A 69,811-nucleotide genomic window follows, 5' to 3' on the forward strand; every position below is an offset into this window, starting at 1 on the left:
CAACTAAACATATCACTCTCAAAAAGACAAGGAGATGATTAGTGATATCAATGATGATCATGTATACAATCAAAACACCAATGTTGTTCACTAAAACATCGACTTGAAGCAAAATCTTCTCAGGTTTACCAAAAGAATCACCCACCAAGCACCATGAGATCTACTCTTCTTAATCTTACTAAACCTAAGAAAGAACTCAATAAACGCATTAGTCATGAAAGCCATGACAACAATCATAGCAATGCCGAGCAAAAGCCCTAGGATCTTCATAGTCGCAGATATGCCATGATACCAGCACCGATTATAGTTGTGTAGAGATTGAAAACAGCTCCACTAAACCAAGCTCCATTGAATTCATCGTAAGCAACTTCGTCTCCCTGAGATTTGGGCAATAGCGGAGCAACAACATCGGAGGAGGAAGAACAGCTCCTCCTTTGACTCAGAGTAACATCATCCATCATCATCTGTCAATCATTCACATAAAAGTCAATATCTTTGAACGCGTGAAAGAGCTGAGGAACCTTAAAGTAGAGAACTTTGACCTTAAAATTGAGCGACGATAATGTTCGATTCAAGTGATTAGACAAGTAGGGATCAAGAACCCTAAAATTGACACAAACCCATTTGATTTTGATGGAAATTGGTGTAATCCAGATGAAAATAATATCAAAAGTCGAAACCTTTTGGAGAAGTAACGAAATCGTATAAAGGTGGAGACTTTAGATTTCTCCAAGGAAGAAGAAGAAGAAGAAGTTTTGAGGAGAAAAAGAGGATTTGAGATGTGATTGAATGAGATTATAGCCTCACGAGTTTGTGTCTCTCTTCCCTGAAGATGATTTCTTCAATAATGATTTGCGGATAAATGAATTTTCCTTCTGTTTTTTCCTTACCAATTTGTTTAACTTTTTAGCTTAATTTATTTTTAAGTAATTGAATTAATAAAAACGAAATTAGGCTTAGATTTGGGGTTTACTTGGGTTTACACAAAATATTATACTAAATGGACAATGTATACTTCAATTTATGGTATATGGACAATGTAGTTGTTTTTTTGTTCTACTAGGAGTTTTCCTACGCCATGCGCAGAAATAATAATTTTTAACATAACATTTTTTATTTCAAAAGAAAATTTTGATTTATATCTCAACATTATTAATTTATATTTTAACTTCAATAGTTATAAAAAATCATAAACGTATTTTTGTAATCTTATTTTTTTTATTTGGAATAATTATTTAAATTTGATTTGATTTAATTTTTAATAAAGATAAAATTAGATTTTATAAAAATAGTTTTAATTAAATTATTGTGTTTAATGATTATTTATTTTAAATATATATATATATATATATATATATATATCATCTGGGGATCTTAACACAAAAATTTATCATGCTTTAACTAAGCAACGGAGGGTTCGTAATAGGATTGTTGGATTACATGATGCTAATGGGAATTGGATTACAGAGGATAATGGAGTGGAAAGGGTGGCAGTAGATTATTTTGAGGACTTATGTAGTACCACCTCTCCATCGAAATTTGATAGTTTCCTGACAGAGATTACACTGACCATCACCCCTCAGATGAATCAATGTTTGTTGAGGCTAGCAACGGAGGAGGAGGCTAAAGAGGCTCTATTTATGATGCACCCATAAAAGGCGCCAGGCCCGGACGGCATGACAACACTATTCTTCCAACATTCTTGGCATGTTATTAAGAAAGATTTGGTAGAGATGGTGAATAATTTTCTGGTTTCGGGGGCAATGGATGCACGACTAAATATTACTAATATATGTATGATACCAAAAACGGAGAGACCTACAAGGATGACGGAGTTGAGACCAATCAGTCTCTGTAATGTAGGATATAAAATCATTTCCAAGGTCTTGTGTCAGCGATTGAAAATATGTCTTCCTTTACTCATATCAGAGACTCAATCGGCTTTTGTGGTAGGAAGGTTGATTTCTGATAATATTCTTATTGCCCAGGAAATGTTTCATGGATTGCGGACTAATAAAGCATGTCAGGGAAAGTATATGGCAATTAAAACAAATATGAGCAAAGCATATGATAGAGTAGAATGGGATTTTATTGAGGCTTTATTGCAGAAAATGAGTTTTGATCTTCATTGGATTAAATTGATGATGGAATGCATTTCATCGGTTCAATATCAGGTTCTTATAAATGGTCAACCCCGTGGCCTCATTGTTCCACATAGAGGTCTATGCCAAGGAGATCCTTTATCGCCTTATTTATTTATTCTCTGCACTGAGGCTTTAATTGCAAGCATAAAAAAGGCGGAGAGAGAGAAACAAAATACGGGAATGAAGGTAGCTAGAGCTTGCCCATCGATTTCTCATTTTCTTTTTGCGGATGATAGTCTCTTCTTTTGTAAAGCTCAAAAGGAAGAGTGTCAAACCATCCTTAGGATTTTAAAGGATTATGAGGCCGTCTCGGGCCAGCTAATAAATTTTGATAAATCTTCCATTCAATTTGCATATAAGATTGAAGAACGTGTTAGACAGGAATTAAGGGATATTTTAAGTATTCAGAATCTTGGAGGAATGGGATCATATCTTGGTCTTCCAGAAAATCTGGAGGGATCAAAGATTCAAGTTTTTAGTTTTGTTCAGGATCGTTTAAATAATAGAGTAAATGGGTGGACTTTCAAGTTTTTTACAAAAGGAGGAAAGGAAGTGATTATTAAGTCAATGATCACAACATTACCAAAGCATTCGATGTCTTGTTATCGATTACCTAAAGCAACGGTGAAAAAAACTGACAAGTGCGGTATCACAATTTTGGTGGAGCCCAGGGGGAAGCACAAGAGGGATGCACTGGAAATCATGGGACAAAGTATGTGCAGATAAGGAGGAAGGTGGCTTAGGTTTTAAAGATATCACTGATTTCAATACAGCGATGCTTGGTAAACAGTTATGGCGTCTGATAGAGAAGCCAAATACTTTATTTTTTCGAGTCTTCAAAGGTCGGTATTATATGAATGCTTCACCCTTGGAACCGATTCGCTCATATTCTCCGTCATATGGCTGGCGGAGTATTTTTTCTGCTAGATCTCTGGTTAGCAAAGGACTAATCAAAAGGGTGGGATCAGGATCTTCTATATCAGTATGGAATGACCCTTGGCTCCCAACCACTCGCCCGAGACCAGCTAATAAAAATCAACACAATCTATACCCCCATCTTACAGTAGAGTCCCTCATTGACCCTACCTCGCGTACTTGGAATTTAGAGGTAATTCGGGCTTTGGTGGATCCTCAGGATGCGAAACTTATCGAAAGTATTCCACTAAGTAGGAATCAGAAGGTGGATAGAGATGGATGGCACTTTACAAAAAATGGAAAATATACAGTTAAATCAGGATATCAGGTAGAACGGATTTATCCAGACAAAGAAAGACCACCATTACTGATTGGTCCCACAGTTGATGTTTTGAAGGCTTACTGCTGGAAAATACGGTACCCAACCAAAGCTAAAACATTTTCTACTAAACCAAAGCTAAAACATTTTCTACGGAAATTAGTGACATGATGCATAGCAGTTCGGAAGAATTTACAGGCAAGGGGGATTCAAGGGGATATTTTTTGTACCCGATGTGGAGCTCCTGAGTAATCAATAAATCATGTATTTTTTTAATGTCCTCCAGCTCTCCAGGTTTGGGCTCTTTCGAAGATACCATCAAACCCAGTCTATTTTCCAACAAGTTCCCTATTCACAAATATGGATCATCTATTCTGGAGAGTTTTCCCGCAGATGGAGGATCACCAGTTTGCATGGATTCTATGGTATCTCTGAAAAAGTAGGAATAATAAAGTTTTCAGCAACTTGGATATAAATCCTATGGATACGATTTTAGTGGCGGAAACAGAATCAACATTATGGATTGAGGCACAAGTAGTAAATGACCAGAGGACGCCAACACCAAGAATAGACACGGTATTGCCGTCGATCCTAGGAAGATGGTGTTTTACGGATGGCTCGTGGAAGGAGGGTGCTAGGTTTTCAGGACAAGGTTGGCTTAGTACTTTGGAAGGTTTCGATGGATTAATGGGGGCGAGGAATGTAAGGGCTAGTCTTTCGCCTCTTCATGCGGAGATGGAAGCACTTTTATGGGCAATGGAATGCATGAGGAACTTACGTCAATTTCAGGTTACGTTTGCAACGAATTGTTCTCAATTGGTGAAGATGGTTTCAGAACCAGAAGAATGACCAGCTTTTGTAACTTATTTGGAAGATATCAAGACCCTGAAAGAGAGTTTCACCCGATCAGAGATCATCTATGTACCAAGGACGCAAAATTCAAAGGCGGATAGTCTAGCACGCAGTGCTAGAAAACAGCCGTCTTTCGTCGTTCACATGGATGTAGATCACCCGGTTTGGTTCACAGAGTCAATATTAGTCTGTATTGTTGATGACAAAAAAAAAAAAAAAAATTTTAAATATATATACATATACATATATATATATATATATATTTATTTACATATAAATATAAATTCTAATAAATTTGAGACTTTGTTTTTTTAGTTAAACTGAAAAACCTTTTTGTTAATTTAAATGATGAAGATGAACGGATAAATTTAAATAATTTTTAAATATTTAACTATCAATTTTTTTTTTTGATTATTGTTACTTTATTTAGTTTATTTTTATTAATGTGAGATACATATATACATATATATATTATTATTTTAATTGTGCTATATGAATTATTAATATATTTAATAGTTTACCATAAATAAATATTTATATGAAAAATTGACATTAATGATGATATATGAGTTATTTTTGTTATCATATTTAAAATCCCTGCAAAAAAATTTAAATTTTTATAAGAAAATTTTACATCTCACAATTAATATGATGCCATGTCATTATTTTCAAAAACCATATCATCTATTTTAAGTGTCATGTCATCTTTTTTTCAGCGAGAATGATTGTAGTGACGACATGTGTATAAATCACTTCGCAAATATAGTTTAGGGGATATTTACAAATTTTCCTATATATTAAATAATGCAATGGCCAATGAAGAAATATTTTCAGAAGAACATATAAAAAATACAAATTCTGTTTAAAATGACAAAAAGGCCAAGCGTAAATCAGTAAATGTACTCATCTCATATATATAACTTCTATTACAAAAATAAGAATTCATTCATTCCTCTGAGAAAAGCTGTAATTTAAGTTTTTGTCACAAAAATAACATTCGAAGAAGAAAATTACCAAAATCACCTCTTTTTATTTTAAAATTTTGAATATTTTCTTTTATTTTTAAAAATTTGAACCCTATCCCCAAAACTTCATCCCTTAACTCTAAATGCTAAGTTTAGATTAGTTTACCCTATGGTAAATAGAATTTTTACTCTTTAATAAAACCTATTTTGGTCATTTGTTTCATTGAGAGCTATTTTTGTGAAGATAAACTAAAAAGAGTTATCATAGGGAATTTCTCTAATAATAATTTTAACTTGAATTTATTTTCAAAATTAAATTTAATAAATATTTTAAAAGATGTTTTTAAAAATAAATATTCATTTCTATTTCTAATTAAAAAATAAACATATCTTATCTATTTAGCACATAAATTATGACTTATTTCATATGTGATTTTGTTTTTAATTTAGATCACTTAGGGCCTGACTGGTTCAAACACAGCGGTTGCGGTTGCGGGAGTTTGCGGATGCGAGCGGTTGCGGTTTCTAGCGGTTTTCAGATTTGCACGACTGGTTATGCGGTTAGAAATTGATGCATTTGCGGGATACTTATGACTGGTTAACTACCAAATGCAGCAGCGGTTAAATAATAAATTTAAAATATTTAAATTTTATATAATTATAAAAATATTAAAAATCATAATATTATATTAAATATAAAAATTATATTTAGAAAGTTATAGTTTTAAATTTTTTAAAATTATAGAAAATATTTTTATTTTAAAATTTTATATTACAAATTAAAATATAATAGATATATTTTAGTATTTTTATAATTCCAATTTAAAATTTTTATTGAATATTTTTATTTTTGTATCTATATTGTTTTTCAAAAAAAAAATATCCTCCCGCAACCGCAAACGCTAGCTGGAACCAGTTTTTGAATTTATGAGGTTTAGAGCGGTTTGAAGCGGTTTAGAGCGTTTTGAGTGATTGTTGCAAAACGCTAACAACCTCTACTAACCGCAAAAGCTGTGTTTGCAGGTGGTAGCGGAGAAACCAGTCATACCCTTAGAAGTCATACCTTTAAATGCTTTTACCATGTAATACATTAATTAATTTACACTTCCCCTAATAGATGAAACATTTGATCTTTATTAATTTACACGGACTTTAATAACAGTAGACTAAAGTTTTATAAACCAATTCGGTTTATTATTTAAACGGCTATACTTAATTGGTTTAATTAATCACTATATACCAAATTCTCTATTTTGTAGGTTCAACTTAATTTAATTTCTATATATATTTCAAATTTAGAAATAAAACAAAATTTATGTAGATCAGTATTGTTACATAATAATGTTTTCAATAAATTTTGTTACAAAAGTATAAAATTTATAAAATTTATAGTAGTAATATTATACGCCAAAAAAATATTATTATAAAATTAGATAATATATAACATCAAATTATATTAATTTATTGATATATTATATTGCATAATCTAAAATATTTTATAAATAAAACCCGCACGGTCGTGCGGATCAATATCTAGTTTTCTTGTTAAAAGCAGTAGTGGACGCACTAAGAGATGTACGGGGCACGTGGCCCATCTAATTCTTCATTTTCTTTAAGTAACTAAGAGCATGATCATTGGGGGTTGTTAGCGGAATATAAGAATCCGTCTCTTAACTTTTAACTAAAAAAACTAAGAACCGGCTCTTAAAACTCTTATTTAAGAACGGTTCTTAGCTTTTTTACTTAAAAGTTAAGAGACGGGTTCTTATATTCCGTTAAGAACTCCACCGTGAGAATTCACTAATAATCATGCTCTAAGGTTAATCAGTGACAGTGCTCCCTGTCGAATTACAAAATACAATGAAAAATGTTAAGTGCCCCCGTTTAAATCTAGGTCTAGATCCGCCCCTGGTTAAAGGTACTCATCTAATGTATTTGTAATGAAGTTTATGATAAGTGTAGTGTGAAGATATTTGATCAAACCTAGCTATAGTAAATTTATATCTATTTCAAATTAAAATATCAGTTGGTTTTGGTTGAATTTATTAAATCTTAATGCATATATATATTATTATGTATCTAAAAATAATAATAATAATAATGTTATTATGTATTTTTTGGTATATAGGTATGGAGGAATCAGATACGTACATGGACGTTTAGGAGCATGCACGCATTGCTAAGTTCGCACACAAGCAAACTTATATCCCATTAGGCAAATAGCTACGACTTGTCGTTGTAAGAATAATCTTTTTAAAGTCCCTTTCTCATACCATTATATTTCTTATCTTATCATGTGAATAATTATAATGTAAAATAATAATATGTATTTGTGTTGGTTTCCCGTCTTAAGATTATACGAAGAGTGATAAAGAGAGGTTGCGGAGATCTTGGCCATTGCAGGTCGACAAACAATTTTGCCTCTCCAATTCATTAATGGACGGTCCAATAGAGAATCTTTAAATTATTCAACAAGAAATAAAAGAATCATTAGCATATTAAAACTATTAAACATAGAATCACATCTGCATGACTTTTTAATGCGTTTTCTGTGTTCTTCATAAAATCAGGGAATATATATGGAGTATCTACATATAAACATTTAGTATGCCGATCAGAGGAAGCATAGTAACTCTTAACTTATTTTATGTGTTTTTAGCTTAGTTAGTTGATGCAAGTGAAGTGTGAATCCCTCCAAGCTAAATTTACTTCATGCAACAAAAGGTATTCAAGCTTATAGAACCTAGTTTTCGTATTAAAACTAAAAAGGAGACTACATAATAGTTCAACTCAAATAATGTGAATATTTCGTCTTCTTTTATATCTAAAATGGAAGTGCTTCTGATCAATATTTTCCAAAAAATCGTATCTTAACTTCACATCAAACGTATAGAAGTTTAAAATTGATTGAGACATTAATATGTATCATCTGCACTGCACGCGTATCAAATGTTCCGCTAGACTAAAAAACAAATAGAAGAGAATAAAGTAAAGAGAAAAATAATAGGTTTTGACCAATTAAAAAAGCCAACCCAACTTGTCCTATATTAATATTGTTCGTACACAGTTAATTTTTCACAGGTGTGACCCTTATATATATATAAACCATATATCCCTCATGCAAATTAACCTGAGCATTTCATATAAGTTCATACAAGCCTAAATATATTATTATAAAACACCTGAAGTTCCAAGTTCATATTGCAACGTTTCTTAAAAATATATATCATCATCATGATCATGAGGATATCTATGGCTATGTGCAAACAGCCATTGCCTCCTTCGATGGCGTTAAACTTCCCCCCGGCAAACTTTGGTCCTAATATGCTAACTCTAAGCCCATCCGGTCCAAAGGATAAAGTCGTGGTCATCATGGGTGCTACCGGAACAGGCAAGTCACGTCTCTCCGTTGATCTAGCCACTCGTTTTCCAGCAGAGATCATAAACTCCGACAAGATCCAAGTTCACCAAGGCCTCGACATTGTTACCAACAAGATCACGACCGAAGAGAGTTGCGGGGTACCGCACCATCTCCTAGGTGTCTTGCCGCCTGAAGATGACTTAACAGCTGTTAACTTCCGTCACATGGCGAATCTCTCTGTTGAAAGCATCCTCAGTCGTGGAAAGCTTCCAATCATCGTTGGAGGTTCCAACTCCTACGTTGAGGCCTTAGTCGACGACGATGACTACAAGTTCAGGTCGAGATATGACTGTTGTTTTCTATGGGTTGACGTGGCACTTCCCGTTTTGCACGGATTTGTGAATGAGAGAGTTGATAAGATGGTGGAAAATGGAATGGTCGAAGAAGTTAGAGATTTTTTTGACTATTCAGATTCTAATTACTCGAGAGGGATCAAGAAAGCAATCGGAGTTCCAGAGTTCGACATGTTTTTCAGGAATGAGCCGTTCTTAAACATGGGAGACAGAGAAGAGTTGTTGAGTAAAGTGGTGGATGAAATAAAGAGAAACACTTTTGGATTAGCTTGTAAACAGAGAAATAAAATAGAATGGTTGAGAAGGATCAAGAAATGGTGTATTCAGAGACTGGATGCGACTCCGGTTTTCACGAGGCGTAAGTCAAAGGTGGATGCTGACGTGGCGTGGGAGAGGCTGGTGGCTGGACCAAGCACCGACTCTGTGTCACGGTTCCTGCTCGACTTTGCCAGTCCTCGACCGTTAGTGGAAGCATTAACCGCGGTGGCTAGGGAACGTGAGATGTCGCGGTGCGTAGTGGTGTAATAATCGGCTATAACCACATAAATATAAGGTTGGATCTTGGAAATGTGGTTAATATATGCCAAGTCATTTTGGTATTGATGGTGTGGCAATGGTCAGCGATATTCAAACTACGATGAGTAGAGAAAAGTTATACCTACGGCTATATATCGTACTCCTTTCATTTCATATTAAGTGTCGTTGTAGAGAAATTTTTTCGTTACAAAATAAGTGTCGTTTTCAATTTTCAATGCAAAATTTATTAATTTTATGCAGTAATTTATTTTTCTATTGGTTGAAATATGGTTAGGTGTATAGGTAATTGTGTTTTTATATAGGAAATATACAAAATTAATTATTTTCTTAATCTGTGTGTACAAGGTCAAAATGACACTTAATATGAAACAGAGGGAGTATATAATAAGTATTGGGAGATACTGAAATTTTGGCATAACAATTATTCAGTATTATCTTCTATTTTTTTTTTTTGGTGCAAGTGAGACTGTAAGTGGAATGCTATCATTGGAAATGAGACTTGCTCGCCTTGTTAACTAGTATTTGATTTTAATAACACAAGGACTAATCTGAATGGGGCTTAAAGTTGGAAAATCTTATATTCTTTACATAGTGGATACTTTATACAACATTTATGTGATTTCGTTAAATGTAAAATGTTTAAAGCAGACACACGTACACACATATGTAGCAATAGTGCATAATAGTATTATCAACGAGCTGATTAATAATGAACTAATTTTCAGTTGCGATACACAATGGCATTATGAAATACGAGATTTACAGCCAAAATAATTGATTAGAAGGGGGACAAATATTTCATATATATTAATATATATTCAAGTTAAGAAAATGAAACTGAGCTATAAACGTTAACCACTCAAAACAAATAATAATAATATGACATGTCGAAGAGTAGCTCAGAAAATCGTATTGGCTGTTGTTAAAAAGTTTCGACTCTGAAAATAAGAAGAAAAAAGACAAGTAAAAAAACAACAACAAAGAAGTCTGATGCTAGTAGTAGATTCTTTTAACTCTTAATTCTTTGGTAGCAAATGAAAAAGGCCGTACATGTAAGAAACATTACCACACGCCTGAAGCCGTACAGAGAAGCCGTTGACAATAATGTACGTTCTTATTTCTATTTTAAAGTGGATCCCACATATCTATCGTAGTAGATTGTAATGCGGTCTTAATTGGAATCCATCCGTTTCTTTTTTTTTTTTTTTTTTTTTGAACAACCATCCGTTTCTTTTATTATTCTCTTTTGCCCGTGTGCAATTGGCGTCTCTCTAGTCTCTATGCGGCTGGCCGAGTGCTTAATATATTTATTATCTACCGTTAACTAGATCTTTTGTGGGTCAAGTAACATTTCTTAAGCAAAGTATATATTTTCTTGAAACAGAAATTATCACTTATTACTCCACACACACATATATATATATATATATATATATATATATATATATATATATATATATATATATATATATATATATGCATTTATATTATATTATATGGTTTTGACTTTGAAACAATTAAGAGATAAGCTTTTAAAAAAAAATATATACTCCCTCCGTTTCATATTAAGTATTGTTGTAGAGAAAAATTTTCGTTGCAAAATAATTGTCGTTTTAGTATTTCGATGCAGAATTTATTCTTTATTCCACAGTTTATTTTTTTATTGGTTGAAATAGAAATAAGTGTATGGGTAATAACATTTTTATACAGAAAATATGCAAAATTAAATGATTTCTTAATATGTGCGTAAAAATCTCAAATGACACTTGTAACAAAACATGGGAACCAAAAGATAAGGAACAAAGTGGAAGACGAGAACAAATTGCATTAAAAAATGGAGTAAAAAGAATCAATTCTTTTGAGCATAACCCAAGAATTAAATTCTATTATTGGTCCCATCAATGCTACTTTTTGACAAAATTTAAGATTCCATGAATCTCTCTATCCTCTTTTGTTTGATAAAACATTTCTTATTTTTGTTTGTTTGCAAGTTATTCTTTTTCATTTTTTCGATTTAAACTGCGTTATGGCGAGAAATGGATTCGAATGGAATTATGTCAACGTAGAAATTTTCTCTGTGTTCTTCTTGAAATAATTAGGTAAAAAGTCAATTAAATTCACACAACAATCATATGACTCTCACCCACTGCAGGGTAAATTTATAAAATTGCGATTTACTATACTAATTTATAATGGACCTACAAATTCTATTATTGGTCCCATCAATGCTACTTTTTGACAAAATTTAAGATTCCATGAATCTCTCTATCCTCTTTTGTTTGATAAAACATTTCTTATTTTTGTTTGTTTGCAAGTTATTCTTTTTCATTTTTTCGATTTAAACTGCGTTATGGCGAGAAATGGATTCGAATGGAATTATGTCAACGTAGAAATTTTCTCTGCGTTCTTCTTGAAATAATTAGGTAAAAAGTCAATTAAATTCACACAACAATCATATGACTCTCACCCACTGCAGGGTAAATTTATAAAATTGCGATTTACTATACTAATTTATAATGGACCTACAAATTCTATTATTGGTCCCATCAATGCTACTTTTTGACAAAATTTAAGATTCCATGAATCTCTCTATCCTCTTTTGTTTGATAAAACATTTCTTATTTTTGTTTGTTTGCAAGTTATTCTTTTTCATTTTTTCGATTTAAATTGCGTTATGGCGAGAAATGGATTCGAATGGAATTATGTCAACGTAGAAATTTTCTCTGCGTTCTTCTTGAAATAATTAGGTAAAACGTCAATTAAATTCACACAACAATCATGACTCTCACTCACTGCAGGGTAAATTTATAAAATTGCGATTTACTATACTAATTTATAATGGACCTACAACAATCTGATAGGCCCATATCATATGGGCCATATGCAATGGAAGATGAGGCGCGCATCGATTCAGTGTAACTCACGCAACGATAATCCGCTTACTTTTTTAGTTTGGTTGACTTTTGTCTGGTCAAGTGTGAGCATACAACAGTTGAGCTCAAGGGCGTGAAATAAAACAAACGTAGTACATCTAAGATAAAAAAAAAGTGTCTTTCAAGGAGAGAGACACGAGACAATTAGTTTAGAAGTCTGCCTCCACAGGTGAATGTGACGATGCATGAATCATCCACAAAGACTGTATAGTTATGAGCAGGTTTTGATAGCAATGGCGGAAGCGTAACCAGAAGGTCGCACACGCACTCGTTGTCTATTTGCCTCAACCATTTGCAGCAATCTTGTTGAGCATACGTCTCATCTCCGTGTCGGTGATGGTGGTCGTGGTCATCGTAATCATGGTCATCGTCGTGATCATGATCATGGTCACCATCGTGGTCGTGGTCATCATCATCATGGTGGTCATCGTCATCATGATCGTGGTCATCATCATCATCATGGTGGTCATCATCGTCATCATGATCGTGGTCATCATCATCATCATGGTGGTCATCATCGTCATCATGATCGTGGTCGTGGTCATCATCATCGTCATGGTCGTGGTCATCATCATCATCATGGTCGTGGTCATCGTCATCGTCATGGTCGTGGTCATGGTCATCATCATCATGGTCGTGGTGGTCATGATCATCATTATGGCGACGGTGGTCATGGTCATCATCATGGTCATGGTGAGGAGGAGGAGGAGGATCGATATGCGGAGAAGGTGGGACAGTGGGGGAAGAAGGTAGGACAGTGGTAACTGGGACACGTGAGCAGGCGTAGTTAGCCAGAGCGTATTGAGAGACGCATAATGGACGTGGTGGTGGAATCTGTATGATTCTCTGGCCTCGTGTGAAAGAGGAAGAGGAGAGAGCCAGAAGTAGAACAGCTACAAGAAAAAGAGTTTCCATGGAGCTGAGTGTGTATGTGTGTGTGAAGAGATATCTTTGGTTGGTGCTGGTTATATAATTGAGGCGAAAGGAGGCACAAAGAGGATGTGAGGATTGGATGCTGCGGGATCTTAGGTTCGTTAGAGTATTTCATTTGCTTTGCGTGACTTTGCTAGTTTGTTTGTAGACCTTTCTTTCAGGAGAGTGTTTCATTTTGGGCACACACCTCTTCCAAATTCCACAAACAATTTTAATCACAAAACCATTTGTAGCTGCCAACTCCAAAAGCGTGACAAAGAGATATGACATTTAAACAAATGTTGTAGTTGAATCGAAATCTGGATTGAACATCCTAACCAATTTTTTTAGAGACAATGTTTTTTTTAATTATCTTCAAAAATACCACAACTTTTATTTTCCTTTATAAATATGACAAATTTGTTAACGTAGGAACCCTTCTCATGCATGCAAGAGCTCTTCTTAAAGAAAAAACAATTTGTAGTGTTTTCAATTTTAAGACAATTTGTAGTGTTTTCAATTTTAAGATTATGGGAGTAGTACATATATATAACAAATCAAAGTCATATATATATATATATTGCTAGCTTTTTTTGTCATACACTCTCCCATTTTCTTTTTATTAGTAAATAATTAACCGCAAATAGCTCTGGGATATTTTTTTCGGAAGATCAATACTAAGCCCAAATGGAAGCTACACAAGGTGGTGGTAAGGAAATATGGAAACTTGTGTAGGCATCTCTTTTTACCATGGTAGCGACAAAACTAAGTCAGAGCAGGAAGAATAAGAGATTAATGCTCCTTCCACACACAAAACAAATTAGAAAAGAGAGCTAAAAAGGCCCTTTTTTTACATGTGATGATGTCATTCGGTAACTCGAGACACAAGCCAGTCCAACGTCAAGAGCCTCTTTGTGTCTACATCAAGGGTTCAATACTTGGAACATCATCTCCTGCTTCTCCAAGGGCTTTGATGATGTCTTTCTGTATTTTTTGTTTTTGTTTGCAGATTAATATATATTGCAACGGATAACAAGACATTTGTAAAAAGAGTTAAAAAAAGCTAGCTATAAGTGAGAGAGATAGAGACCTCGATGGAGAGAGGTGGAACAGTTAGGCCATAACGATCAATGACTTGACCGTCTTTGCCGACCAAAAACTTGGTGAAGTTCCATTTGATCCTTGTTCCGAAGAAAGTTGGTTTCTTTGACTTGAGGAATTTGTAGACTGGTGCTGCGTTTTGTCCATTTACACACACCTTAAAAGGGAAAATTATACATCAAAATATGTTGTTAAAGACAACTAACAGAGATGAATCAATAAGTACCTAGAAGTGTTCATGTTTATGTCACCAAGCATATTATCGTCAAACTAATAACATTTCTTGAGCTATTTTGTCTTTGTAAGAGAAGGAAGAAATGGTTATGGCACAAAGGTGGTTAAATAACCTTTTGGAAAACGGGGTACTCGGCCTTAAACCTTGTACAAGCAAATGCATGAGCATCTTGGCTTGTCCCAGGCTCTTGGTACATAAACTGGTTGCAAGGAAACGCCAATATCACAAACCCTGAACACAGCAAATCCCACCATTATTTAAGATTAATCGTTTTTCAATCTCATACATGCAACAACAACAATATGATTAAAATAAACAAACAAATAGAGGATTTAGATAGAGGTTATGAAACCCTAGAATCATAAAGAGAGAGAGAGACCTTGATCTTTGTATCTCCGGTAAAGTTCTGTTAGCTGGGTGTAATTGGATTCCGTGAAACCGCTGTTCCCCAACCACAAACACACATAAAATTTGTAAAACGTTTTGATTAGAACCCAAGAAAGAAAGTGAAGAGAGACGGACCATTTAGAAGCAACGTTCACGACGAGAAGAACTTTCCCTTGATAAATGCTAAGATCAACCTCCTTGCCGGAACTATCCTAATTTCCCGTGAACAAACAAACCAAATTTTAAAAAAAAAGAAGGAAACCAGAAAAAGTTTCATCTTCTTGGCGATTTACCATTCATTCTCGTAATCCATAAAACAAATAAGAAAACGAAGAAAAACCTTGACGGTGAACTCATGGATGGATTTTTCGGACACTGCTGATAACGAACCACCCATCTCGTGAGGGATAAGTTCTATATGTGTCTGCTGCTCTCTTAACCACACAAGCCTCCTTGTAATTGTTAAGGAGAATGAATTTTTTTTTTTGTTAATATTCTTAATGAATATGTTTACTATATATTATCAGCTGCAGCACAGCCTGGTAATGCGTAACAAGACAGCATTCTTGCAATTATAGCTTGAGCTTTTGTTCCTCTAACCATATTTTTCTAATCTAAAATAATTATTGGTGTCTTTCATCTTTTTTAACCAAGAGACATTACGTTACCATTTGCTGCTATATTTAAAAAACTGGCAGTAAGAACACAAATTTAAATGCCTATCTAAATTTCCACAAACGGATTTTTACCAAATCTTCTCACGACTTGCTGCTTTTTGAATTCAATTTATCAATGAGGTTTTTAGCAACGACATCATCATCCATCATCATATGTACACTTACAGTGTGCTTTTTCCTTCACTTCTCTATTTAAATCCCTAAACAAAGGCCTTGAATGCATCTCTCTTTCTCTCTCAAATGGCCAAGTTATGTTCCAGCCGAGCTCACTTTCTTCCCTAAACCTACTTAAGCCCAATATCTTCAAATTAGAGCAGACAGAGCACCTCCCGCGTAGGACTTACCCGTCTATCTCCATCTGTAATGTCTGTAACTCACCTCTGATGCCATGTGCCCTGCGGATCTGCAAAAAAAGATACTCAAGTTTACTTCTATATACAAGACAGACATAAAGGGGTGCAGTAGAAAGATTACAAGCAAAACCATCTCAAATGTCAGATCCTAGTGAAACGAAAGTGGCTCGTCTAGTAACAAGGTTCAGGTTTCGTACACCTAAGCCACAATTCCAGCATAGTAATGTTATGTATACGGCTAACTAAGACGGCTGATCTAGTTTGTGGGTGAGTAGAGAGAGTGGGCCCTTCTTTTATTTCATTCCCAGGGAGGATTAAGCATGAATACCTCTCATTGGGACTGGAACAGGGCCTTCCGAATGTGGTTTATGTTGAAAAGAGTGTCTGTTGTTGTTGTTATATGCACGCGGAGAATGATGACTCCACCTGTGGTTCTGAAACCTTCCAGAGTCACGGTGATAGCCACTGTATGAACTGGATTGATAATGGCCTTTGTGTCTGTCCTGATATCGTGGACCTGCATATACGAGCAAAAGGATCCAATGCCTATTAGCATATATATGTCCTTTGCCTATGCATGCATAATAAAAAGGTCAAAGGAGCCCCATACCATGAGAAGGCGGCGGATGATATCTCCAATTGTCTCGACTCTCATATGGTGCATGCCTCATGCTCTCATGGCTATCATGATAATTCCTTTCACCAAAATCCCCTGTGTAATGAGATCCGTGAGGGTAGGATGGACCTTCTGTCATATGGTTGTCCGGATCCATATGTGAATAATAGTGATGAGAAGGCGGAGGTGGGGGATTAGGTGATGGATAAGGCCTATGCTGGAAGTCAGAACCCTCACCGCGTGGCATGTTTTTTGACAAAGATGCACGGGAACTATAAGATGATTCAGGACTTCGGTAATGCGTAGATGGATTCATCCGTGCCTGCTGATCTCCCTGGAATGTTAAACCAGAAATGAAGTTAGTAATCGTGTCTCAGTCATCATCACTATGTTTATGTTTAACCAAAAACATTCTTTAAGAAAAAAGGACGTACGTGCATGCCGGGATATCCACTGCTGTCGAAACCATTTGTGTAGGAATCAGACATGGTACACTGAGCATTCTGTGAAGGGGGAGCTAATGGAGATAACGAGGTCACATTCTGATGTGAGGTGCCAGAGACAGGCTGACAATATGCAGACTCTGTATTATCAGCTTGATCAGTGGGTGCCTTACTTCCAACATCCCAAGGTGGAGCCACGTCTTCCATTTCGAGCTCGCCGTCAACATCTTCAAGTATACGAGTATGCCTTTCAGTTATGGAAGGTGTAACATGTTCTTCTAAAATTCTGGACTCGTGTTCAGGAGTGACAGACTCAAAATCACCCCCATCCGAGTCACTTCCTTCGTCTTCAACCTTAAGCATTGCAGGCATGCACAATCCATGAAGCTGGAGAGTTGAATTACTGATACACAAAGACGAATTAAGCTATGACACTAAAGATAAAAAAAATCAAGATCTCACGACTGAATAGACCCAAACTCTCACCTTCCATATTCATCCACGAGCATACCCTCCATGTCTCTGACGGGGTCATCCAGCGCCCTTTCTGTTCGCGCTGAGCGCCGAGAATAGAGGCAAGCAGGTGCGTTACTATGTGAATCAAGTTCTCTTATATGGTGACGAACAATAGATTCAGGAAGGATCCTTCTTTCGAGCCAAAGCCTCAAAACCTATATAAGAGCAGAAAAGGTGAGAATACATATTTATAAGAAAAAGAAGAGCCAAGTAAAAAGATGAAAATTATCCAATACCTTCAAGCATTGTCTCCGGTTTTCTTGTGTGGTAGCTCCAGCCGGGACAGCAGCAGCCAACAGGCGAGGCAGCATAACTTGAATGGATGAAAGATAAACACCGCCAGCATCACCTGAAGAAAAAGACAGTAGCCACAAAGTTAACTCGACATTGCGAACCTCGATGATGCGACTAAGCTAAAACATTAGATATGCAACTCACCACTCAGACCTTTAGAACACTGAGCAATAGAATCCACAAGGAAAAATAAGTCCACCCTCCTTTGTAAGTTTGACTCGCTTTCCAAAGTATGAGCAAGAATTTCCATGGCCTAAATCAAGACACAGCGATTCTTAACAACATAGGCCAAGATCCTATAGTATATAGTGTTTTACAAATCGCACAAAAGCATAGTGCAAACAAATCCTTTTCCGCATGTCCGAAAACAGCAAAGCAAATAATATAACAAGGATTTACATATTGGTTTGGTAAATATGGTCACTGTTTAACTGAAGCAATTAAATATTTGGATGATTTGATAGTCTTTTTATCATACGACAGATCCAGTTATTATGATTCAAAAGTCTATAAGAAAGTTGTCTACAAAAAGCAGGAAAGTTGAATTTCCTATCTACATAACAGATTGGATCAACAAACAGATAATATCACAAGCGGGAAGAGCGTCGTACCTTTGCCGACATACCAAATTTCACCAAGTCCATAGCTAAACGAGTTGCACGGCCAATGGTCTCCTTTGTCCTCACCAAGGAGGCAAGTGCGGTCTCAAAAGATTCAATGGTGAATTGCACATCAGAACTATCGATTTTCTTCACCTGAGTTACACCAATTCCAACCCTCCTTTCTTCTTTGCCTGTGTCATCGCTGATAGTTTTTTTCTCGCCACTGGTGCTACAATTACTGTTGTTCTGCATACCATATGCACCTTCTACAGTAGACATATTGCCATGTGGAGCCCCCTTGGCAGAAGAGTCAGGAGATAGACTCATTTTTTCACGTGAAAGGTTCTCAGATACTGAGACAGAATTGGTGGCTTGGATCTGCTCTTTCTGCTCATCTGCCTCACAGCTGCAAATGCACACGGACAGACCATATAGTTAGTCAACGAGTTCTGGGAACTGGAAAAGTTTGTTGAAGATAATGTCTAAAGAGACTTGATCTAAAACTCAATATGCTTATCCTCTACACAGACTTTCACCGTGACAGCAAATTTTAACAGGAATTGGGAACCTTCAAGCATAAAAGATACATGAAAACTACACAAAAGTAAAAATAATAGGGTAATGTGTTAGTATGTGAAATTCTAAATATATATATTCCTATTCATGACCTACATCAATCTGAATATGAAAACTCCATACAAATATTCCAATATATTCAGAAATTGAACACCTGATTGTAATTTCAAAAGTTATTCTAATCAGGAAAACAATAGGAGAGACATCATGGTATAGAGATTAGCACATGAGTAGAGGGACAAAATCAGTAGACTCACCTCTTTTCCAGCTCTTTGTTCTCCACAGCATCCTCACAGTGGCTATGCACCGTTTCATACTGAGGTTCCGCTTCTTTATCCATCATATAACGTTCAGTGGCAGAGGGAGCTGGATTCTGTATTATCTGAGCTTGTTTGCCACTATCAAGTTCTTTACCCAGACTTCCTTGTTTTATTTCCAGTAGAGTGTTTTCAGTTTCCTGCATGTTTTCAGCCGCCTGATTATTGACCACTGAACAGAACGCTGGAGAATGTTCTACAACTTGGGACTGAACACCCTGAGTCACATTATCAATATTCTCACATTTTTCTTTAAGGTCACAAGAATCATGGTCCTGGCTTTGGTGTTGATGAGGAGACTGAGCAGGTACCCATGACGCTGTCATATCCAAACCCGAGCATAAACTCGGGGGATAATTTACAGATGAGTCCACAATATCAGGGGTTCCGTTGTTCTCACTTTGACGTGTGCATTGCATGTCAATAGGATCGGACTCAACATTTAGACAGTTTATGGTTTGTGATTCCTCCGAACAACCCTGAAAACCTTCAGATACACGAGGGTTCCCTTCTAGCGAACTGCCAAGTTTATTAGACCGTGCTCGAGTTACTTCATCATTTGGCGTCATGCTCAATTCGTTCTCATGGACCTCCATAGCAGTTTGTTTATCTCCTACAGTCTGAACACAGGACATAGACGGAGACATTCTGCCAGAAGGTTTGCCGATATGAGAAGGCAATACATCAACCATATCACCTGGGAGCTTACCAGACAACTCAAAGCTGTTAAATTCTTTGGCCGCAGAAGTATCATGACCAGATACAATATCATTTTCATGATTAACCGAGGGGCTTGTTTGCATGGCTGAACTTGTTGGAGTGTCTTTGGATGATCTTTCTTCGAACTGTGAAGAGGCGTTGACCTTTTCATCAGCGTAATAAGCTCTACTCATTCGGACTCTGGCTCGTTTTACCAGAGGCAAGTGTTCATCACCATTCTCTGCACAGGGCCTCTCATTCAGCGTTTCATGAGAATTTTGAGATCCCTGGCAGCTATCACACGCCTTGGTCCCAGAACCTTCTTCTGCTTCAACTTTAGCAGGAGGGTTAACAAGGTCACAGGTCTCACGTTTTCTGGTAGGCTTCCTCCTCTTCCTCTTTACGATGGTACTAATTTGGAAATCAAGCCCTTTGCTGAGCTCATGACCTCCTTCGCACCCCTCACCAACAGCATCAGAATGCTCAACTTTGGAACCAGAATCCACACCATTGCCCATATTCCTACTATTAGTGTCAGACTCACCTGTAGCAATTTCAGAGGCGTTTTCTTCATCAGATCCGTGCAATTTTTGAACTGATGAAACCACATCATCTGATTCAGAATGATCTGACCTTCGGATCCTCTTTCTCCTTCCTATAGTTCCATCATCTATATCATCTACACTGTGGCCACCATCACTGCATTGACGAATGGACCTTTGAAGCCTATCGAATTCCAAGCTTGACGAGATTTTAGAGTGATGAACCGGTAATACTAATTTCTGTGGAGCACACTTTTGAGGCCGCGCCCGTTCATTTCTTCTCCTTGAAGAATGTGTAGCTATCTCACACAGATCTTTGGCTGCTGCATTATCACAGGCTCCATTACGAGCTAGACTGTTATGACGCAGAGCTAGCATTTGTTCAGCAGCTGAAGCGTCCTCGCTGAGAAGAGTCGTTTCATCTCTACCATGACTAGATGATTCTATTTGTGTATCAAGTCTTGTACCAATTAGATTTTCGCTGGCCTGAGGCAGTTCTATAATATTCCCAGAACTTCCAACCGTTGTTTCTTCAGCAGATTTAGGATCATTAGATTCGTCCTGCTGTTTCAGCTTCTCGTAACTCTCTGCGATCTCTTTAACCGCACGGACAAAATCTGAACCTTTTGCATGACGTTTTGTCAAAAGCGATTGCTTCTTCTCCTCCGTAAATGATTCAACATCAGCAGGATTGCAGAAAGCTCTGCACATATACCAACAAATATTACTAACTGCAAACGAGGGGGGAAGGGGGTAAAGAACAGTTAACTGAACCAGAGGGAAGAACAAAAAGTGAACACAGCTTACAAGCTTAAATTGATTCACTTAATCAATTTAATTTGATAATCGAGCAGCTGTGCTAAAATGCTCTCTTCATAATAATTATACATCAGAATTCACATAACGGTGGGAATGAATGATGCAGCAAAAAAGAACAACCACTAAATGTTGATACTAATCTGCAAAGTAGGTGATAAAACAGTTTTCAGAGAAGTCAACATTCAAAAGGCTTAAAACAGATAAACGATAACAAAAGTCACCATCCGTTAAGTAAGCTATGTTGCCAACAAAAGTTAAATGATGTCTGTCACCATCCGTTACGGAAGCCCAACCCATAAGTAAAGAACAGTTAAATGATAACAAAAGTAACCATCCGTTATGGAAGCTCAACGCATAAGTAAGCTATGTTGCCAGCAAAAATCACCATGGGTTAGAAGAAAGAAACAAAAAATTAACATTAACTCAAGTGAGCCCTAACGAATTCCGAACAAGGAATAATTCTGATCCTAAAACAAGTAAAACACATCACATTAAGAATACCCTGCCTCAACAAGAGAATTTAAAAGTGTACTGTCAAAAAGAAGCTACCAGCTTGTACTTCTTAATCTAGGCAGAGAGGAACCAAACTTCATTTCCTCGAATGAGGATCATGCTAAAATGAATTAGTCTGCTCGAATGGTGTGGCAAAACTAATGAAAGGAAAAGGTAGCATTCACCCAAAAAGGGAGATATGAGCAGAAACTAAAACATATGTACCAAGGCAATATAGTAAAGGCATGAAAGAAAACTCACATCTGCTGTGTGCCAAAAAAGTGAACCAGTACTTTCTTCTTATCCGCTGAGTAGCCCCACTTTTCTGGTTCGCTAACCTGCAGTTGCATCCAGCAATAAGCAGACGGGCAAGTGATCCAAAAGAAGAGAAAAAAGAAATCGGAAAGTGGCAAACAACTAATAGTGGATTGTGACCATTGGACTAGTAACAAGTATAATAATTTGCTCATGTTCAAATGACCACCACAACTACAGAAGATGTATCAGTCTAAGAAAATTGCTAAGCAAAACTATAGATCAGCGGTATCTATACAATCATTGCTGACTGTAATCTGCTAAAAGGCAGTCAATCATCAAATAACTAAAAAACGATAGTTTCAGCTTAGCTATGCGCAAAGAGGATACACACAGACATGAAACTTCAAACACCAAAGTATATAACCATGAAACTTTTGCAGAGTTAGGCCATAAGCAATAAAGAGAAAGGAAGGCACAAACCGCGGCAGGCCAAGCAGGAAAGCCTTTGACTTTGGCAAGCACAAGATCGCCAACCTTCCACTGTCGCCGGGCGGCGGCAGCCTTAGCACCGCCTTTCTTGCGGCTGGGAGCCATCAGGGGAAAAGCGATAAATCAAACTCTCCAAGTGAAGCCAGAACCGCAGGCGAAGATTAGCAGTGGGCTAGGGTTCTTCGGGAAAAGAAGCAGCAGGCATTGAAAAAATCCGACGAACCCAATCGACGGAAGGGAGATGCTAGATATAAAACTGGTCTAGTAAACCCCTAATCGATTCGATTTTGGGGGAAGAAGAAGATTCGCAGACGAAACCAGTAGGGAGGAGAAGATTGAGAGGAGGAGGAGGAGCCTCGGGTAAAAGAAAATTTGATAATGGCTCTCTCTCGGTGGTCGGTGTAGGGTTTGCAAGTTTCCAAAGGACTTGTATAACGTGCGCTGTATTATACATGCGTAAGTTAACCTGAGGACTAAACTATAAATCAATTGGGTTTATTCGATACAAATTAAAAGTTCCAAGGGTGGTTTATTCGATACTTGTAAAAGTTTCAGGGGTTTGAGATTGACAATATATTCATTCATTCTTTCACATCATTTTTCCGCATTGATCGGCATCGGCTATCCATCTGTTGATATCTCCGACGAAGATGGAACCTTGGAGTGGCTTATGTTGCATAGGCGCCGTTGCTCTTTATCTTCTGAGCCGCCGAACAGCCAGGTTTTCATTTTTCTTCTCCATGAATGAATAGTGGTGCCTTTTTTCTTTTTTTTGTTCAGTGAACAAGTGTGTGTAAAATGTCCTTGTGCTCTTTGACTTCAACAGGGATGTTGACTTTCTCGAATCGGTCACTAGGGTTGACCACCTCAAGGATTTGGGTATGCTGTTTCGCTCTCTGTCTCTCTCCCACTTACTTTGATGGGATTGGTTCTCAAAGCAACTCTCTTTTTTTTTTTTTGCAGAGAGCACGGTGTTGTTGCCTTCGATCGTCGCAGTATCAGGAACAGTTGGCTCTGAGACACCCATCAAGAGTGAGCACAGTGGCATTCTAAGTGTTATTCTCCAGGAAACAGTATGTGTTAAGTGAGATAATTGGATTTGCCATTTTCAAAACGAGAACGCTTTTGTTTATATCGTTTTGGACTCTGAGAGAGCAAAATATATATATATATATATATTTTTTATTTTTTATTATTTTAGGCAGAGCAACAGTTTCTGAAACGTAATTGGAAGTTTTCATGGGTTCAAGACACTGCATTGATGCTCCCCGTGTGTAAGGAAGTCCCTTGGTTTCTGGTAAGCCTGCTCTGGCTTTAACTAGACTGGACTTAGTGTATGTATACTCTTTAGACTGTCATTTTTTATGTGATAGGACGATGGGACAGGCCGCGTGATCGTAGAGGGAGCTCGAAGTGGAATAGGTTTTGCGTTGGCGGCTGGAGGTGAAGTATTTGAAAAGCCAGAGCCGTCTTCCCTCGTTTCAGGAACCTTGGATTTTCTCCGAGGCCTCGAGGTCTCTCCTTTCTTCCTTCCCACCTCTCTTTGCTCTGCTTAAGTAACACCATTCTTGTCTTCAGATGCTTGGAATAAGACGCATTGAACGTGTTCTCCCAGTCGGTACACGCCTTACCGTTGTTGGTCAGGTATGCCTCACTTGTCTTCTTATATGTTCCAGGAACCAAGATACCTTCTCAAATCTCATTTAGATGTTGCCTGCCTACAACAGACTATAAAGGATGGTGTTGGGGATGTGAGGATTCAAAAACCCGATCAAGGGCCTTTCTACGTCTCCCCTGTACCGCTCGATCAGCTCATCTCTAATGTGGGAAAGTGGTCAAGGTCGTCTCTTATCTCTTCTATTTATATACAAAAAGTTGTAATGTGGACAAAAGTCTAAAAAATATCCTTTTTTTTGGTGGGCAGGAGGTTCAAGAAAGCCTCCATGGGTTTAGCTATTGTTGGTGTGATTCTGATATCAAAGCCTGTGATTAAATATATTCTAGTGAGAACAGGAGATCTTCTAGAGAGAAGGCGGCAGCGACTGTTAAAGAAAAGGTATTATGCCTTAGCTGCTGAACCAAAAAGGGCAGATAAGTGCAAATGAATGATTCATTCCAACTTAAGCCCTCAGCTTGTGTTTGTCGCAGAGTTGTTGATGCAGCTGCCAAGAGAAAGAAACTTGTTGATGCAGCTGCTAAGAGAGAGGAACGAGTGACCAGTAAAGGTTTGCATTAACTTCTTGGTGTCAATCATTTTTTTACTGTATATGGTTGGGAGTTTGCTCTGATTTACAGACTATATATATCACCAGATTTGGAGAATGGTACAAGCAGAGATGGCGATGAACATGATCGTTGTGTGGTCTGCCTTGAGCGGAAATGTGACGCCGCTTTTGTTCCGTAAGAGCACTGCTTTCTCTTTTCTTTTTTTCTTTTTTTAAAAAAAAAGCTCATACACATAAACCCTACACTCACTGATTGGTAGTGCATGGTAGATTTTTGATTCATTACTTTTGTTTTTTGGTTCGGATTTGTAGGTGCGGTCATATGTGCTGCTGCTTAGCATGCGCCTTGAAGTTGCTGGGAAAGCCTTGTCCTCTCTGCCGGGAACGAGGAATTCGGATTTTGAAGATTTACCGCAATTAAAAGACCATAAAAGACCCATCAGCTCTCGCATTTGGACTAAATATTCGCATCTAACAATCAACAAACAATCCTTTGATTCTCGTCCGTACTTGACTTTGAGAACCATCTTTGCATCAAAAGAACGTAATTGAAAGAGTGTAAACAAATGTGGAATGTTTACCGAATCCCATATGGAATTTGTGGCCCGTTTTTATGATCTTTGTGAGAAATCAACGTCAATTCTGGGAAACATTGATCTCATCGAGCTTCAATTATCACCAGCTCAAAGTTTCTCTCCGTGATCAATGGGCAAACAACGAACAACACACAAAAAGGTGCATTGACAAGAAAATACATTACATAGGTTTCCGTTTAAAACTTTAAAGTTGCCTTATCCTTTGTCCCACATCGCTTATTAAGAAATACATTGCTCACTTCGTGCTGTTATAGATAAAGAAGCCCATTCTCTCTTCCAATTCATACCTTTCTCGGCCTTTTGGCTAAGATCAAGTGTAGTATCTGTTTTTATCAGTTTAATATCTGATACGTGGATCATCGGTCTACACGATATTAACTTTATTTTTTAAGGGAAAAAATGCAATAAGTTAGCTTGCTAACTGGGTTTTCACGAGTCGCCTATGTGTTGCACTGCAACATAGGCTTGGCTCAACCCTTCAAACAATTAGTTGAAATTATCCCATGATTAGCGGTCTTTAAACTTTTTTTTATTTTCCTTCGTGAGAAAAGACACAAAAAGGTTCCGCTGATTGATATTTTTAGCATGCTAACTATCCCACATCGAGAATTGAGTAGATATAGATGTCACAAATGTCATTGGATACGAAGTGAATGGGTCAAATGGGCTTGTCTAAGCTCCGACCCAGGAAAGTCCCCGGGCCACTATTCCGCAGAGATGCGGCCTCGGTAACGAGAGAATCTTGCGGTTGGAGAGACACATTCGGGCTGAGACGCGTGTGTGGAGGAGCTTATGTGGTCTCTCCTCCGAACGATACCATGGCCGTTGTGTTAACACAACCGTTATTCACTGGCGTCCTTAACAGGATTTAACAGAACGGGGCTTACGTTTTCCAATGGCAACATCTTTTGTTGTTTCTAGACTCTTGGTAACACACGTGATTCACAAGAAACGTGACAATAACAAAAGTGAAATATTAGTGTAGAAGTACTATTAGAGATCACAAAGTCCCGAGTAGATAAGAAGAATATTTTATAGTTTTCGTCCCACTCAACCAACAAAAGAAGCGAATCTCCAGCTCAAATGGAAGAAAAACTTGCACAAAGCTATTTGCTTTTTTACATAAAGCTAACCAAACACGAGAGTGTATGAAGAAGAAACTAGATAAATTTTGTTTTCTCTTTTTTTTTTTTTCTGATAAATAAAAAACAAAGACGATCACATTTTCTCCAAAGCGTAGAATCAAAGCAAAGCCAATGGGAAAAAAATCTCTAATTCCCACTAATGTTTTGTTTACATATATATATAAACCAACAACGTAAACATATATTTTGGTTGTAAACACAAGAAAGTATGCAGAGAAGAGAGACTGGTGATGAAAACAGAGGCGTTTGTTGCCGGCTGATAAGGTACGTGGTGGTTAAACTCATGTCGGGTCAGAAGGAAGAAAAGTCTGTGAAGAAGAAACTGATCAAGAAGGGATCAAATTCGGATATCACAATCCACTTCAAGGAAAGAGAAGATAACGCTGCTAATGCCATCAATACTAGCTCTAGATCAGAGAGAGAGAGGGTGATCATGCTGGTCAATGGTGGTAGTGACGTGAAGAGCGTAGCGAGTGAAGCTAGCTTTGTGCGACCTCATGCTGCGGTGGTGGTAGCTAAGCCTGAAGATGTGAGGAGAAGATCACAACCAAAGCCAGTTTCGATTGATATTGATAAGAAATCAGATGCTTTCATTCAGAGTAGACTCGAGATGATGAGAAAAAGGCTTTAGCCTCCTTAGAACCAGAGATACACACTGGTGGTACTCATATAATATGCTGTTGTTATCCATAAATTCATTTTTTTTTTACTTTACGAAAACAAATACTGTCTTTATTCTTGATAAATAGTCTATCTACTCATTCGTATACGTGTGTATTCTGACTATGTACTATTGCCAGTTTATTTGAAAATTTACTTTACGAAAACAAATACTTTGCCAGTTTATTTGAAATTTACTTTGTTGAAAAGAAGAAACAAAAGTTGAGTATCTACTCATTCGTATAAATAGTCTATCTACTCATTCGTATACGTGTGTATTGTGACTATGTACTATTGCCAGTTTATTTGAAAATTTACTTTACGAAAACAAATATTTTGCTGTTATGAAAAGAACTGGAATTTTATTATATCGCGAGAATTTGAATAAGGGAAAAATTTATACCCGTAGAATTTTTAACACTGATAGAAAGAGTTTATTATATAGAGAAGAGAAGGTTGAGGGATGATCTTCTAAACGATCGAAATCGATCGTTCATATAGAGAAAAAATCTACTGTGCAAATAGTGCAGCGGGCCCCACATCTTTTTATATTTCAAACATATACGGCTGCTTTATTTGACTTTCATAACACTCTCCCTTGGGGACCGGTGTCACTATCCATTCTCGCTTAACGTCTTTGTTGCCTCGTTAAAAACCTTTCCAGGAAAACCCAATGGGAAAAAACCATAGTAAGGTAAAAAGAGTACAACTACGTAAGCTCCCCCTCGAATGAGCAGTCATAGATCCTTCTGATGACGCATTCCAATGTTGTGGATGTGTTTTCTGAATACCGAGGTAGGGAGTGATTTTGTGAAGAGGTCGGCTGCATTGTCGCATGATCGAACATATTTTACTTCGATTTCTTTATTCTTCTCGAGCTCTTGAGTGAATGAGAAGAACTTCGGAGGTATATGTTTGGTTATATCGCTTTTGATATATCCTTCCTTCGTTTGAGCAACACATGCCGCGTTATCTTCATATAGAATAGTTGGCTCCGTATTTTCGTCAATCCCACAGCTTGAACAGATGTGTCGGCTTATTGATCTTAGCCATACACATTCTCTACTTGCTTCATGGAGTGCAATGATCTCAGCGTGATTTGAAGAAGTAGCAACAAGTGTCTGCTTCTGAGAACGCCAAGATATGGCGGTGCCTCCAATTGTAAAAACATATCCTGTCTGGGATCGAGCTTTGTGTGGATCTGACAAATAACCTGCATCTGCAAAACCAATCATTTGACCTTTTGAACTTTTAGGATAAAACAAGCCTAAATCAGTTGTTCCTTGAAGGTAACGAAAGACATGTTTAATTCCATTCCAATGTCTTCGCGTAGGAGACGAACTGAATCTCGCTAAAAGATTAATGGCAAAAGATATGTCAGGTCGAGTACAATTTGCAAGATACATAAGAGCTCCAATTGCACTTAAGTATGGAGTTTCAGGACCAAGTATTTCTTCATTTTCCTCAGATGGTCGAAACGGATCATTTTCAACATTAAGTGATCTAACGACCATCGGGGTGCTAAGAGGAGTTGCTTTATCCATGTTAAAGCGTTTCAATACTCGTTTGGTATATGTAGACTGGTGTACAAATATACCCTTTTGAGAATGCTCAATTTGTAATCCTAGACAATATTTTGTCTGCCCGAGATCTTTCATCTCAAATTCTCCTTTCAGATAGTTTGATGCCTTTTGGATTTCGTTTTGAGTTCCAATAATATTAAGATCATCAACGTACACCGCGATTATCACAAATCCGGATGTTGTTTTCTTTATGAAAACACAAGGGCATATAGGATCATTCGTGTATCCTTCTTTTGTTAAGTGTTCGCTGAGACGATTATACCACATTCGTCCAGATTGTTTTAACCCATATAATGATCTTTGCAATTTTATTGCACATAACTCTTTAGGTTTGGAACTTAACGTTTCTGGCATTTTAAATCCATCTGGGATTCTCATATAGATATCAGTATCTAATGATCCATATAAATATGCCGTAACGACATCCATGAGACGCATTTCTAAATTTTCATTGGCCGCTAGGCTCATCAGGAATCTAAATGTGATTGCGTCCATGACAGGAGAATAAGTTTCCTCATAATCAATTCCTGGCCTTTGAGAGAAACCTTGGGCTACGAGACGAGCTTTGTATCTTGTAATCTCGTTTTTCTCATTTCTTTTTCGGACAAACACCCATTTGTACCCAACAGGTTTTACATCTTTGGGTGTGAGCACAATAGGTCCGAATACATTTCGTTTGTTAAGCGAATCTAATTCGACTTGAATTGCATCTTTCCATTTTATCCAGTCATGTCTCTTTTGACATTCATATACAGACTTTGGTTCTGGATCTTCGTTTTCTTCATTTATTTCCTTTGCTAAAAGGTATGAGAAAACGTCATCAATATCATCCATCTCATTTCGTTTCCATATCTTTCCATTATGGATGTAATTGATAGAAATCTCGTGATTTCCTTCAGATTCATGATGCTCTATATTGTCGTTAGATTCACAATTCGCTTCTTCCAAAATATTTTCTGTTATTTTGGGAGTATCATGCTTTTCACATTCCTTACGTTTTCTAGGAAGTTTATCCTTTGAACCAATAGGTCTACCGCGCTTTAAACGTGTTCCTGATTCACGTGTATCAACTGCCGTTCCACCATTTTGTGGTATTTCAATACGAGCAGGAGTATTTGCAGCGGGTATATGTGATTTAGTTACCATTTTGGTATCAGCAAATGCATCAGGTAGCTGATTTGCTATATTTTGTAAATGCATGATACGTCGAACTTCTAGTTCTGACTGTTTCGTAGGAGGATCAAGGTGTAATAACGATGGTACACTCCATTTGATCTCTTTTCCTACTTGTTTATTGTCTCCCCCTAGAGTTGGGAATTCTTTCTCATTGAAATGACAATCGGCAAATCGTGCCGTAAACACATCACCAGTTTGTGGTTCTAGGTATCTTATTATTGATGGAGAATCATAGCCAATATATATTCCCAACCGTCTTTGCGGTCCCATCTTTGTACGTTGTGGTGGTGCTATTGGAATATAAACCGCACAACCAAAGATTTTTAGATGAGAGATATTTGGTTCTTTTCCAAATGCTAACTGTAATGGGGAATATCTATGGTATGCACTTGGTCTTATCCGAATTAGTGCTTCTGCATGCAAAATAGCATGTCCCCATACAGAGGTTGGGAGTTTTGATCTCATGATCAATGGCCTTGCAATTAGTTGCAGCCGTTTAATTAATGATTCTGCCAAACCATTTTGTGTATGAACATGAGCAACAAAATGCTCTACTTCAATCCCTGATACCATACAATAATCATTAAAAGCTTGGGATGTGAATTCACCAGCGTTATCTAATCTAACTCTTTTAATTGGATAATCTGAGAACTGTGCTCTTAATTTGATTATCTGAGTTAGAAATCTCGCAAATGCCATATTTCGAGATGATAACAAACAAACATGTGACCATCTACTCGATGCATCGATTAATACCATAAAGTAGTAGAATGGTCCACACGGTGGATGTATTGGTCCACAAATATCACCTTGGATTCTTTCCAAAAACTTTGGTGATTCTTTGTCAATTTTGGTTGGTGATGGTCTTATGATTAATTTCCCAAGAGCACACGCATCACATGTCATTTTATTACTTTGGTATATATCTTGGGTTTTTATTGAATGACCATGTGAGCTTTCAATGATTTTTCGCATCATTGTAGTGCCTGGATGACCAAGACGATCATGCCATAATGTAACATCTTCTGGATTTCTTTTGATCACAAGATGTGATTCTATAGCATCAATATAAGTGTGATGCAATCCAGAAGGAAGTTCTGGAAATTTTTCCAGTACAAGGCCTTTGCCTGATTTTTCAGAAGTTATATACAAATACTTCTTTCCATTCTCAGTTGCAGACTGAGTGTTATACCCTTGACGGTATATATCTTTGAAACTCAACAAATTTCTCTTAGAATTTGGAGAATATAAGGCATTATCTATGGAAAACTTTGTTCCATTAGGCAACATAAAGTTTGCCTTGCCAATTCCTTCGATCAGGTCTGTAGGACCTGATATTGTGTTTATAGTCATTTTTACTGACTTTAAAGTAGAGAAATATCTCTTATCCTTCAGTATAGTGTGCGTTGTGCCACTATCTGGTATGCAAACTTCTCTACCAATTTGTTTAGTTGTTGTTCCATTTGCTTTCTTATCCATTTCTGTAACACACAGTTAATATCAATAAAGAAAATAAACTTTCATAAGTAAACATATTATGCATCAATAACAAGTACACAATAATTATACATTAGATATTTTGAAATACAACATTATTTTGAAAGTGAAATACATAATATTTTATGGCATCACTAGGCATTATTAAGCTTGATCAGTACAAGCACTTCAATTATTTTGATGAGTGGCCTCGTCGAAATCTCCCATAAAGTCAGAGGATTCGAGGTATGTCGATGTTGTACCCACAAGGTGTTCATTGAGATTTACTTCCTTTGCCTTGCCTTTAATAGATTCTTGGTACAATTGGCATAGATGCCGAGGAGTTCGACATACTTGAGACCAGTGTCCCTTCGATCCACATCTGTAACAGACGTTCTCATTTTTATGAGTAGGGTTTTCTTGGGTTTCTTTCCCTTTTACCCGATCAGATCGATTCCATCTGTTGGATCCCCTTCCTCTTGGGTTGTTACTCCTTTCATGGTTGCGGTTAAATCGATAACCACGACCACGCCCACGATAGGAATAATTTCCTTTTTCCGGATTTTTTATATCCGTTGCATTTGCCTCAGGAAATGCTTTGGTTCCCGTGGGTCGGGCATTGTGGTTTTTAATGAGGAGTTCATTATTTCTCTCCGCTATTATAAGCGCCACAGCGAGTTCAGAGAACCTCGTATACCCACAATTTCTATATTGTTCTTGTAGAACATAATGATTTTTGTGGAACGTTTGGTAAGTTTTCTCGAGCATTTCTGCTTCCGAGACAGGCTTACCGCAATAATCTAATTGCGCCGCTATTCTCAATATAGCGGAATTGTACGTTTCCACTTTTTCAAAATCTTGAAATCGTAGATTTTTCCACTCATCGAGTGCATGGGGGAGAGTAATTTTCTTTTGGTTATCAAACCTCTCCTTCAGAGCTTTCCAAAGATCTAAGGGATCTTTGGTTCTCGCATAATCATGCGTAAGATTTTCATCTAGATGCCTTCTCAGAAATATCACGGCCTTAGCCTTTTCATGAGAGGTTGATATATTGCCGTCTTTTATTGTTCCGAGTATTTCCTCGGAATCTAGATGAAGCTCCATGTTTGTAACCCATGCCGTGTAGTTTGTCCCAGTTACTTCCAATGCCGGAAACTGAAGTTTCTCGATTTTTGCCATTTGTATTTCTAAAGCACATAAATAAAAATTATTAGAATATTATTAATATTAAAAGGAACCGTTTACATTAATCATGCAAGCAATTACAAGGAGAAGCGATGTAAAGAAAATTAAACCGATATTCATCTTAAATTCACTTGGAGTAAATTCTCCAAAGAATAAACCATAAATAGAAACACAAATAAAAATGGCACATAAAAACAAAAGTGCGCGAATCATCTTTCTTGAAATGAGAAATCGGAGGAGAGCGATTTGAAATTTTTGAGAGAAGATGAAATGTTTTAGATGATGAAATGGAGTGAAAATGAGTTGTATTTATAGATGAAAAATACTGTTCATGACCGTTGGAGAAAGAGGAAATTTTTGAAAAAATTTCTTTGTGACCGTTGGGGTTAAATCGAGTGCACTAAAAATCAGTCTGAAAATATCGTATTAAACAGTCAATCAAATCTATAAAATTTCATAAAAGTAAAAATTATGGCAATGAAATATTTATGTTATGACAACAAATCATGCGACGGCTCAGCCGATCAATGCAGAGTAATAAATAAATTATACGGCGGCTCGGCCGACCAATTAATAAGAAACAGAATATAAGGCGGCTCGGCCGACCAATAAATAATAAACAGAATATAAGGCAGCTCGGCCGACCAATTAATAATAAACAGAATATAAGGCGGCTCGGCCGACCAATAAATAAATTAAATTACTAGTAAATAATATAGGCGGTATTCCGGCCATTATAACATGATATAAATAATAGTAGAGACGGTATACCGACCATTATAACAGGGTATAAATGATACAAATAAATTTTACTGAATCGCAGAGTGATCGTGCTGATAACGTGTTATGAAAAGAACTGGAATTTTATTATATCGCGAGAATTTGAATAAGGGCAAAATTTATACCCGTAGAATTTTTAACACTGATAGAAAGAGTTTATTATAGAGAGAAGAGAAGGTTGAGGGATGATCTTCTAAACGATCGAAATCGATCGTTTATATAGAGAAAAAATCTATTGTGCAAATAGTGCAGCGGACCCCACATCTTTTTATATTTCAAACATATACGGCTGCTTTATTTGACTTTCATAACATTTGCCAGTTTATTTGAAATTTACTTTGTTGAAAAGAAGAATCAAAAGTTGAGTATCATCTAAGTTTGTTTGTCATATTTTTCCTAGAACAAAGTTATTGCTAATTGGCCAGTTTTGGTTTCGGCTCATACAATTGACACGGTAGTCAAATAACAAACAGTCTAGCTATTCATGGTATTAGTCGAAAGGCAATCAAATCCAGATCAATGCAATATCAATCTACTATGTATTACTTAGTGTGTTCTTTCCAAACTAATCGGATAAGCTAATAGGGCATATATATATATATATATAAAAGGTTTGTTTTATTGTTCAAACCTCAATGTATGAACTCAATAAGATCAATAAGAATACTCAACTCTTATTAGCTTAAGAAACTTTCTCAAAACTTAAGCTTCTCAAACTCATAAGTTATGCTACACATTAGCATCTCCTTGTATATATCCTTAAATTTCCTAAACACATTAGTAAAACCTAATTTATCCTAATCCTAACTCATCTAGGATAAATATAACTTGACCTGCAAGTTAACTCTCAAGTTTACTTCCAACATTCTCCCCTTTAATCTTGAAGTTAGCTTCTCTTAAGTCTTGAACTCCAATAAGTTCTCTCATCTCCTTGAATTTGATTCTGCTCAATGCTTTAGTTAAGATATCCGTCTTTTGCTCATTGTCGGGTACATGTTGCACGTCAACTTGTCCATTTTCTACACTCTCTGATGAAGTGATACCGCTTATGTATATGCTTGCTTCTACCATGGAAAACCGGGGTTTTTGTGAGAGAAATTGCAGACTTATTATCGATTTTGATCATGACTCTTCCGCAGGATTCTCCGGTGACTTCCTCTAGTAGCTCTTGTAGCCATATAGATTGTTTTGCAGCTTTAGTAGCAGCCATGAATTCAGCTTCACATGATGACAAAGCCACTGTCTCTTGTTTTTTAGAACACCAACTAAATGGACATGAATTGAGATAGAAAACATGACCAGTGGTGCTTCGTCCATCATCTTCGTATATGTTGTGGCTACTATCATTGTACCCTACAAGCTCTGACTTCCCCATTCGTTTAAAGAACAATCCATAGCTCAGTGTTCCTCTTAGATATCGCAATATCTGCTTCAGCGCTGTTGAGTGTGATCTCTTTGGATTGTGCATATAGCGGCTTGAGATTCCGACAGCGAACGAAAGATCAGGACGCATATGCAGTATGTATCTGAGACATCCTATCATTCGCCTATAGTCCTTCTCATTAATATCCTCTTCATCGCTAGACTTGGATAGTTTAAGTCTAAACTCCATCGGGGCTTGTACCGTGTTACATTCGTTCATGCCGGCTTCATCCAAGAGTTTTTTCGCGTATCTCTCATGTTTTAGCATAATCCCTTCTTTGCATTGTGTCACCTAGATCCCTAGATAACAAGTTAATCTTCCTAGATCACTCATCTCAAATTTCTCGGCCATACTTGACTTGAACGCTAGAATCTTCTCAAGACTTGATCCGGTGATGAGTAGGTCGTCTACGTGCACGGCTACTAGTAGTATATGCTCGTCTTCATGCTTCCGATAGAGAGAAGGTTTCTTGTGGCACCGGACAAACTTAAGAGCTTGAAGAACTTTGTTTAACTTCTCGTTACAAGCCCTAGGAGCTTGTTTGAGACCATACAAAGCTTTGTGTAGTTTGTATACTTTGTCTTCACTTCCTTGAACTTCAAACCCCTCTGGTTGTGTAACATATACTTTCTCTTTTAGTTCACCATGAAGGAACGCTGTTTTTACGTCTAAATGATGCACTTCCCAACCATTGGACGCAGCCAGTGCTATGATGAATCTCACCGTTTCTATCCTTGCTACAGGTGCAAAGACTTCTTCGAAATCAATTCCATACCTTTGAATGTATCCTTTAGCTACAAGTCTTGACTTGTGTTTGTTTATGGTTCCATCAGCATTGCATTTGATTTTAAAGATCCACTTTAATCTGATTGCCTTTGCTCCTGTAGGAAGATCTACTAGCGTCCAGGTATTGTTTTTGATAATTGATGCGATTTCATCCTCACATGCATCCCTTCATATCTTATCTTTCAATGCTTCGTTAATATCCCATGGTTCTTCTTCTACTAAGAGTAAGAGATACTCGTATTCTTCTTCGACAATTTATACATAATCGTCTAAGTAGCTTGGACGCTTTGTGATTCTCTCAGACATTCAGTGCAACGTCATGATCATTGCTCTGCTTGGTAATAGCTGGATCATGGTCGGGTTCTTCATCATGCTCTTCGTTGACATTGCCATGATTTTCTTCTATCTCTGTATCTTCTTCTCTTATACCATTGTTCCCATATTCTCCTAGAGCTACCTTGAACATTCCAGGTTGCTCTTCTACCGTCTCGACACTCTGTAGGTTCCACTCCCAACTCTTTTTCTCGTTGAAGTTTACATCTCTGCTCACAACTATTCTTCGATGTGTAGGATCAAGAGTCTGTACGCCTTTGAACCTGGTTCGGTTCCAAGATGCACTAGTGATCGAGACCGGTCATCAAGTTTCTTGATATGTGGTGTATCCACTTTTGCGTAACAGACACACCCGAAGACCCGTAGATGAGAAATACTTGGCTTCCGTTTCTTGAATACTTCGTATGGTGTCTGTGACGTCAGTACACGAGTTGATACACGATTAATAAGATATGTGGCGTGTCTCACCACTTCTCCCCATAGATAGTTAGGCATATTCATGTGTTTTATCAAGCTTCTTGTCATCTCCATGAGTGTTCTGTTCCGTCTTTCTAGTACGCCATTTTGTTGAGGTGTATATGGGGCGGTTAGCTGTCTTACTATCCCTGATGTCTCGCAGAACCCGTTGAATTCTGTAGATGTGAATTCCCCTCCTCTATCGGTTCTGAATGTTTTGGTTGATGCTCTTGTCTTACTTTCGACTTTTGTCTTGAACAACTTAAATTTCTCGAATGCTTCTCCTTTGTCTTCTAAGAGTATAGACCAAATGTATCGAGAATGATCATCGATCAAGACAAAGATATATCGTAAAAGAGTTGCAGTGGGTGGTGAGATAGGACCACATAGGTCTCCATGTACGAGGCCTAGTATCTCTTCATCTTGATATGTGCTTGCCTGCGGGAATGACCGTCTCGTTTGTTTGCCATACATACATGAAACACACGTCTCTTTCTCAACCGAGATCTTTGTCATGCCGATCACAAGATCCTTTCTTACCATTGCCTTTAGCGTTTCTGCTCCTATGTGACCAAGTCTCGCGTGCCATAACGTTGAATCGCCACCAGCAATTAATTGTAGACACTTATTATCTCTGATCTCCATAGTTACTTTGTATAGTCGATTTCTTGCTCTCTTGGCTTTGGTGATTAGAACCCCATCTTTGTCATGTAATGTGAGATAATCTTCTCTCATCCTAACGTCACATCCGGATTCAGTTGCTTGTCTAAGACTGATGATGTTGCTTCGTAGTTCCTGGATGAAATATACATCAGCTAATGTTTTCCGATCTCCATCATTGCCTACAAAAAGAATCGAACCCTTTCCCTTAATATCAATACGAGAATCGTCGCCAATTCGCACCTTTCCTGTGATTGTTTCATCAAGCGTTTTAAAGTAGCTACGATTCTCAGTCATATGGTTACTAGCTCCATTGTCTAGGTACCATAGGTTTTCTCCGTTGCGGCTTACTTCAAACTCTTCAGGCTTGATGTTCTTCTTGTTTAAATAGACTACTTCATGCATCAATAACCCCTCGGCTTCATGAGTCTCATCTTCTTGGTGGTTCTCGTATGTCTCTTGTAGTTTTAGGAGACGATCCGGACATCTTGTTGCGAAGTGACCATTCTTATCGCACCTGAAACAAGTAATCTTTGACATATCCATATCTCTATATGATCGTCCTCGACCACGTCCTATGCCATAGAATCTTTCTCCTCTCCCCCTGTTTCGATAATCACCATATCCTTCTCGGTTTGAATTTTGTTGCGAGGATTCCATGTTGGCATACATTAGTTTGTCTGATCGTCGGTTCTTTCGTCTTGTTCGTTCTTTACTCTTTCTTCATAAGCTTTTAGACGTCCAATTATGTCTTCGAAGCTTGTTGTTTTAAGATCCAATACATGTTCCAGCAAAGCTACTATGTGTATAAACTTCTTTCGAGGAAGGCTTTGGAGAAAATTTTTAACCAATTTTGTTTCTTCAATATTCTATCCTAATGCAGCTGATTTTGATGTGATCTCTGATAATTTTCCAACGAAGTTATCAATTGTATCTGATTCCTTCATCTTTAATCTTTCAAATTCAGCCATTAGGGTTTGTAACCGGGCTTCTTTAACTCTGTCGGCTCCCATATGCCTCGACTTGATAGCTTCCCACACTTTCTTCACATTATCCAAGTCGCCAACTTGCAGTATGAGTGCTTCAGGGATCGATTGAAAGATCAGTGCAACCGCCATATCATTCTTGTCCGTCTCATCTGTTTCTTTCTCGATCACATCCCACGCCTTATGTATTTTGAGGAGGGTGTTCATACGGATTGCCCACACGGTATAGTTGCTGGAGGTGAGCATTGGACAATTGATGGATGATGAGCCTCCATCTTTCTTTGCGATCGTACTCGAACTGGTTATTATATCTCCCATGGTTTTGCTCTGATACCAAATATTGTTCAAACCTCAATAAGATCAATAAGAATACTCAACTATTATTAGCTTAAGAAACTTTCTCAAAACTTAAGCTCTCACAATGATTTATCTCAAACTCATAAGTTATGCTACACATTAACATATATCTTTATATAATCCTTAAATTTCCTAAACACATTAGTAAAACCTAATTTATCATAATCCTAACTCAACTAGGATAAGTATAACTTGACCTACAAGTTAACTCTCAAGTTTACTTCCAACATGTTTGCCTTAAACCACAAAGTGTGTGCATAATATAGATCACAAGTGGATGGTAAACAATAAACAGACATTTTATATATATTAAAGTGTGTGCACATAAACATGGCTTCTTGCATAGTCGCATGGCTACAGAAATTTAGACCATTTCTAATGGTTTATTCTATTTTTTTCTCTAAAATAGAGTAATTCTATAATAGAGTTGAATGTTGCTCCAATGGTACTCTATTTTAGAGTGAAAAATAGAATGATGAACAAAAAATAAAATAATTACTGTATATATAGAGTAAAAAATAGGTTTACACTATTATATAGTGGAAAATAGAGTATCGTTGGAGCATTTTTATTCTAAACTCTATTATATAAGAGAAAATATATTAGTGTTGGAGGTGCCCTTAAGAGCTCACACTCGCCATACAGCTCTAATACAATAATTAATATAACAATTAACACAAACTAAGATACAGCTAATATATGAAGTATCAAAAGAATGTAATCAATGATGATAGGAACAAGGCCAATTTTTATTTTTATTGGTTTCATTGTTGCATGAATTGAAACACAATTGGTTAAAACATTACCAATGATTCGTAAAATAGCCTTTTAAATACAATTGGTTGATCGTGCAGAATTTTACTGACAAGATGCGAGAAACAACTATATAGCCTACAAGTTTAAAACCAATAATACATGAAAGCACCAGTTATGATTCCGGGTACTAGAGAAAATATAAGGACAAATATCCATGAGTCCAACTCACTTTTATATTTGTTTCTATAATAGTATTTAGAGATAAAATCACTACAACTCTACTCTATTTCTTCCTCTAAAATAGAGATTGCTATTTTACCTCTATATTTAGAGAAAGAAATAGCATTCCTCTATAATAGAAGCATACTTTTTTATTTACAAAATGATCATTTAACTTTTTACTTTAACAATTATAACCAAAATAAATATTTTTTAGTAAAAATTTATTGTTTATATAAATATATAATCATATTTTTTATTTACATAATAGTTTCTATAAAAATATTCAGTGTAAATAATATCATAATTTTATGAATGTACACTAAATTGGGTTAGTTTTCAACTTTCACAAATAAAAGGTACTATTTGTAAAATTAAAAAAAATATATCAAAAATATTTTTTTTAGAAGAATAAACAGAGGAATACATTGGAGACAAACTTATCTCTATTATAGAATTTTCCTATTTAAAAAAAAAATAGAAAAATACATTGGAGATGGTCTAAAATTCCATCAAAACCACAACTACTATTTCTTTTCTTTTACATCTCATATATACTATTGTCTACTAAATTGCTATACATGTTTTTCTTCAATTAATTATTACGTAAACAATACTGCCTTTTTTTTCTAAGGGTTGCAGTGTTTTAGTTGATGATGTCCAACTGCGCAATGCATCTGCTATGAATATGATTTGATCTAAGGATCATATTAAAATCATTGGGACTTGTGTTGGTTAGTGCTGGGTTCGCGGGTCAACCCGCCCCGACCTGCCCCGCCCCGCCGCGGATCGAATCATTTTTTCAATTCAAAAACTCGACCCGCATAACCCGCAAACAAAAACTTTTATATCCGCACCCGCTCCCCCAAAACCCGCGGGTAACCCGCCAAACCCGCAGGTAATATTAATTATATTAAAAATAGTTATTTTAATTAAAAATGATTATTTTCTAATTATATAATAATTATTTTAATTAAAAATAATTATTTGTTATTTATATAATAGTTATTTTTAAAAAATACTATTAAAAATATATATTTATAATTAAAATTATACAAATATTTATTGTTTTTTATATATTTTACAAAAAAATGTTTTTTTTTCAAAAATGTTTTTTTTTTTTAATTTGCGGGTTGGCGGGTACCCGCGATTCAAATTCGGCTGACCCGCACCCGCGATTTAAAAATTTCAAATGGTTCGACCCGCACCCGCCCCGCGGCGGGTCAAACGGGGCGGGGCCCGCGGGCAATGGTTAAAATTTCCAGCTCTAGGTTTGGACACAGGAATGCACAGGGATGTTAACGTATGGTAAAATAATTCAGCCCAGTCCAACCTACAAATAACTCAATCTAGTTTATACCCAACCTACAAAAACCCAGAAACATCAAGGTTGAAATTCAAACCCAGAAAATAACCCAATATGGTATAGGTTTACCCGTGGGTACCCAAAGTATTATCTTATTTATTCTGAAGATCATGTAAAATATTAGTATCATTAATGTGAGCTTTAATATATAAACAAGATTTTGCAATTTTATAGAAAACTTGTTTTAGCGCAAAAATTCGTTTACGATTTTGGTGAAAAAACTCGGTTTTTGGAAAAAAATTATTTTGCAATTTTAACCGGAAAACTCATTTTGCGGTTTTAGCAGTAAACCTCGTTTTGACATGAAAACTCACTTATGGTTTTAACGAGAAAACTTGTTAAGTTGTTTTTGTGGTTTTAACGGAAATTTTTCTTTTTGCGGTTTTTGGTCGGTAAATTTGTTTTTGTGGTTTTGGTGGGAAAACTCATTTTTGCGGTTTGCGAGAAAAATAATCTTTCTGGTTTTGGCGGGAAAACTTGGTTTTGCGGTTTTGGCGGAAAAACTTGTTTTTACGGTTTTGGCGGGAAAATTTGTTAGATTTTGGCGGGAAACTCGTTTTCGATTTTGGCGGGAACAATCTTTTTGCGATTTTGGCGGAAAAACTCGGTTTTGCGAGAAAATTCAGTTTTGCGGTTTTGGCAGGAAAACTCGGTTTTGCGAGAAAATTCAGTTTTGCGGTTTTGGCAGGAAAACTCGGTTTTGCGGTTTTGGCGGAAAACTCGTTTTTGATTTTGACGGAAAAACTCAGTTTTGCGATTTTGGCGGGAAAACTCGATTTTTCGGTTTTGGCGGGAAACTCGGCTTTTCGGTTTCAGCGGGAAAAATCGTTTTTTTTTTTGCGGTTTTGGCGGAAAAATTGGGTTTTACGGTATCGGCGGGAAAACACCTTTTGCGGGTTTGGCGGAAAAACTCGATTTTGCGTTTTCAGTCGGAAAACTCTATTTTGCGATTTTAGCGGAAAAACTCGGTTATACGGTTTTGGCGGGAAAATTCAGTTTTGCGGTTTTAGCGGGAAACTTAGTTTTATGGTTTTGGCGGGAAAATTCGGTTTTGTGGTTTCGGCAGAAAAACTCGGTTTTTTGGTTTCAGCGGGAAAACTCGTTTTTGGTTTCTGTGAGAAAATTTATTTTTACGGTTTCGGCGGAAAAATTCATTTTTGGTTATGACGGAAAAAAACGTTTTTGCAAATTTTATATAATTTAATTAAAATGGTGAAAATCTATATATATAATTGAAAACACATGGATACACGCTTACCCTTTTGTATTTACCCAACATAAATATGAGTTTTAAAATTAATGCCCATGTTTAACCCAATTAATCTTAGATGGGTAAAAACCCAACCCATTATTAGTGGGTTTGGGTAAACCCATGGGTAAATTACTCATGTTAACATCCCTAGGAATGCATATGGGTGAAGCATGATGAACAAGTGGATGGTAAGCGAATCTTTATCTACACGTACCCTCAACACCCGTAGATATCTTGCATGTTATAGACCCCTTCCCCAACCTCTATATAATATAACACAAATATTAACATAGTAACCAATAGTCTTGTAGAGTTGTAGCCATGATGAGTAGAGGCATGAGACCAAAACAATCGAAGTTAGTAGTCAGCTTTATGTTTTGGGGTTTTCTGGTGTTGTCAAGTGCAACAGAAGATCTGCTGGTGGTATCTCAGTGTAAGAACCAATGCAAACATGATCTCCACAACATGAAAGAGTGTGAAGATAGGTGTGACAAAAAGATGATGATGATGGACCAAGAGGAACTCATTTTAGAAGATGGAGAAGGCATCTATCAACGCTGCGTGACGGCTTGCCCTCGTACCACAAAAGAGACGATGGCGGCCACAGAGAAGCAAGAAGTAGGAAGAAGTTATGGGCCTTTACAGACAAAATGCAACAGGAAATGCACTTCTCCTTACACACCCCTTAAAAGATGCATATCCCAATGCTTAAAGCCCATGGTTGGGAAGAAGATCATGGACAACGAGGTAATCTGCGAGTCCTCATGCAGCATCCTTCAAGAGAAACCGCTCATTGTAAGATGCACCAGGGTTTGCCACGAGAGTACTCCCGGAGCTGTTGGCTTAGTTCTACTTGAGAAATAGAATCTCTAGCTAGTGAGATTCATAAGTAATAAATGCTATTGTGTAACAACGATCCAAATAAAACTAAAAAGTATTAACATTTTGTTTTGCCTCTAAAAACTACTAGCGTTATTAGAGAGAGAGAGAGAGAGAGAGCAGAGAGCTTGTTCACAAGAAAGAAAAGCAAATCTACAAAAAAAACTATCCTTTGAATGGCTTGGGTTTGAAGCTCTTCTCTGAAACATCATCAGTAGTAGTAACAGCAGGAGAGGCAAGCTTAGCATCAGGAGGACAAGTGTCTTCCATGACCTTTGGGACAGTGAAAGTGAAGTCTCGAAGCGGTGCATCCTTGAACTCTGGATTGGTTTCGATGAAGGATGCGACTTCATTGCGACTCCTCAGCTTCTTACCAGCTGGAGTAATGTAGTAAGTATCCATCTTGGAGTAGTCTTTTCTGAGGACAAGGCTCCTCTTGAAACCTTTGGGAGTTTTGGGGATACCAGGCTTGTCGATGACCCAGGTTCGAGAGGAATCATAGTCAAGATCAGCAGGGTCTTCGCAAGAGACTTGTTTCTTCTTATCGCAGGTAAAAGGGTCCTCCAGCACTCTACTCCTGATGTCCTCGTACTCCTCCTGGCTATCAATCACTCTCCACTTGTGACAAGTATCGCATTGTGCCGCATAGGTATCGACCACCCTCCCTGGAGCAACGTCTTTCTGCAATGTAGCCTCAGACAGTGAGCGTACAAATAGATAAACAAGCTGAAAACTAGTTCAGCAGGTATCAGAGTAAACAAGACAGCTTTTAATCAAGAAAAACATCAAAGAGAGTGACCACTATTCGAAAAGGAAACCCCAACAACAAGTTACTTCCAAGAGAGTGCTCTTGAAGACTAAACGACAAGTAATTACTACAAAAGCTCACAACTTTATGTGTCTCGAGCACCTAAAACTGAAACCTAGAAGCTACAAAAGGAGATCTGAGAACCCCGGAGATGATGAAAACATGCAAAAATGCGTGCACTTTGGCAAAAACATTCGCATCTGTGAACGAAAAGAAAACACTAACCTTGGCTCTTGGTGTCACTGCGTTACCGAGCTCTTCCTCCTCCATCAGCTTATTTGGTAAGATGAGAGAAAAGTTTTCAGCTTCCTTTTTATTATTTTCCTTTTCTTTTCCCAACACCAAAAAAGTCCCTTCAATGCTTTCTCTGACTCTCTCAAAAACCCTTCCTGCGGACACTGCTAATCCCACGGCCCGTGCTAAACGATATCAACAGTGACAGACAAATCTACGTCTGACACGTCATCTTACAAGTTTTTTTAATTGTTGAACAAGCTAATGGTTTGGGCTTTCTGACCCAGTATTTAAGCATTTAAAATGGGCCTAATGTTAAACAAAATTAGACAACTATCAATCCCCGCGAAATTAGCAAAAATATCAGTGATTATGTTCGCCTTCATCTTGACTGATTCTCACTGTTCCGATTCTGAGTCCTTCTCTTCCACGTACGCTAACGATCTCCGGTATACTCACTGCCACGCTGGCAATCTCCAACCGCCCTTCGCTTCTCACCCTCCTATGATGAAATCTCGGCCGTCCGTTACAATCAAGCGTCGTCAGATATGGCGGCAGATCTCGCTTCCTCGTCACGCTTCTCCCTCTCCTCAGTTCTACAACCGCTTCCGTCCTCTTCGGAAGTGGCATCTGCGGCGGCGCAATTGGTCTCGACTCCTTCAGTAACGGCGGTCCAAACGGTCCCCACGCCGATATTTCGCCGCCTAGATAAAAATCGTCAGCACCTCGGTGATCCGTTCCCTCGTGATCCGTCAGAGATCTGAAGGTGAGCCTCTCGTCGAGAGATTCGACGCCGGATTCAATCGGGGTGCTCCAACGCCGTCGATGAGAATGTGTTGGTGTACTCTCCTCTGATGGACGGATCTCTACGCCTTCTTCTCCGATGAGAATCGTAGAGGATGACGTCGTGATTACCATAACCGCTCTTCCTTTCTCTCTACGATCGCAACTCTTCTGGATGCGATAGCATTCTTCCGTGTTATAAAACAAAGATGGGCTTAAATCTAACTCGAACATGGTGACAATATATATATAGCATTTGGTGGGCCCAGTGCGAGAGGTTCTGCCAGCGTGGAGGACTTATGTGATGATCTTTTACTAATTTTTTTTATTTTGCAGTAGATTTTAGTTTTTCGATATTTGTTTTAGATTTTGGTTTTTAGTTTCTGGTTTTTCTTTTAAAATTAATAAAATAAAATTTTATTAAAATTAAAATATTTATTCTAAAAAAAATTGTTTATTCTGAAAAATAAAATATTTATTCTGGATTTTTATATTTGATTTTAGATTTGTTTAGTTTCTAAATTCTGATTTTTTTTTAAAAATTAATTTTTTTCTAAAATTTGATTAACGAAACGGGGGTGATTGGTTGGGTTGTACCAAGTGACTTTAGCTTTAATTTTTATCTACAGACTTAAAAACCACATATCATACTTTATATTAGTTTTTAAAGTTACAACCAAAAAATTAAAGCTACAACAAAAAAAAAAAAAAGCTATAAAAGTCTTACTTTCTAAAGTTTCATCTTTTTTACTGTAGGAAATTTTAAAGCTACATCTCAGCTAAATAAAAAAACCCTACAGACTAAATTCTAAAGTAAAATTTCTACACTTACAGCCCAACCTATCACCCCCGTTATCTTTTATTTTTTATGTTAGTTTTAAGAAGTTTTTTTTTTTTTTTTTTTTTTTGTCAACTTAGTTTTTCATTAAAGCTTATAGAAGTAGGAGTACATATAAAGTTTACAAACAGATGGACACAAGGAAAACACGTGTTATACAAAAATTTAAGCACAATCCACGTGTTAAAGAAGAAGCATGCAGATCGGAGAAGCTTTTGCTCCACCGCCAGTCAAGTTTCAGGCTGAAAACGCCGACATACTCTTCAACGTTCTTGCAACACTTCCATCTTCTTTGATTTGCACTCACTACTAGTCTCCCTTACGCCTTCCACCGATGTTGATGCTTTGTAAATCTTACATCTTCGGTTCATAACATGGGGACTTCTCAATCAAAACCCAAAGTAGATCCTTTGTTGGACCGCTCACATTAGAACGCCAAACTCTACTGAACCTCCTTTGAAGCAACTGAGTTTAGTCCATCATCTTCATCCCCTTTCCAATTAGAAAGCCCAACCCTTTGGCCTTCATCGGCAAACTATAACGGGTTAAGACTGATTTCTTGAAGAAAGGTTCTGAGCTTAACCTTTAAAGAAGATAAACCAAATACCAACAATCGGGATTTTGTATGAACTCGCGAAGAGAGAACAAAGTTGAATCCGATCTACAAGACCAGAACTTTATTCAAACTCAGTCTTCATCGGAGTACAAGAGAAAAGCCATGAAGTTTTGCTCCGCTTCAGACTGAAAACGTCACAACAAAAGTCGCCAACGCGAAGGAGAGATTCGCCGAGCGAAGGGAAGGAGAGATTCGCCGAGCGAAGGGAAGGAGAGATTCGCCGAGCGAAGGGAAGGATCGATCATACAGATCGAAGTATTTACATCAAAAAACAGAAAAAAAAAAAAGAAGATGGTAACCGGCGGCAAAAGCCGCCGGCACCGAACATGAATCGTTATCTGAAAACTCTTTTTAGAGAGAAGTTGGAGCACTTAGAGAGAGATAATTTTCTTAACTTTTAGTCAAATTGATAGCCAGTTTTAAGAAGTTTTAGCTGAAACATTTATTATTTTAAACAAACATAAATTACTAAAAGAATATATCAGAATTTTTCAATAAATAATAGCACAAAACATGTAAACTTTAATAAATTAATTTTATTTTATTGAAAAGTTTTAGAAATGTTCTTAGTATATATCATTTTTGTATTATATATTATTACACAAATGCTTTTTCACTAAATCTGATTTGCTTGTAGTAGTTATTGTTTTATTTATTTATCATGTATTAATACATAAATATGGCAAAACATTAATTAAAAAGAAAAAAAAATTGAAAACTGTCGTTAGGTTTTGACAAAAACCACAAAAACTTGGATTTTGGTTTTTCTTTGGAAAAGACAGTTATTTAAAAAAATCCATGTTCAGAAACTCGCTATGCGTAACGCGTACGGTTGGGTAAAGCCTAGAGCCGAATCATAAATCCGAAATAAAGCGGCCAATTAATCGGCGCGTTGTTTTTGTTATATACAACATATTTCAACGACTATGTTGTAAAGTAAACATGGCGTGGTTTAGTATCCCTAATTGAACTCGACAACCAAGGTTCGGCGCTTAGAGAGTGCGTCTTTTTCCCTTTTTTAATATTTTTTCTTTAATGAAGGGCAAACATGTCATTTATTTTTCGTCTTCCTCCTTCCGTTTTTGGTTTTCTGCAGTTTCAGGCCCGAAAGCTCGGTACTTTAACGGTTTTAGAAGCAATTTTCATTGGTTTTCTTCTTGTTTTTGCTAATATTTCATTAATATTAGAGATATTATTCGATTTCTAGGTCAAAATGAACAAAAATTCAAAAAAAAAAATCAGATCTGGACCGCATAGCTACAAACCGCTACGCTTGGTTACCGTTGAGCGTTTACTCGGCCGCTGAATCGGCTAGGCGGCCGAGTTTTAGAACAGAGGAAAATACCAGTTTTCCTAAATTACAGGGAATTTATTTATCTAAAAACTTGATTGTAAAAAAAATGGCTTTTAGAAAAACTAAAACCAAAAAAACAATTCAAAAACCACAAACAATTTTCTCTTGACTTTTAACGGCGTTTGTAAATTGACTGACGCCTTCTAACGGTGGTTCTACAACATCACTAGCCTACTGATATAATATTATGGGCTTATAAAAGCCGTTTTACACAGCCCACAAGAACTCTTCCATCTCCGTTAACTGTAAAGATAAACGCCCATCATTACTTTGATTTTCTTTTTTGCGAAAACCATTATTTGCTATTATTTGCTTTGATGAAAGCCTCAAAGGTTAAGAGCCCATATTCCTGAGGATGATGTGTCGTTTATGACAAAACAGGTAATACAAATTGTTTTCGCTTGCACCCAGTAAACGGCATGCGATTCTAACACTCGGTGAGTTCCTATAATTTATGCACGTTGCAAATAAGTAGTATGCATGTCAAGTGCACACTATCTTCGTATGTGACATAGATTTGCAATATTGTTTTCCACCATCATCAACCTCCTCTCTCTTTTTTTCTTATGGGAGTTGTCACCAACAAGATCTGACAAGAAAGATGAAAACATGATGACGAGTTGATGATGAACGCAAGTGATAAGTGAGAGAGAGAGAGAGAAGATGTTTATTCGTGATTTGTGGGGTTTTAGATTTTGAGAATTTCAAGATGAAAGGTCCTGTGTCTTCTTTACTCTCTCGGACTTAGGTATCTATCTATCTATTATAATAAATAATAAAGTTGACTATAGTTCCTCCACGATGCGCCACGTCAGCAGAGAGCATCTTAAAAAACGACACGTGGCAGCTCTCTGTCGTGAATACTGAATAGCTGCTTATTATGTTTTGAATTTGTTGGGCTACTTATGTTATTTGCTCAGTGGGCTCTTTCTCTGAAAATTCAAAGACGGCTCATCTTTGTTTAGGTTTTCCGGCTGCTACCCGAGCTTTTCTTCTCCTCTCTCGCTCTTTGTTTCTTCGAAACTCAGACCACCACCTCTGTAACGCATCTGTTTCCGTAAAACCTTTCATTCAATCTCAGTTAAGTCGACTGTAACACCCCCAAACCGTTATAGGCATAGGTCGAACCACCGGCCAACAATCAAACAAGAACATGACCGACGGGCCGATCGTCTACCAAGGATCGGGAGCGCTACATGACGGGTTAATGGCCGATCCGGCCAAGGTCACGAAAAGTGCAATTCGTGATTAGGCGAGTCCGCCCGCTAACACGTCCCGTCGGACCAAAGCCTAAGGCTTCTCAACCCGTACTCCGATCTGACGTTATGTTAGCTTGGACAAGCTAATATCAGAACAACAAGACATTTACACAAAACATCGCTTTATTTATCTTATATAATATCTGGTTTTCAATACACAAAATATTACACAAGTAGGGGCATGCCAAGAAAGCGAAAATACATACTTATAGTCTGAAAGCGTCTTAAGCAAAAAGATGCAAATCTACACCAGCCAGCCTAGCCTCCCGCGACCTCTACAAGCTCGCTACTGGTCACCTGAAACAACAACGAGTGAGGAGTGAGTAATTTAGCATTACTCAGCGAGTTACAATCCCCAACTAACAAATACAACCCCTCGCTATCCCACCCCAAACAATCTAAAGCGAGAGGTTCACCTAACAACACAATTCAATAACAATAAGCAATATCAGAAATACGCAGCAGGAAAAAGATTGTAAGATAACTAGCATTATGCTAGCTCACCACCAAACTCAATTTCGAAATAAATTAGGGTTTAACAACCCAAAACACGATTTTATATATATAACAAACTCGGGCCATGGTGACGTTATGTTCCTCCTTCACTATCGGCAATATCCTATCTTCCTACCACAAAGGCCAGAAGAAGGAACTTTCAACCGACCGCAGCCCACAGTCCTTCGGGTCATCGCGCGACAGCCCACAGTCCTTCGGGTCACTGCCACATTACACCGTCGTGTAATCACTCAGCCATAGGCCATGACCCCGTCTATCTGAGTCTTCCCGGTCCAGCGAATAAGGGGTTTCCTTGAACCCGCCGGGTACGAGGTCTGAAGGAACACTAACTCACCCCAATATGCCTAGCATTGTGGATTACACAAATGCTATCGGCCAATATACGATTAATACTAAACCCGGTAAAATAACACAAGGTTCCTAATATTAATCACCACACAATCAACACATTCCACCTCAAACATGCCTAGCATTGTGGGTTACACATATGCTATATGGCCAAAATATGATTAATACTAAACCCGGTAAAAATAACACAAGGTTCCTAGTATTAATCGCAAATTAACACAATCAATCATATTCCAGAATCTAGCATAAAGACTAATTCCAGAATACCTAACTATCCACAACTTAGCGATATCATCTAAGCATTCCGCATTCGCTAACTAACCAATCAACCTAACCATTAGCATGCTACTACGGTTCTCAAACAACTAAGCATGCCATCAACTCAATCAACCAAACCTCAACTATTAACTAATCAAACCGTTACTCAGTTAGACCCGGCCACCTGCCATGATCCAACTTCCAAGTAACGGGAACCTGCATGAAAACAAATCAGCAATCAATTGAACATAACTCACAGTTTTTGGTTGACCGTGGCCTTGACCCCAAACCCGACTTCTGCGATCCGAACCCTTTCCCGACCTTCACAAGTAGACCCTCTTCTTGACTGAACTCCACTTGAACTGGTCTCCACTAGAATGATCTCTCTTCACTTGAAAAGAACCTTCTCCAAGTGCTGACTCAAAATCGGCAGAGCAACTGTTCTCGAAAACTGCCTAAATCGCTCGAAAACTATCGAAACTCGATCTTTCTTTCTTTGCTTTCTCTTTATGTTTTGAAGTAGGTTTGATGTGTTCTGGATGGTTTGAAATGAGAGGGGGTCGTGGCCTATTTATAGGAATCAGCAACCAATCAGGAACAAGCCGTGTGGCAGCCCGTGTGTCGCTTCGCATGGCTCCAGACGCATGTGCGGCGGCACCTCGTGCTCCACATGTCCTTCAGCATGGCCTGCTCACATGCAAGCTGACACCACGCCCTCTACCTGTCTGAATGCATGGCCTGCTCCCATGCAAGCTGACACCACGTCCTCCACATGTCTGGCCGCATGGCCCGGTCGCATGCATCGCGACACCTCGTGCTTGGCCGTTCCACCTCGTGCTCCACATGGCTGGCTGAATGCCTCAGTCTCATGCAGGATGACACACCCCACGTCCAGATGGCCTGCTGCATGACTGAAGTGCATGCAGGTCGACACCCCATCTCACACATGGCTGGCCGCATGTTTCGGTCGCATGCATCGCAACACCTCGTGCTTGGCCGTTCCACCTCATGCTCCACATGTCTACTTGCATGTACAGGTTGCATGTACTGCAACACCTCCTGCTTCCCTTGACACATACACTATCAAGAGCCTGCCACCACGTCCTGAACACATACACATCAAGCCACCTCGAGCTTCTCGGTCGATTCGGCCTATTTCGGCCTTTCCGGTGAATTTTCGTCCCGCGATCAATCCCAAATATTTTTCTACGCCCATTCTGATGGCCTGAGTATTTTTAATAAACCCTACTGGGACTCTGATCTTGAGGAAAAATATTTACCGAGCTTTCGGCTTCTTCAAAAAATTTCATAATACCGAAATTTAGGGTTTTTCGCCCTTTTTCCGGTCTTCCTGTTGTGCTTCCAAAAGTGTCTTGCTTCAAACATTATTTGAATCAATCTACTACATTGTCTAACCATTGTATAGCGGCATACTTGACTCATGGTTCAGACAAAAACAATTTGATCGTCCGCGACTAGACCACCCAAAAGATACTCGACCATTCTTTTTTTTTTTTTTTTTTTTTTTTAATGGGTTTCTACATCGACCCCCCACTACGTCTCATTACTTCACCGAATTCGCCCTCTTCATTTTCTTCGCGATTTCGAACCTATATATAGGCATCTTCGACTTGATGGTTTCCACAGATTCATAGCTTCTCTCTACTCAAAAATCAGAAACACTCATGCACGAACGATGGCCACTTCCCAGATCTCTCTTTCCAAGTTGAAGGCAGTATCGGAGGAGGATCTTTACTTGAGATCAGAGAGAAGGAAGAATCTTCATCAATGGCGTCAAAAGTCTATGATCCTAGAGGAGTTGTAGGTTGTTGACTCGCTGTTTGTTCTTATTGTTTTCTTGATTCTATGTGTGGGTTCTCTGTTTAGATTCGGATTGTAAACAAGTTTTGATTGGGTTTGATCTATGAGTTTACAAAGTTTGTGTATTTGGTTACGGAATTGATTAGTTAGTTTGTCTGATGCATTTAGGCGAAGTCAAACCGAAGAATGTTGTAATACAAAACCAAAAGGCTCTTGGAAGCATTGGTAATCTCGTCAACATTCCAACCGGAAAGGTGATTATTCTCTTTCTTGTGTATTTATCATCACATTTGCTTGCAACTCATATTTTTTTTAAAAAAAAAAATAAAAAATGTAACATATCTCTTCAGGATATTGCGAGGAAGGCAGAGGTTGTTGTTATCACCAGCCTTGAAGAAGATGAGAAATCTTGCAGACCACATGTTACCAAAAGATGAGGTTTCACATCTACCTTAAGAGCTCGAAGCAAGGTATTAATGTGTTTCTAAAAGTTTTACCTTGTGTGATTTATCTAATCCCTCTCTCTTTCTCTATTATTAGGCTGCAAGTGGTGGACTCAAAGATGTTGTGATTGACGATTCCCTTCACTTCAGCCTCCGTCCGTTCCTTCGTCCCAGCAATTTGGAGTAGTCATAGCAAGACTTCAGCTTTTATCAGTTCAATGGTTACATCCAAAAAAATATGGTTACATCCAAATAGATCTTCCTCTTGGTATCGTTTCATACACAAGCTGGAAGCCTTGGAACCCTTACCAGGTGATGCTGTGTGTTGTTTTTATTTTTCATTTTTTATTTTTCTTTTATATTATCAAGTCATATTTTTTCAATCTATTTAAGGTGCAAGCCCTTTGCATCGAACTGAACCGTCTACGAGATCAAGCTCGGCTTATGGAACTAGACCGTTATCTCCTTCAGTGGTGCTTATCAGATCGGTCCATGTTCAAATAAGGAACAATGTATGTCTCCACAGTTACCTGGACAAGCTGAGTGTCCACTGAAAGCAGCATCGCCAAAGGGAATTACTTTCAGCCATATTAGACTTACACTCCATCATGTAAGTCTCATTTCCCAAGCATCTGCATATATTAGCTTTAACCTACAGTCATGACAGTCTCATGACTCAAAAGTGGAATATTTTGGAAGAATTAATGGTTGGTTAGAATTTTTTGATTCAATAATGTTCTGTTTTTCTCTTTCTCCTTCAATTTCAAAGAACTACGTTGGTAGATCTCTCATGATCTTTGACAATGCTTTTTGAAATAGTTATTCACAATAATGTATGTTATAACAACGAAAATCAATACTATATTAAAAGGGATATATGAGCTCCATTGAGACTGTCCACGTCAGTCAATTAAATCAACCAATAAGAAATCTCTATTTTGCCATGTCATATCCATTTATTATCTGAATCTTTATAAATCCATATATACCCACGTTTTGTACATGCCTGTTTTTTGGCCCAATCAATAATCCACGGCAAAGCTTTTTTTTTTATCAACCTGACGACAAAACCCTAAGAACTCTCTATTCCTCAAGCCGTAGGTCTGAGTAATCGCTGGAACGCTCTTTAAGACTCTCTCATAAAGGTTCGCATTCAATCATAGTTAAATCGATCCCCACTACGTCTTATTACTTCACCCCATCCGTGCTCTTCAGCTTCTCTCTGATCTCTCCGAAGCTATGATTTCCACTGATTCATCGCTCCCCTCTACTAAAAATTTAGAAAACCTCTTGCAAGAACAATGGCCGCTTCCAAGATCTCTCTTTCCGAGTAAGCCGGGGCGTTGCACTCGAACCATTTTTGGGAAGCTAGAAATGTGAAGAAAGCTGGTGAACTCATGGGTGTTGACATGCTGTTCTTGGATCATAAGGGGTTGTTGTTGCACTTGAACTGTTTCGTCGTTGTTATTATTTCGTTTTTGGTTTCAATACTATAATTGTTTCATTCTTCTTATTACGTTTTGTTTACTGTGGTTTAATTTTACTGACAAATTTGCACATCCTGCAGTCATCTCTCACATCCAAGCGTTTGTATCTGTTCATCGTCTGAACTCATTCAGGGAGGGAGCTACTACGAGCTTAGTGGCTTGATGTTACGAGGAGAAACAATCATTTCAAGCTCTGTGATTCCATCGTCGCCATCCGACTTGACGAGTTTACGAAGATGGACGAAGTGACTATTGTTGCAAACCTGATTCCATCGGAAATGTTTAGGTTCCGTAGTGTTGATCAACTCATGGCTTTGGCTAATACTAACGTCGAGCTACCAAGTCTGTCTTCCGCTTTTTCTTTGTACTTACTCAGAAATTTTAATTCAGACATCTTATACCAATCACCCTTTCTATTTCAGACATCATTGGGGAGGTTTGAAACATCAGGGCAACATACAATGATCACACTCAGACCACCCAGGGTTTTTTGATTAACATTCGGCTAGATAAGTAAATTCTCTCACAACCTACAAATTAATGCTTTGTTTCAAAAAAAAAAATTGTCACTGGTGCTGGTAATTTCTAAATAAAGAACTTTCCTTTGCAGGGAATCAACTGTATGCGTTAGTGTTTTCGGCAGCGTGGCTGAAATCCTCCACATGAGACTAGAAGCTGGTGTTGTCCACCCTAAAGTGATGGTAGCAACCAACATCAACCCCAAGTTTATGGGAGGTGAGTGATTCTTAAAAATACATGGCCACGTTTACATACCTCTAGGTCACTCTGAAAAGAATTCTCACATATTTAAACCATTAACTTTAGGTCGTCTTTTCCTCAATTCAACTTCTGGGATACACTTTTACTTTGACAATGATGTGATAGCAAGCCAGAGCTTATTTGAGGAATACGTTACTTTTTCCACACGTATATAAGGCCCATGATACATATGCCTATATCCATCTACTTATTTCATACCATTTTCAGGCTGTCTTCCAGCAATGACTCCACCAGTGAGAAGCAATACCGTGGTGTGCAAAAGCTGGAGGCTATTTCAGTATGGGAGTTGAACATCTACGTTCTGGAGACACCCCACAAGTATGATTTCTACTTTTAAACTTTCTCAACCTCCCTGATGTCCTGGAGATTGACCCATGACACTCATTTGCACGCAGGCTATTGAGCTCTTATGCAAAGCCACAATTGTTTCTCTGGAAACTTCAAACATATGGTGTTACATCTCATGTGCCAAGTGTTCGAAGAAGCTCCAGCGAGGAATTTATTTCTTCACATGCTCTACATGTTTCAATGTAAATGTTGTTGGGGTTGTCAGGTTGTTTTATAAATTTACGTCATCATCTTACTTAGCATAAAGATATCAATTATTTAAACTGACCATGTACAAATATGTTTTATACGGTACCAGGTTGAGATGCTGGTGGGCGAAGGTGAAGATACAGCTTTGTTTGTTGCATTTGACTCTGCTATGACCAAGCTGACATGTGTCAGGGCTGCAGAGGTTGCGAATCCAATGGTTTGTGCCTTTCTAATAGATAAAGTGACAGACTATTTTTGCATGTTAGTGAATTGGTATTTGCTAAAACGTATTTCCAACAATTTCAGGGACAGGGTGATCAAGACCCAGCCGGCTATGAATTTCCACAATTGCTCCAGGACATTGTTGGGAATACATACATATTCCATCTCAAGCTCAATGAGGCCAACTTCTCATCCCACCATAAGTCCTTCACCGTCGCTAGGATTTTTTACCACAATGAGAGAATCTCGGGTCCTACCTTTGCACCGCATATAAGTCATCAACAAATTATCGCTTTCTTTTTCTCATTAAACAACAAACTACTAAAGTTATATTGTTTGTCAACAGGGTGGTGGTAACAATCATGATGATGATATGCATGGAGCAAATTGTGCTTCTTGCAAGTACCATCTTGGTGACTCCTCTACAGGTGGTAATCCCCCGAAAGCTGGTGATGAGCCCATAGAAACATCAGCTGCGTGCAGCCAACATCAAACACTGAGTAGAAGGAATCCATTGTTGAGAATGTTGATGACCCTCATGGATCACCAACAGAGAATCCATCCAAGAAAGCCTGCAATGCTTAGACTTCTGCGTCGAGCACCATGGAGTAGCATACCCATCATTTTCACCTATACCCATCATTTTCACTTAAGCTTTGGCTTTTTTTTTAAAATTACTTTATATTTTCAACTAAGGGTTAGGACACTTAAGTCCACCATCTAAATAAATGTTTAGTTTGTTTCTGGTATTGTTACTCGGTGAAGATTTGAACTTCTTTATGTTTTCAAGAAAGGGTTAGGACACTTTGTCCCCCCTCTGATTAAATATATATTATGCTTCCGAGTTCTGATATTGTTACCTGGTGAAGATTTGAACTTTAAAACGACACAAAAAACTATTTTCTCATACAACACTCTTAGCAAAGACAGAAAATGAGACATAAATCCATGGCCTTTGTATAATGGCCTCTAATTTATTAATTGACACTCGAACGGCAAAACATTGGTGAAAGCAGACAAAATAATAACTATCAATGTCAGAGAGAAAATAAAACTATAGATGAGACCAAGATTTAGGTTGCTTCTTCTAAATCCTCAATAATACTGCCTCTTTACCAGCGGTGAATTGATTTTACGAACTTTCGTAACACTCTTTTACTTGAGATAATCACCATCAACTTTTAGTTACATAAAATCATTTAATTTCCAAGATACTATTAATATTTAAGCGATTTTGAGTACTGAAATAAAATAGATATCATACAACTTCTTTACAATCAAATTAGGCAAATCCGTGGGCATCTTTAAACTTGACATGTTTTATAAACATTTAAAAATCATTTTACTCATAAATACTCACAATACATCTTATCACTTTCAAAAGATCAAACACCAATATTATGTTTTTACATAATTATAAGATTATTACAAGTTGTGGAACCCATAATACACATTATTGATAACTTTATTAACTAATATGAAAAAGATCAAACGCCAAAATGATCCATCTTATACAACAGCCGTTAAAGAAATTAATATCTTATAATCAAAGCTCGGCAAATAAGTGGGGAGATGATCCCCCCCTTATAGAAAATATACTGACCAATTTGTTTCTGCAAACATGTTAACGGATAACTAACCATTTTAGATTCCGATCTTGACCCGCGATTATTATTTTATAACTTAACAAATATTTTGTTAATTTGTAAGAATTTTGTGTATTTATAATATTTTTGCATTTAAATCAATGCTTTTGAATTCAACCCAAACCCGCGGTCTAACCGGTTAATCCGCTGATCTGACAATTCGATTTAGATTTGTAAAAATATTCATATTTAAAAAATCACTAAAACCCGAAACTAACCAATTGAACTGATGGATGACCAATATATAATCCAATTTGATTTAAATTGTTATAGTCCAAACAAATAAACAACTATCCGCGCATAGCGCGGGCACACCCTAGTACTAATAATAATATCATTTGCAGGGCACTGCGCAAGTCGCAATGCAGCCACTATGCTCAACACAAGAGATTGACAACTATTTTTCTTCATTCTTTTTACATGTAAAGAAAAGAAAAACTAAAAAGTTTGTATATTTATTCTTCCTACAGCTAGATCATCTTATTTTCTAAATCAAATAAATGATTAGTAGTCTTACTCATAATAAAGATGTGATCGGGTTCAATTATTATGCAGGCTCTTTTCCCTTGCATAAGATCCAACTTTTTTTTGCATGATTATTTCTCTTGCAAGAAAAAATAGTTTTAGTTTTAAATTGTCAGAATTTTATATCTAGGTACATAACAAAGAATAAGAGCTCTCATAAAGAATCATAAATTAATGCCAGCAAATGATTTGCTACATCACTTCTATATGTTTCAAAGTAACTATCAGTGGCATCCTTTCACATAACAATCTTAGTTTCAAATTACTCTCCCTCAAATTATCCATTTCTACTTCATTATTGTTTTTCTTGAGTTACAAACATCATGTCTCTTGTATAGTACGTCCACTGTAAATAATAAAAAAGTCGTATCAATATGAAAGAATGAAAAGCTACTTTTCGGGTTTGATGATATTAAAGAAATTTTGTCAACCAAAAAGTTCTAACGAAAGTTCATAATCCATTAAAATCAGTTTTGTCGTCAGCTGGTTGTTTGATGTTCGTCTAATGCAATAACATGGTGTTGTCACATACTAGCTATAATTTGATTGAACCAAAATTCTAATAGTAATAATTCCAACTACATTCTAATAGTAATAATTTATATGTATTTAAACTTCATTCAGAAAAATCCGCTAGAGAATGATCTTTTAGTTGATTATGTATATTGTTAACTGTTTTGATACGAAATCTTGCTTACTTTTCCAACTAGAGAAACCTACGTTGCACAAAAGCTTCATCGGACGTCCGCTTCCCCTTTTGGGACCGGAATCGAAATTCGAAGCTTACAGAATCTCGCTTCCAAAACGTTTCTAAAATATTCTCTTTAAAAACACATTGGAAGCTTATGATTTCGTTTTGGAATCACGCTTCCGTTCTTTAAAAAAAGAATACAATTTCATATATCAATAAAAAATATAATCATAGTTTTTAATTTATATAAAATACAAATTTTAATAGTAATGAACAGAGAGAATATAAATATTAAAATTAATACTATAAATTATCTTTATGTATTGATGTTTTTATTTAACATATATCATATATTCAAATATATTGTGTCAATTATTTATGAAGTATTGAAAATAATTAATATAATAATTTCTTTTAAACTTAACTTTTGTGTATTTTCACAGTTTTAATATGAAATTATTTCAAAATTATTATAAATGAATAAATACTTTATTTTAAATTTATATCATATAATATAAATATGATATAAGTAAGTTTATAGCTATGTTACATGGAAACAAAATTTATATCATGAGTTTCTAGCTATGTTTCTAGCTATCATAAGTTTCTAGCTATGTTACATGGAAACATAATTTCTATAAAGTAAGTTTCTAGGTATCCCAATCTTGAGTTTCTATAAAGTACAAAATTAATACAAATGGATAAATACTTTATTTTAAATTTATATCAGGAACTAAAAACAAATAAAACCAGAACTAACGATTTACTTATAATCAAATAGCGGATATGTGTTGAAAACTCATATAATATGTGTTGAAAACTCATATGTGTATATATTACTATAGTAAAATTATATAAATAAATACTTTTAATAGTAAAAAAGTTAGTTAGAGTTCATGCTTATATGATAACTCAGAAAATAAAAATAAGTATGTATAAATTACACAGAAAAATATAAAATATCTAATTAAGTTATACTTACATGTATATGGCTTTTAAACTGAAAAAGAAAATAGAGCACATCAATTAATCAATTGACGCACCACAACTAAATCTATACTAATAAAGTTGACTAGAAAGACTCCACAATACGCTACGTCATCCTTCCTATCCTCATTTTGCGACATGTGTCGATCAGAGAGACATCTTCTTCTTTTTCCTTTTCTTTCAAACTCGTGGATCTTCTTCTTCTTTCTTTTTTTTCGTTGGTGTTTCTAGCTTGCCGATTAACTGAGTTTTATGATAATTTATTGGTCCTTTATGTTTATTTATTGGCCCATGACTAATGCATGGAATCTATAAATTTTTCAGCTTTAAAAATGGTTACTCAAACCGATTATCCTTCATGTAATAATATAATTTCGTTTAAGTTATCCACACACAAGCCCTATTGGTATAACCTATATCTATATATATAAAATGTACAACCATATACATTTTGTATTTCTACTTTCACTATCAAATTAAATAAAAAAATCCCCTCATTCTATCTCACAAAAACCAAAACAGAACCTACATACATATAAACTACACTACATGAAGAGTTCTCGGTATAACTGACACGGGCCCACCGTCTGCAAAAAAAAACAAATATATTTCTAAACGAACATCTATTATACTAAGAAAAACCTCATTATGAGATACAAATACAAAAAATAACTAATATTATCCAGCTCTCATACAAATACACACTATACATCATTTTACATTCGGAATAAGTAACAACTCAACGTAGACAAAACATCAAAACTTATCACAAACCATTGACTCAAAATGTTAACACCCATGAATAAATGGACCGTTAAACTAAAAATAAAAGAATTAAAGAAAAAAAAAACTAAACTCACCTTCTATAACAACTTATCCTCACACAAAATACTACACCATGAATAACGAGCCATTTCTCTTTTATCAGCTCTCACACCAAACGTAATCTACAGGAGCAAATCCACGGCAAACACTACAAGTCTACATCCACAGGCCCAACACATAACAATCTATCATTGATTTTCAGCTACCGTTTATCATTGACAATCAAGGTAATTTAAAAGACTGAACAACTGAGTACATGGAATTCATGCTAACATACTATCGCATTCACCCCCCCCCCCCGGTTCAACCTTGCTTATTCAAGAGACTACTGAATACGTGATGAATAAACTACCAAACAGATACAATACCATAACTAATGTTCTCCAAGTTACTCTTACCATTTGGGACTACAACCAAAATGCGACTGCAAGACTTGACGTCGATCTTATCATCACAGATCTAGAGGAAACAAATAGGCCTCCAACTACAGAAGAAGAAAATGATATATGCACTATATGCTTCGGAAATTACAACTATGGAAACAAACTTTGCTCTCTTACTTGTGGTCATAATTTTCATTTTACATGCATTGATCAATCGCTTCGTACAAACAAAAACTGCCGAATATGTAGGGAAAGTAATCTATGATTCCACCCTCAATAAAAGTAATAACATGGAATATCATGTTTTAATTTCCAATTTTATTTGCGTAGTATTTTCTACTTTGTTTTTTCATTTTCAGAAAAAAATTAATTAATAATTTATCCTCATTAATAAATATTTTTCATTCACACCATTATTTTATTATATAAAAACAAATAACATCAATAAAGACAAATAATACATGACAAAAAAATAAGATTCTTCCTAAAATTAAACTACAAATGCCGAGACTATTTTATACAATTCACAGCTTTCTTACTATCTACCTATACTACTTAAAACATAAAACCATTAGAAACACCATGGATACAAATATTGGTTCATCATCTAACATATAACTTAAACTTTCAAAATACCATCCACCAATCAAGATACATCGAAGAAAAACCAAATTACAACAATAGACAGCCGCTCCGCGCTACGCGCGGACAAACCACTAGTAGACTAATAAAGACAAAGAGTATGCATTGTTGTTCAATGCTTTTGTCTTTTCGTTCCTCTCTCTCTCTCTTTTTTTCTTTCTATTTTCTTCAAATCTGTGCATTTCTATTTTTTTTTGTCGATGTGCATCTCTATTAAACTTTCCATTCTTTAACTTCTTCCTAGATTATATAATCAGATTATTTCCCTCTAACCTTCCACATAATTTTTGAAATCCTTACAACGTGGTTGATTGTGAGTTTAATATATCAGTTTATACTATATACACGTATTTTTGTTTTCATTTATTTTTATATAAACATTTTGTTTTCAATTCTAAATTGATATATATTATAATATATATGTGTCTTTCAATTTTTAAAACATAATAAGTTTACGGTATATTTCTTTCATTGAATAGATTGTTTCAAACTTTAACATATATTTGTATCTTTTTATATATATATATTTTCAGATTATTATTTCATTATTAAAATCGTAACTATATATATAAAGATTAGTAAAATATTATTTTATTGTCATATTCAAAAATATTGTAACATTTCACCAATTTAGAAAAAATTTAAAAAATTAAACTTTTCGGTTCATAGATTTATATTACCGAGTAAATAATCAAAAATTTAGTAAACTATATAGTTTAAAATTTGTTTTCATTGGTTTAAAGTAGTAAAGATTAATCATTGTTAGATAATATGATTTTTTTATTTTAAAAAAATATTTATAATTTTAAAAGTTAACATCGATAAATATTTAAATAATTAACATGTGGAGGTATAGTATTACAATATTAAATTATATTTATTTAATTTATACTATCTATAAATCCAGTGGATCATCTATTGTTTAAATCCAATTATTGATAGCTCAATAAAAATTTCTGGTAGACCCAAAATTTAAATGATAAAATCAGAGATTAAATGTAACATGACTTTTTAGGAATATGTCCATTAGATCCATTTAAAAAAAAACAAACATGAATCAAGATTGTGACTTCTATTTTAATATATAAGATGTATATTATCTCTTATGACCCCTCTCTGCATGTATACTTATTTTGTCAATATATTATAACTTACCGGCCAACAACTAAATTCAATTCGATTTCTTTTTTTTTTTTTTTTTTTTGTAAATTGGCTTGCATGATTCAATTCGATTTCTGTTATTTACAAAAACATGTGACCGACACCTTAAAATCACCATCAGATCAGTTAAACAGAATTACCACTACCGAAAATCTGTAACCGATCAAAGTTACTTTTGGTCCAAAGCACTTAATAGTCTACAAAGGACAATGCTAATCCATTGACAAAAGAAAAAATATCTTAGTGTAAACGACAAATTAGTGAATTGTGGAAAGCTAGAAGATGTTGATAATGCACCAAACAATATTCAAGTGGGTTTTGTCAGAATTAAAGACTACAAAACCATATGAGACCGACCATTAGAAAATGAAAATCAATATTTTCTAACATGAAATTTTGCAAAAAAAAAAACAGTTGATCTATCATTAGTAAATATTCACACTAAAACAAAGACAATATACCCAAATAATTGCCAAGACTATTTCATTACAAGACAAACGAGAGTCTTTGTCAATGATGCATCAATAAGCCAAAAGTTTGGTAATAAATAATACTTTGACAAGATGGAAAAACAAAATAGTGGCACAAGAAAATTAATTTTTTGAAAGATGCTAATGCTAGGACAAAGAAGAAGCCAATGTTAATCGAAAAATGAAATTATATTCATAAGTAATAAGGTACCTGTTATATATTAGTATTTATCTTTTGTATCATCATTATATAGAATAAAAACTATCAAATACAAAGGACTAAGAAACGCTTCTTCTTTTCAAGCTTTCGATACCCCTACCACTAAGAGCATGTTTAGCAAAAACCCCTTAATGGGCTCTTAGTCATTATTTAAAGGTTAAAAGTAAATTAAGAATTTACGTTAACAAACACCTACTATTAATTCTCCAAAGGTAGTTTCTTAAGTTAATGTTTCTTAAAATAAAATTATTAAATTTTTTTTATTGAAGCAAAAATTTATTTATTAAATAAAACATATATTATATTAAACACATATTTTTTTAAAAAAACAACATAAAAACATAAAATAGACGATAATAATTTCAAAGAGGCATCGAAACTCAGTTGTTGTCTTGATCACGTCCAAATTGACACCATATATTTTCGACCAAATCAACTTTCAGTTGTTGATGCACTTGTCTATCACGAATTCTAGTTCGAGCACTCATTATATTGGCGATATTTGTAGGGATATCTGTAGAAAACGTCAAATCGACATGTGAACTTCTGTTGCCTTCTCCTTGTTGGAAATCTGAAACATCAAATTGAGTGTATTCATTTCGTTTGTCTTATACTATCATATTATGGAGTATAATACATGCTCTCATAATATTCTCAATCTTTATTTTATCCAAAAAAACCGCTGAATTTTTAACAATGGCAAATCGAGCTTGTAAGACACCGAAAGCACGCTCGACATCTTTTCGAACAGCTTCTTGACGTTGAGCAAATAAAACTGCTTTCGGCCCTTTGGAATTGGAATAGATTGGATAAAAGTTGACCATTTCGGATAAATACCATCGGTGAGATAGTAAGCCAAATGGTACTCTCTTCCGTTGACCGAGAAATTCACTTGCGGAGCTTGACCATTTATAATGTCATCAAAAACAGGAGAGTGATCAAGAACATTGATATCATTTAAGGTACCTGGAGGTCCAAAAAACGCATGCCATATCCAGAGATCATATGAAGCAACCGCCTCTAAAACGATTGTGGGTTTTCCCGAACCACGAGAATATTGCCCTTTCCAAGCGGTGGGACAATTCTTCTACTCCCAATGCATACAATCGATGTTTCCTACCATCCCGGGAAATCCACGAAGCTCTCCAATATGAAGTAGACGTTGAAGATCATCCAGTGTTGGTCTTTTTAAGTACGCATCGCCGAACAAATTTATGATTGCTTCTACAAAATTTTCCACACATAACCGAGTAGTAGTTGCACCGAGCCTGAGGTATTCGTCGACTGCATCAAGCGTATAACCATATGCCAATACACGTATAGCTGTTGTACACTTTTGAAGTGTAGAGAGACCAAGCCTTCCGAGACCATCTTTCTTTTGGCGAAAGAAATGAACTTCATTGGAGAGGTGATCAACAATACGCATGGACAATGGCTTAGTCATTCTAAATCGTCGTCGGAATATATTTTCAGGATATGTTGGCGTGTCACTGAAATAATCATTCCATAACCGGAGCTGGCATTCTTCACGATTTCGTTCGATAAAAACTCATTTTTCTTCTTCTCTTCCTTTCATCTTCTTCATCACCATGATCAATGATCAGATTTTTGAATGTTTGATCAAAATGTTGAGTAAAACATTGATTAAAATTTTCATCAAATGAATCCTCAAAATTGTTATGAGAAGAAGATGCCATGAGATTATAAGTTTTGTTTTTTTTATAAAAGAGATGAAAAATGTTTAAGATTCTCGTTAACAAGATAGAAGTGAGAGAATATAAACTTGAACAAGTTAGAATCTAGAAAGAGTATAAAGAGAAGAATGGTGAGAATACAACTTAAACAAGAGATAGTTCTTTTTGAAAGAGAATAGAGAGAATGGTGCAAATGGTGAGAATACAACTTCAATCTTATAAGAGTGTGTCTAGCAAAAGAGTACAAACCGTGACTGTCTCTCTCTCGTGATACAAACATACAAAAACCGCAATAATACAAGAACAAGTGTACTCCGTGACTGTCTCTCTCTCTCGTGATACAAGCATACAAAAACCACAATAATACAAGAACAAGTGTACTCCGTGACCTCTCCCTGCTAAAAATCATGACCTGACCTCACAGTAGTGTACTCCGTGACCTCTCCTTGCTACAAATCATGACGTGACCTCACAGTAGTTAGCAGCAGCTGTCTCACCTGTATTAGAAGAAACAAAACATTTAGCAACCATAACATTTAGCAACAACTCTCTCTAAATCAGAACCTTTAGCAACAAGAACATTTGGCAACAAGAACATTTAGCAACAAGAACATGTAACCCGATTACATTTGAAACAATGAAACCACAGAACATTTAAACTGCATTGTAGCATAACAAGAACAAAACAATGAAAATTAAAACAGCTACACTTAGAGTTAAACTAATTAGACAACAAGTCATTAATTAGCTTCTTCTTGAGGGCTTCTTCATACTCAGCTAAAGGTTATTTTTTGGCAATAAGACTGTCAAGTAGACTCATCTTAGACAACCATTCTTTCATGGCCAAATCATGTTGTTTTATAGACCACATATTCTGAAACTCATTCACCGCATTCTCCTTTACCAGTGTCTTCTTCCCACTAGCCTTTGCAGCCTTAACACTCGGAGGACGCTTGGCTTCAGTTGCTCGAGAGCTTGATGAATCTGCCCCGTCCTCACATTTTCTTTTTTAGAGCTTCCTTCGTTCTTGGCAGTGGATAGCTCACACCACTTATGGTCGTTCCAAAACTCCTTCCAAGCGTGTTCAAGTGTAAATTTCTTGTTGTGGTTGTTGTAGAATATCTGATGAGCCAATTTGAGTATATCATTCTCATTTTGCCCGCTGCTTTTCTCTCTAGTAGCAGCCTCATAGCATCCACAAAACTTGCAGACGAGGTCATTGATCTTGTGCCAACGCTGCTTGCAGTGGCAAGCCTCTCTCTATTTACAGCCAGAAACTTGAGGACTTGCCGCAAAGTAGACCGCAATTCGTGTCCAAAATGCTCATGATCTTTGCTTGTTGCCAACTACAGAATCTTTGCTCGTGTTTAACCACGAGCTAATGAGGAGAACATCATCCGTAGGCGTCCATTTCCTCCTTTCTCTACGCGCTGCAGGAGTGCCGTCAAAGTTTGAAGATAGTTCGACACTACGCGCTCCAGGAGTGCCGCCAAAGTTTGAAGATAGTTCGATACTATCTTCAAAGTTACCGAAGGAAATAGTTTGTTGACTGTTAAGTAGGTCAACAAACTTCGAAGTTTGCGTGGATGGACAAAAATCCATACCGAAGCACGTTCAAGAAAGAAAGAAATAGGAGAAGAAATTAGAACAAAGTTGAGAAAATGGGAAGAGAAGAACACGGTTTGAAGAAAGAGGAGAAGAAATGTTTTTAAAGACTCAACACATTGATCACAACCAACCCGAGTTGACATATATCTACACCATTCATTCCTATCTAGCCATTCATTTCTATCTAACCATAAAAATCAATTTATTACAACCATAATCTACCAGTAACCACTTAAACTTGTATTTATTACCTAACCTAACACAAACAATGCTTTATCCTATTCAAGACAGCAAAGAGAAAGGTTTTATAAAATTTAACAGAGCAAAGAGATAGCTTTTACCTTGATGAACAATTGTGTAGCTTTCTTTCGTGTGGTCATAGTGCAGAGTCTTCCGGAGTCATGTGGTCTTCATTACGGTCCACTCTACATAACGTACAAACAATAAAAATCTAACCAACAATCGCAACATAAATCACAAACAATGCTTTATCCAATTAAAGACAGTAAAGACATAGGTTTTATCAAATTCAACAGAGGAAAGTGATAGCTTTTACCTTGATGAACAATCGAAATGTGTCTTGTCCACTATCACAAGACAATGCCACGGTGACCCAGAAACCATCACTCTCGAGTTTCTTCATCGTCCCTTAACCTTGATTATGCCTCTTGATCAATCAACCTAAAGACACAAAGACATGAAATATCAAAACAAATTAAGATTCAAATTAAGACACAATGTAAGACATGCATAATCGAAATATTCAAACATAAATACATATTAACGCAGCTTTACCTTTTGATTCGGCGGAGCAGTCGATAAAGATTCACCGTTTTGTCTTCGCCTCAGAGAACCACCACGAGAGAGAGAGGTCGCCGGTTTCCTTAGTGGAGAAAACCAACTGATAGAGAGCCACCGACAAAGACGTGACCGCCGATACGGAGAGAAGTCGCCGTTTCGCCTACGGAGAGAAAAGAAACCGAGAGAAAGAGATACAAGACAAGAAATGAGACGGAACCAACTCTCCACCTCTTCTCTATCCAATTGATGTGTGACACATTTCACTTAGCGACTGTTTCCTGCCTCTCTTAATTAAGAGACGCGTCTTGTGTTTTAATTTTTTAATGCTAATTAATTTAAGATATAATGTTAAGATACATCGATAAACATGCTCTAACCTCCAAAGAAGAAAGTATATATCAAAACAATCAACTATTGTTATAAATGGTATATTTTAGAAACAAACATATATAGACAAAATAGATTGTTTTCTCTAAGAGGGGTCCATGTTTAGCCACAACCACTACAAGGAAACACCAAAAATTCTAAAAATCGAATATTTGCACATAGAAGATGCATTAAGCAAAAGATGCCAAAGAAAACTAAAAGCAATGTTTTTAAAGGACTAGAAAAGAAAAATCTAGTGTCGATTTGAAGTTTGGCTGTGTAAGCTTTTTTCACTCATCTGAGTGGATGGGGACATGGGGTTAGGTTTTGGCATTGTGAAGCTTTTGCCTAAAAGGCACACGCAACACTTGTCTTGTCTTTTTTCTTCTCTCACATTTATTTGCCTTTCCTTCTTTCTTTGTCATCATTTAAAATGCTATTGCCATATGTCCCCCTAGGGTTTTCACTTAGATGTTTGAATCTTTATTTCTCTATATGTTTTCATTTTCATCTTCATACATGTTCACGATTATAGCAAAGATAGATTGAATGTTTGTTTGGTGGGTTGAAGTTAGAAAAGTGCGAAGGAAAAAAAAAGTTTTCTAAAGAAAGATTTGTCTTTTATAAGCAAAAACATTCAATGCATGAAGAAGGTGAAAAACTAGAACCACACAACTACATATTCTTTCTATTAAAAGCATAATTAATATAAACATACAAATCCGTACCAGGATAAGTTTTCTTTTCCACAACATATTGAAGACAAGTTAGTTGTCTTGTAAATTTACCGTCTGTACTTTAGAGCCAATTAAAGACTACGTCCTAGTACTACTACCAAGCAAAGTACAATCTCCCGGTTTAGCCCTGAACCGATATATGCCGACAAACCGAATTGGTTTTTGCTTCCAGTGCAACCAACAACCTCTCACATCTTATGATGCTTCAGGAGACCAACGAACACATAAAAACGTGACTTAGCACTACACAATACTTTTGGAAACTGTACAAGAAAACCCATCATAGATATATATATATTGCAGCAACATGAGCAGACCCTCATGTTGCTATAGACTCAGAAGAATAGGACTTGGCTTGCTTTTGACTATCCTCTTCTATGGAGTGCACAAACTTTTTTAACTCGTCCATAAGACAATGAAAGTGATCATTGTTAGGCAAGAAGTAAAACCCAATGGTCGCCTGCTTCAAATACAAAAGGTTAACATCATGACCAGTCTTCCTGAGACCATCGACATAAGCCAATTGCCAATCCTGAACAAGATCCAAACCAGCAACAACAACAAGACTCTTGGGGAAGGTGACACCTTCAAGGCTCTGACCACGAGGACCAAAGGGATTACAAGCTGGATGATCTCTATCTTCACCTTCAGGTAGATAAGCTCTCCAATACCAATCTCGGTCTTGAACAGTGACAAAGTATTTGCCATCAAGTCTCTTCTCGGACTGAGTCCTCTCCACTCCACCGAACATGGGATGAAGAAGAATGTTCCCAAGAACTTTAACTCCTTCGTTGGTTGCCCTCACAGCAACGTTGTGAGCAATGTTGCCACCAGAGCTATCTCCAGCCAAGTAAACATAAACATTGGAGTCTTTACCACTCTGAAGCCAGACTCTGGACTTGACCCATTTGAGAGCATTCCACCCGTCGTCGTAAGCGCAAGGGTAACGATGCTCCGGCGATCTCCGGTAGTCAACAGAGACGACAACAACGCCGCAGATAGTGACTAACCGTCGGCAGAAAGTGTCGTAGATGGCGCTGTTGGCGGAGGAATGGGTGAAGCTACCACCGTGGAAGAAGATGAAAACAGGGACGATCTCCGGCGTGCTGAGAGGCTCCGTTAAGTCGACGGCGCCGTAGCGGGAGGGATCGAGGGGAGCTGGGAGGTAGATTCTGGTGAGAAGGTTGGAGGTGGAGTCGAGGTGGTCGAAGGAGAATACACCGTCGAGGGGGAAAGAGTTGGAGGGAACTTTGCGGTCGAGAAACTCGGCGAGGTGACGGTTGAAAGAGCCGTCGGGACGGCGGAGGAGGGTGTAAGCGAGCTTGAAGTTGGAAATGAGGACCCATGTGTTGAGTGGCACTATTCTCTATAGACAAAATAAAAATAAAAATAAAAATTCAGAACTTTTTAATGGATGGGAAACGTCTTAGATTTTTATTTTAACCTTTTCCGTACCAATGAATCCATGATGATGATCATCTTCATCAATGAGAAAAACAAAACGGGACATGGCTAAGAATTATATTCCTTTAGTTTCCAAAAATTAAAAAAAATAAATATATATATATATATATGAGAAAAAAACAAAAATAGCACTAAATCAAGTTTTTGTTCCCAAACTAGCACTCAAAATAAAAAGTCACAAAAATAGCATTTAATGTTTTATCAAAAGTCACAAACTTAGGGTTTAGAGTTAAAGGGTGGGGTTTAGGATTTAGGGTTTAGGGTTTAGAGTTTAGGGTTTA

At 36.7% G+C, this 69,811-nt stretch overlaps 11 protein-coding genes, 1 long non-coding RNA gene and 1 other non-coding gene across 16 annotated transcripts in view; 6 read left to right on the plus strand and 7 right to left on the minus strand.

Moving 5' to 3' along the window:
- Window positions 1–7,715: 7,715 nt before the first annotated feature.
- Window positions 7,716–9,777, plus strand: LOC106444949 (adenylate isopentenyltransferase 3, chloroplastic). The gene has a single exon (XM_013886393.3). It carries the CDS (start codon window positions 8,430–8,432, stop codon window positions 9,432–9,434), a length of 1,005 nt encoding a protein of 334 aa, XP_013741847.1. The 5' UTR covers window positions 7,716–8,429; the 3' UTR covers window positions 9,435–9,777.
- A 2,578-nt stretch (window positions 9,778–12,355) lies between these two features.
- Window positions 12,356–13,715, minus strand: LOC106449031 (uncharacterized histidine-rich protein DDB_G0274557). Its single transcript, XM_013890838.3, has one exon. The coding sequence runs from the start codon at window positions 13,292–13,294 to the stop codon at window positions 12,524–12,526; it is 771 nt and encodes a 256-aa protein (XP_013746292.2). The 5' UTR covers window positions 13,295–13,715; the 3' UTR covers window positions 12,356–12,523.
- Window positions 13,716–13,998: 283 nt separating this feature from the next.
- Window positions 13,999–15,590, minus strand: LOC106449032 (probable glutathione peroxidase 5). 2 transcript variants are annotated; one of them, XM_013890842.3, is made up of 6 exons: window positions 15,355–15,590; window positions 15,150–15,221; window positions 15,007–15,068; window positions 14,740–14,858; window positions 14,382–14,549; window positions 13,999–14,275 (listed from the first exon to the last, which is right to left on the minus strand). In XM_013890842.3, exons 1-6 carry the CDS (start codon window positions 15,369–15,371, stop codon window positions 14,210–14,212), a joined length of 504 nt encoding a protein of 167 aa, XP_013746296.1. In that variant the 5' UTR covers window positions 15,372–15,590; the 3' UTR covers window positions 13,999–14,209. The 2 variants fall into 2 exon arrangements, with proteins under 2 accessions (XP_013746296.1, XP_013746295.1); XM_013890841.3 differs by having other exon boundaries at window positions 15,150–15,226.
- Window positions 15,591–15,756: 166 nt separating this feature from the next.
- Window positions 15,757–23,105, minus strand: LOC106444950 (protein HUA2-LIKE 3). Of its 2 annotated transcripts, none has more exons than XM_013886396.3 (11): window positions 22,699–23,105; window positions 22,222–22,298; window positions 19,349–21,352; window positions 18,525–18,921; window positions 18,067–18,166; window positions 17,856–17,968; window positions 17,590–17,774; window positions 17,095–17,506; window positions 16,655–16,994; window positions 16,373–16,561; window positions 15,757–16,094 (listed from the first exon to the last, which is right to left on the minus strand). In XM_013886396.3, the coding sequence occupies exons 1-11, from the start codon at window positions 22,810–22,812 to the stop codon at window positions 16,066–16,068; spliced, it is 3,960 nt and encodes a 1,319-aa protein (XP_013741850.2). In that variant the 5' UTR covers window positions 22,813–23,105; the 3' UTR covers window positions 15,757–16,065. The 2 variants fall into 2 exon arrangements, with proteins under 2 accessions (XP_013741850.2, XP_013741849.2); XM_013886395.3 differs by having other exon boundaries at window positions 18,058–18,166.
- Window positions 23,106–23,221: 116 nt separating this feature from the next.
- LOC106444951 (E3 ubiquitin-protein ligase SPL1) lies at window positions 23,222–25,549 on the plus strand. The gene is made up of 11 exons (XM_048753837.1): window positions 23,222–23,428; window positions 23,534–23,586; window positions 23,671–23,780; window positions 23,909–24,004; window positions 24,081–24,221; window positions 24,286–24,351; window positions 24,435–24,547; window positions 24,632–24,763; window positions 24,856–24,932; window positions 25,020–25,107; window positions 25,245–25,549. Exons 1-11 carry the CDS (start codon window positions 23,358–23,360, stop codon window positions 25,351–25,353), a joined length of 1,056 nt encoding a protein of 351 aa, XP_048609794.1. The 5' UTR covers window positions 23,222–23,357; the 3' UTR covers window positions 25,354–25,549.
- Window positions 25,550–25,811: 262 nt separating this feature from the next.
- LOC125586493 lies at window positions 25,812–26,007 on the plus strand. Its single transcript, XR_007323021.1, has one exon. It is a non-coding gene; the product is annotated as a U2 spliceosomal RNA (small nuclear RNA).
- A 509-nt stretch (window positions 26,008–26,516) lies between these two features.
- Window positions 26,517–27,504, plus strand: BNAC04G21000D. Its single transcript, XM_013890843.3, has one exon. It carries the CDS (start codon window positions 26,882–26,884, stop codon window positions 27,302–27,304), a length of 423 nt encoding a protein of 140 aa, XP_013746297.1. The 5' UTR covers window positions 26,517–26,881; the 3' UTR covers window positions 27,305–27,504.
- A 7,032-nt stretch (window positions 27,505–34,536) lies between these two features.
- Window positions 34,537–35,145, minus strand: LOC125585968 (secreted RxLR effector protein 161-like). The gene has a single exon (XM_048755711.1). It carries the CDS (start codon window positions 35,143–35,145, stop codon window positions 34,537–34,539), a length of 609 nt encoding a protein of 202 aa, XP_048611668.1.
- A 7,265-nt stretch (window positions 35,146–42,410) lies between these two features.
- Window positions 42,411–43,070, plus strand: LOC106444954. Its single transcript, XM_013886399.3, has one exon. It carries the CDS (start codon window positions 42,449–42,451, stop codon window positions 42,989–42,991), a length of 543 nt encoding a protein of 180 aa, XP_013741853.2. The 5' UTR covers window positions 42,411–42,448; the 3' UTR covers window positions 42,992–43,070.
- Window positions 43,018–44,200, minus strand: LOC106444952 (methyl-CpG-binding domain-containing protein 4). The gene is made up of 2 exons (XM_013886398.3): window positions 44,040–44,200; window positions 43,018–43,687 (listed from the first exon to the last, which is right to left on the minus strand). The coding sequence occupies exons 1-2, from the start codon at window positions 44,082–44,084 to the stop codon at window positions 43,172–43,174; spliced, it is 561 nt and encodes a 186-aa protein (XP_013741852.1). The 5' UTR covers window positions 44,085–44,200; the 3' UTR covers window positions 43,018–43,171.
- Window positions 44,201–44,382: 182 nt separating this feature from the next.
- On the minus strand, window positions 44,383–45,161 carry LOC125585204. Its single transcript, XM_048753839.1, has one exon. The coding sequence runs from the start codon at window positions 45,063–45,065 to the stop codon at window positions 44,412–44,414; it is 654 nt and encodes a 217-aa protein (XP_048609796.1). The 5' UTR covers window positions 45,066–45,161; the 3' UTR covers window positions 44,383–44,411.
- Window positions 45,162–51,580: 6,419 nt separating this feature from the next.
- On the plus strand, window positions 51,581–55,206 carry LOC111205708. The gene is made up of 3 exons (XR_007322134.1): window positions 51,581–54,506; window positions 54,597–54,869; window positions 54,947–55,206. It is a non-coding gene; the product is annotated as an uncharacterized LOC111205708 (long non-coding RNA).
- A 12,785-nt stretch (window positions 55,207–67,991) lies between these two features.
- Window positions 67,992–69,811, minus strand: part of LOC106444955 (gibberellin receptor GID1B) — a 3,400-nt gene continuing 1,580 nt past the window's right edge. Inside the window, exons 2-3 of one of the 2 annotated variants that reach the window (XM_048753840.1) lie at window positions 69,522–69,593; window positions 67,992–69,432 (exon numbers count right to left, since the gene is read on the minus strand). In XM_048753840.1, coding sequence (XP_048609797.1) covers window positions 68,386–69,432; window positions 69,522–69,551 — 1,077 coding nt within the window. In that variant the 5' untranslated portion in view covers window positions 69,552–69,593 and the 3' untranslated portion in view covers window positions 67,992–68,385. The remainder of the gene's footprint in view (window positions 69,433–69,521; window positions 69,594–69,811) is intronic. The other variant, XM_013886401.3, reaches the window with a different exon arrangement.

The sequence above is a fragment of the Brassica napus genome, chromosome C4 (assembly GCF_020379485.1).
Source record: "Brassica napus cultivar Da-Ae chromosome C4, Da-Ae, whole genome shotgun sequence".
NCBI lineage: Eukaryota > Viridiplantae > Streptophyta > Magnoliopsida > Brassicales > Brassicaceae > Brassica > Brassica napus.

Coding starts and splice junctions, on each gene's coding strand:
- LOC106444949 (XM_013886393.3), top strand. CDS start 8,430: ATGATCATGAGGATATCTATGGCTATGTGCAAACAGCCATTGCCTCCT.
- LOC106449031 (XM_013890838.3), bottom strand. CDS start 13,294: ATGGAAACTCTTTTTCTTGTAGCTGTTCTACTTCTGGCTCTCTCCTCT.
- LOC106449032 (XM_013890841.3), bottom strand. CDS start 15,411: ATGGGTGGTTCGTTATCAGCAGTGTCCGAAAAATCCATCCATGAGTTC. Junction 14,550..14,739: donor AGTACCCCGTTTTCCAAAAG/GTTATTTAACCA, acceptor TTCCCTTTTAAG/GTGTGTGTAAATGGACAAAA. Junction 14,276..14,381: donor TTCCACCTCTCTCCATCGAG/GTCTCTATCTCT, acceptor CAAAAAATACAG/AAAGACATCATCAAAGCCCT.
- LOC106444950 (XM_013886395.3), bottom strand. CDS start 22,812: ATGGCTCCCAGCCGCAAGAAAGGCGGTGCTAAGGCTGCCGCCGCCCGG. Junction 21,353..22,221: donor TTTTTTGGCACACAGCAGAT/GTGAGTTTTCTT, acceptor GTATATGTGCAG/AGCTTTCTGCAATCCTGCTG. Junction 17,507..17,589: donor CTCGTGGATGAATATGGAAG/GTGAGAGTTTGG, acceptor TTTGTGTATCAG/TAATTCAACTCTCCAGCTTC.
- LOC106444951 (XM_048753837.1), top strand. CDS start 23,358: ATGGAACCTTGGAGTGGCTTATGTTGCATAGGCGCCGTTGCTCTTTAT. Junction 24,352..24,434: donor GCCTTACCGTTGTTGGTCAG/GTATGCCTCACT, acceptor TGCCTACAACAG/ACTATAAAGGATGGTGTTGG. Junction 24,933..25,019: donor GGAACGAGTGACCAGTAAAG/GTTTGCATTAAC, acceptor ATATATCACCAG/ATTTGGAGAATGGTACAAGC.
- BNAC04G21000D (XM_013890843.3), top strand. CDS start 26,882: ATGCAGAGAAGAGAGACTGGTGATGAAAACAGAGGCGTTTGTTGCCGG.
- LOC125585968 (XM_048755711.1), bottom strand. CDS start 35,145: ATGGAGTTTAGACTTAAACTATCCAAGTCTAGCGATGAAGAGGATATT.
- LOC106444954 (XM_013886399.3), top strand. CDS start 42,449: ATGATGAGTAGAGGCATGAGACCAAAACAATCGAAGTTAGTAGTCAGC.
- LOC106444952 (XM_013886398.3), bottom strand. CDS start 44,084: ATGGAGGAGGAAGAGCTCGGTAACGCAGTGACACCAAGAGCCAAG. Junction 43,688..44,039: donor CAGTGACACCAAGAGCCAAG/GTTAGTGTTTTC, acceptor GCTACATTGCAG/AAAGACGTTGCTCCAGGGAG.
- LOC125585204 (XM_048753839.1), bottom strand. CDS start 45,065: ATGTTCGAGTTAGATTTAAGCCCATCTTTGTTTTATAACACGGAAGAA.